The 60,775-nt window shown below is 53.8% G+C and overlaps 2 protein-coding genes across 4 annotated transcripts; both read right to left on the reverse strand.

Moving 5' to 3' along the window:
- Window positions 1–12,211: 12,211 nt before the first annotated feature.
- On the reverse strand, window positions 12,212–41,660 carry SHC2 (SHC adaptor protein 2). 3 transcript variants are annotated; one of them, XM_048830815.2, is made up of 13 exons: window positions 41,424–41,660; window positions 30,227–30,397; window positions 24,171–24,241; window positions 22,598–22,658; window positions 22,107–22,226; window positions 20,831–20,884; window positions 19,135–19,186; window positions 18,451–18,577; window positions 17,578–17,758; window positions 16,563–16,629; window positions 15,334–15,474; window positions 14,804–15,105; window positions 12,212–14,658 (listed from the first exon to the last, which is right to left on the reverse strand). In XM_048830815.2, exons 2-13 carry the CDS (start codon window positions 30,392–30,394, stop codon window positions 14,530–14,532), a joined length of 1,473 nt encoding a protein of 490 aa, XP_048686772.1. In that variant the 5' UTR covers window positions 30,395–30,397; window positions 41,424–41,660; the 3' UTR covers window positions 12,212–14,529. The 3 variants fall into 3 exon arrangements, with proteins under 3 accessions (XP_048686772.1, XP_048686771.1, XP_048686769.1); XM_048830814.2 differs by lacking the exon at window positions 41,424–41,660 and having other exon boundaries at window positions 12,212–13,775; window positions 14,523–14,658; window positions 30,227–31,099; XM_048830812.2 differs by lacking the exon at window positions 41,424–41,660 and having other exon boundaries at window positions 30,227–31,098.
- Window positions 41,661–45,449: 3,789 nt separating this feature from the next.
- CIMAP1D (CIMAP1 family member D) lies at window positions 45,450–51,360 on the reverse strand. The gene is made up of 4 exons (XM_048830826.2): window positions 51,309–51,360; window positions 48,401–48,511; window positions 46,258–46,371; window positions 45,450–45,931 (listed from the first exon to the last, which is right to left on the reverse strand). Exons 1-4 carry the CDS (start codon window positions 51,358–51,360, stop codon window positions 45,450–45,452), a joined length of 759 nt encoding a protein of 252 aa, XP_048686783.2.
- Between the last annotated feature and the right edge of the window lie 9,415 nt (window positions 51,361–60,775).

Below are 60,775 nucleotides of genomic sequence, written 5' to 3' on the forward strand. Positions count from 1 at the left end.
GTTCAAGTCAACATATTCATAAATGATCTGGAAAAGCAGGTGAACAGTGAGGTGGCAAAATTTGCAGATGATACTAAATCACTCAAAAATAGTTATGTCCAAAGCTGATTGCAAAGAGTACTAAAGGGACCTCACGAAACTGGGTGACTGGGCAACAAAATGGCAGATGAAATTCATTATGGATAAATGCAAAGTAATGCACATTGGAAAAACATAATCCCAACTATACATATACAATGATGGGGTTTAAATTGGTTGTTTCCACTCAAGAAAGAGATCTTGGAGTCATCGTGGATAGCTCTCTGAAAACATCTTTTCAGTGTGCAGTGGCAGTCAAAAACACTAACAGAAGGAATCGATAATAAGACAGGAAATATCACAATGCCACTATATAAATCCATGGTGTGCCCACAGCTTGAATACTGTGTGCAGATCTGATCACCCCATTTTAAAAAGGGAAAGGTACAGAGAAGGGCAACAAAAATGAGTAGAGGAATGGAACAACTTCCGTTCGAGGAGAGATTAAAAAGATTTGGACTGTTCATCTTAGAAAAAAGTTGACTAGAGGGGGATATGCTAAAGATGTGTAAAATCATGAATGGCTGGAGAAAGTCAGGAGAGAAGTGTTATTTACCCCTTCACCTAACACAAGAACCAGGGCTCATGCAATGAAATTAATAGGCAGCAGGTTTAAAACAAACATCAGGAAGTATTTCTTCACACAACGCACAGTCAACCTGTGGAACTCCTTGCCAAGGGATGTGGTGAAGGCCAAAAATATGACTGGATTCAAAAAAGAACTAGGTAAGTTATTGGAGGATAGGTCCATCAATGGTTATTAGCCAAGATGGTCAGGGACACAGCCCCATGCTTTGGGTGTCGCTAAACCTCTGACTGCCAGAAGCTGGGAGTGGATGACAGGGGATTGCCCTGTTCTGTTCATTCTCTGTGAAGCACTGACAGGACACTGGGCTAGATAGACCATTGGCCTGACCCAGTATGGGCGTTCTTATGTCTAATACAGAAGGGAAAGTTCTGTGTTCTTGTGCTGAATCAGCCAGGAGTTGTTCTCTGCTTCCTCCAGGCTCTTCAATATATTGCATTAGGTCAGGGATACCGTAATTACTCCTCTCCTTGCAGCAGCATGGCTGAACGGTGCATTTTATCATCCACGCCTCGGGTATAGGTAGATTAAGGCTAAACATGGGCTGGATGAGTCAACAGAATCCTCCACATAAATCTCTCGGAGCTACCAGACCAGCCTTCCATTCTCCCTTCTAGCCTGCCAGCAGCAAGATGGACGGAACCAGGGACCCAAGCCTGTGAGGCGCTGGGCACCTCCTGCAATGTTCAGAGCACCCTGCCCTCCCCTTGAAGCCTCCGAAAATTGAAGGCACCCAGCACCTTGCAGATCTGGGCTCCAAATCAGCCCATATGTGTCTGTGGGTCAGGGTGAACCAAGGCTGTTCACATCCCTGAGGGACCCATGGGCCTTAGACCACACCCACCCCTCAGGAAAGCAGTTTCCCCTCCTCTTTTCTTCCCTGCACAAGTTATTTTGATCGGTGAACAGCTCCCACACCCCCCTGCCCCCAACATCTCCTGAAAGCGAGCTGCTCGCTCTATAGAAGAGCAAACTTGGGTGATGATTTATGAGGTGTCTTAGCACATTGTGCCGCATGACGGCGGAACAAGACTTAACGAGCCGCAGACCTTTAACACAAACAACAGGACGGGATTTGTGCTCTTTCCCCGGTGTATGTGAAGATCCTTTGCCACCTAATTGGCAGCCAGCAGCCAGGAGACGTCTCTGGGAGAAGGATTCAGCTGAGAGCCAGGTGCCATTATTTTGGCAAATAGTAAATTTGCTGAAAAATACCTGTTGGGGGCATTTAAACCGATCTGCGAGGCTTCCGCTGGAAATAAACAGAAATGGTTTCCTGGAAAAGTAGAAACGGTTCATTTCAGCCATTTCAAAATGTCCGTTTGTTTAGGATTGTAGCTAATTTTCGATAGCAAGAAAGGGTGAAAACACCTCAAAAGACCCAAAACTAATTGAACCGTTTCATTTTAGGCCTTGTGCCCCAGTCATGCAGACAGTCAGTGCATCATTCCTGACACCCCCGCCCCGATCTGTGGCTCAGTGCTTGTGCCACAAATCCTCCTTTTCTTTTTGTGGATACAGACTAACACGGCTGCTACTCTGAAACCACACAGTCTGGTTTCCCAGCTCCCACAGACCTCAGAGTTACGAACACCAGAGTGAAGAATTGACCGGCCAACCACACACCTCATTTGGAACTGGAAGTACACAAGCAAGCAGCAGCCGAGGCACTCCCCCGCCCCCCCGAAAAAGCAAATACCATGTTAAACATAACCTAGTAAAGGGAAAGAGCATTTTTCTTCTGCATAGTAAAGTTTCAAAGCTGTGTTCAGTCACTGTTCAGCTGTAAACTTTTTAAAGAACAACCATAAAGTTTTGTTCAGAGTTACAAACAACCTCCGGTCCGGAGGGTTTCGTAATGCTGAGGTTCTGCCACTGTGTGTTCAGGACTGCTTTGCAGGTGTGTGTGACTGGTGGGGTGACCACACAGTGCGGAGTCCAACCTGGTGCGGGAGGGTATGAGGGGAGGGGTTGCTGTGGCCAGATGGGAGGGGTCTCAGGCGGGCAAGCTGGGGATATCATGGAGATGCTGTGTCAGGGCCGGGGGAAAGAGAGAGAATCCCCTAAAACCTACTGCAGAGCCAGCCTTGGACTCTGCTGCAGGCAGTACGGTAGCGCGTGGCTGGAGGGGAGAGAGAGAGGGGCGGATCAGGAGGGGAGGGGAGGCCAAAGGAAAGGAGGGAAATTAACAAAAGGCTGCTGTTTGCCTTTTCTCAGCCTGTGCAGGGAAGAAGGCAAATAAAGCACAGAAATGGTTGAGTTCCCCTGAGATAAACAAAGAGCATTGGACATGGTCCAACCCTACCCATCTCCACAGCCGGTGCAGAGCCAGCAGTCAATGGGGCACACAGAGAGGGGGCAGAGCTCCCACAGAAACTGACCTCCAGCTCTCTGGGTGATGAGCGTGCCAGGTCTCAGCTCCTCGCTCAGGAAAGGGGGATCAAGTAAAAGGGGGTGGCCATGAGGCAGGAGGCTGGCTACAGATTCTGAGTTAAAGTGAAAACCAGACTAGTGGGTGGGGACTGGGGAACCCCGGGAACTGAGTGTGCCAGTTCTCAGCAAGGGAAGCTGCAGGCAGGTATCCACACAGTCAACTCTGGGAGCGTTGGGGAGATGTGTTTATAGACAGAGATTCACAACCAGAGATGGGAGCAGGAAGGTTCTTGGAAGCCCCACTGACTCCATGCACCGAGTGTGTCAATTCTCAGCCAGGGGGAGGGACTCAGAACCAGCTGCACACCAGATTCCATTTCTTTCTCTCCTAGCCTACCTGTGCCTGGTGCATTGCTAGGAAACACAGGTTTGAAGAGGGATCCTTTCTCTCCTGCCTCTTAACATCTCTCAGACCTCTAGAGAACCTCTCCTGAGTGGAATTAAAAAGAACAATTGCCCGAGGGTCTCTTTCTTTCACTCGCAGTTCTGGTGCCTTTTCTTTGCACTGATCCGTGCGCCGCCTTCTTAGGCTCCGGTATTACTAGCGGGGAAGCTATTTCTGTGCCTAGGAAATGGCAAATTCTATTTAACTTGCCATTGTTCCCAGCACAATAACAAAGGCAAGGTGTGCGAGAACAAAGTAGCAGGGTAAATAGAAACAGGGAAACGCAGCTCAGCAGCAGAACCTTGCCATCACTGCTCGGCACAGGCGTGGGAGCTGGGGAGCTCTGGCGTGCGGGGGGGGGGGGGGGGGGTGTTACCACGTCCGAGCTCTGCTCAGCTTTTCCACCAGCTTGCTAAGCTCTCTGGACGGTCGCACAGAACGTTTACTGAGGATGGCTGACCCCTGGGAGGCCTGTCAGTGGTTTGGAGACATGGGCCTGGCACTCCCGTTTACGTGCCCATGGGATGCAGATATCTAAGGGGCAAATCATGCACTGCAGCCACAGATGCATGGGCAAGGATCGGGGCCACCAAAATCTGAGCACCCCACTCGGCTGGCAGCGGGTGAGGAGCAGGGCCACTGAGATCTGAGCACCCCACTAGGCTGGCAGCGGGCAAGGGCAGTGGCTATTGGCCCAAGATGCATCCTGTGGATGCAGGGGGAGGAGAAACTGCATTGATAACTGGGTTGGGCTGCATACCCCTCACAGGTAATGAAAGAGTTAACTAGAGACAGAGCAATCAGGGCCCCTGGCTGCACTGGCAGGTGGGGCAGGCCCCTCTGAAGGTGAAGCCCAGCTGGGTGGTGAGCCTAAGGAGAGGGAGCCCAGATCAGGAGGCTGGAGGGAGAGAGAAGAATGCTGGGTCCTTCTCTGCTTGCTAAGGACAGGAGGAAAGGCCTGGAGAGAGGCAGATGTGCAGCATGTCTGGGAAAGGCCCTGAAGGAAGGCCAAGGTAAGATGAAATCCAGGGAGCAGTGAGGAGTCAAGGGAGCAGACCTTAGCTGCTCACAGCAGGGTCCCTGGACTGGAACCCAGGTGAGAGGAAGGATCTGGGTTTCCCTGCTGAGTTTGGAGCTGGGCCTTCAGAGAGAAAGCCCTAGGAATGAGACCTCGCACAAGAGCAGGGGGACGTCCTGCAGAGCCTGAGAAGGGGGGAAGAGTCGGGGGGAGGGAGCCTGGGTAGCGGGTGCAGAATTATGTTTTATCTGAGTTTAGTTTACTGGACTCTTTGTTTGCCCAGGAAGGGGCAGGAGAGAATGTGAATTGGCTGGAGAGCAAGGTCATCATGAGAAGAGGCTGGGCTGGAGGGGCTGTTGGTGGGACCACCAGGGAGGAGATCCTGCTACCCCACAGCCAGCCATGAGGGGGGGCGCATCAGCAAGTAACTCCACTCCAGTAACACTCCAGAACGGATCTGAATTTGGTGTCGTGCAGTCTGGCTGATGCAATGCTCCGAGCCACTAAGGGAGTTGTGTCTGGTACACCTAGATGACACAACTGTGACTGGCTATTCTTTGCATTCACGGATAAGGAGCCGTCTTTGGACCAGTGCAGAGTGCTGGTGTTGTAACCCACACACCGCCCAAGTGTGGTGTTCTGTTCCATCTAGTGGCACCAAGACCACTTAGAGATTAATGAGCCTGCTACAGCCTTAGTTAAGAGCCCTGTGACCTTCAGCTCATCCACTAAGCTCCAGAGATCCCAGGTTCAATCCTACCCAGTGGGTTCTGTCAGACCGATAGCTGAAGCATGTGAAACAGCTTGCCCCCCAAACGACTCCTTGTCCGGGGAAGCTGGGGGGAAATGCAGGCGTCACAAGGTCTCGCAGACTCAAGGCGGGCACGCCAGCACCGGCGGGTGGTTGTGGAGTGATTCTCAAAGAGGGAGAAGCCGTTGGATGCCTGGGGCCTGGCAGGCGTTAGGACCAGCGAGGCTGAGAGTCTGTTTTACAACCGCTAAATCCATGGATTAGGAAAGGGAAACCAGCAATGCCCTCAGTTAGTATCAGAGCCCTGAATTTAGCCCTGTGATAATGGTTGGGGGTACTTGTTCATTAACCAGCCAAGTAGCAGAAGACAGAATAGGAGACTCAGTTGCTGGTGATTTGAGTTTTACCAGTTCTTTCATGTAACTGAAAAATTCCCAGGTTTTACAAAAGCAATTATTTGTTTTTTACTGATTTTTTTTCCCCCCCACCTGAATTCTGGACCACACAAGTACATGACACTACTCAGTATGTTAAATTAATCCAATCCGTTCCACTGGGTAAACCAGCAGGTCGCAAACTGTGGGCCGGGACCCCAAAGTGGGCCGGGACCCTGTTTTAGTAGGGTTGCCTGGCCTGGCTTAGACTTGCTGAGGCCCAGGGCCGAAGCTGAAGACCTGAGCCCCACCACCTAGGGCTGAAGCCTGAGGGCTTCTGCTCTGGGTGGCAGGGCTTAGGTTACAGGCCCCCTGCCTGGGTCTGAAGGTGGGCTTCAGTTTTGCCCCTCCCATATTTGTTGCACAGGGTGGTGGGGTTTGGGCTTTGGCCCCTCATCCTAGACTGCGGGGCTTGGGCGGACTCAGGCTTCCACCGCCGCCCCCCATTCGGACTGCTGGGGTCATGTAGTAATTTTTGTTGTCAGAAGGGGATCGCAGTGCGATGAAGTTTGAAAATCCCTGGGCTAGCCTAATTGATTATTAATTTAATACCGCTAAGTGCGAATGTTACTCTGTTAAAGTAAGGCCGTGTAGTACGAGATATGCATGTACAAGCACATGCATATGGGTATGTACCATTATGAGCAATGCATGAAATAAACCACAGCCATAAGCCACTTTGACTGTCAGTGCTCTGACTTTTCTCCATTTGCTGCTTTTCTCTGTCCTTCCGTCCCGCCGTATTAACCCCAGTATTTACCCAGAAAACGTTGACGTTATTTTTTTTGCACCGATTCTCACCCGTCTTTTAATATTTATACTAAGCCCAATAATTTCCTGGGAAACATTCAACAAAATAACAACGGACAATGAAGGGCCTGGCTTACTGGTAACTCCGTTTGCCGGTTCCTTGCCTTCCCCAACAGTGCGGGAGTCGTGAGCAGGCAGCGTTCTGATACCATCTGCTGGTAGCAAGGCAGCAATGTGATCTACCACCGATCCCACAAGTCGCGGCCTGATCACCCTCCCTCAGTTAGAACAACTTCAGAGCTCCAGACGAAGGCTAGCAAGAGAAATACTAAAGCTTATGCTCAAATAAATTTGTTAGTCTCTAAGGTGCCACAAGTCCTCCTGTTCTTTTTACTAAACAAGCAGCCGCTCATGACACGGAGGGGAGGAGGGCAGGATGGAGAATGGGACACTAGGACCAACAGATTTATCAGTAAGTAATATTCCCTTGTGCCTCTCTTCTCCCATCCCACAACATCAGCTTCTTGGATAGACTGCTGATGTAGCTAGCAGTATCTGTCCAGGGGCAGTGCTATGTTACTGGCCACTAGCAGGGTCCTACAGCCAAAGGGGCAACCTGAGAAGCAGAACGGCCCTAGCTGACAATGTCATATGACTCGCAGTGTTGCCAGTTCATGGTTTAATTCTTGTGATATTTGGTGCTTTTCTTCAAGCCTCAGCTCCTGGAATCCTGGGATGAGGTGAGACTCTCAGGCATTTTCTTTTTTAACGAAGAAGATAATAGGCCTTGTTTTCAAGCTTTTCTTGGATGCCACATCAACCGGAAAGGCTACGACACTGGCAGACAAATTCAAAGAACCCCAAAGTTGCCATTTTGAAATTTCATGATTTTTCAGCCAATCCCATGATTTGGGGGGGGGGGGGGGGACTCATGATTTCGAAAGGTTTGGGGTTGACGATACTAGGAGGGGGTGACGACCATGTCACCACCATCTTACATACCTTGGGCATGAAGAGGTGATTTCTGTCACAAGTGACAAGATGAGAAGAAGGCAACTGGCCTGCTCATGAGCTGTGCTAATGCAGTGGAAGACCCAGCTAGCCAGGGTGACTTTAGCTGTAGCTTTGGCCTTGTATCCCTCAAAAAAGAGAGTTGCTTTGACTTTCTAAATTCTTGAGAAAGACAGAACTTGAGAACGTGCCTTGCCTCCATCCCCCCAACGCAGCCTGTTGTCCTAGGAGGGATACCAGGTAACAGTTCAGAGAGAGAGGAAGAACAATGGGTTAATTCAGATGGAATTTGGAATTCAAAGATTGTCAGGTGCTCAGATACTACGGTGATGGGCACCAAGATATGTACCAAAGATAGATGGTTGTGTTGGGGGATAAATAGATGGGTAACAAAACTGAAGAGGAAGCTGGGGAGGGTGGCATGGGAAACGGGACTCTGGCCCAACTCGGTGCTAGTCAGCCTCTACCAACTCTCTGCTAAGTGTCATGAATGCAATGTTGTCAGCCCAAGTCTGCAGCCAGCTTGAGATAATAGCTCTGAGAGGTGTGAACTGTCCCAGTCATCTCAGTGGGGTGTTAACTCTGAGATGACTCTATTTTACAATTAGTGTTATTAACCATTTAACTGCTGATAATTCGAGCAAAATTATACAGCTAATGTGCTTAGTCCATCATCCCAGATGGACTCTCATGCCTCCCCAGCTGTCAAAGACCCCAACATCCCTTGTATCCAGCATCAAAAACCTCTAGCTTCACCCCTTCCCCCTCCCTCCACAAGTACGTCTACCATGCATCTATGGCCTGTCAGTAAAAAAACCTCTGGCAGATCAAAAATGAAGATGTGCAGAGAGCATAAAATAAATTGAATTGAATAGCAAAGTACTCCCGAGGCTGCTGCCTCGATTGCATTATTCAGGTCCATGTTTAACTCCATAAAAGCCCCCATTTTTTTAATTGAATTAGGGCTGCCACAGGATTTCCTGTCTGTCTCATCAGGGGTGCTGCCGTATCCAGGGATGCTGCTGAAGAATTTAAGTACATCTTTCCCTGGAACCTGGCTAAGTGATTCATAGATGGTGACGATCATTATGATTCTCTAGTCTGACCTGCCGCACAACACAAGACTAAATATGCCATGGCCTCAGTCGGGAGTCAAACCTGGGTTAACGTCTCGGAGGTAGTTAGAAGCCTCCCTGAGGATCAGACCCTTAGGGCTTAAGGTCCAGTGCTGGATCCTCACTGATGACCTAGGTGTCTGTATATAACCTGCACACTCTCACATGGGAACTACAGGGGCAGAAAAACATAGAGCCAGTTAGTCCGTTTCTGTAAATAAAAAGCACCGTCATAAATCCCCAAATCCCTTCTTGGGACAAATAAAGAAATCAGCTTTATTTTGAGCAGATCCTTAGTTCTCAGCTTCTCTGTCAGTTTCACAATAGAGCAGCAAAACCCTGGAGAGCATGTGTCAGGGTATCATGGCCCCAGGCTTCAAACACACAGGCCACGCAACTTCAGTATTGGCCCCCGCAAAAAAACTCCAAAAGGATGAGACAGACCAAACCAGGACTGGACACTGGATTATTGAAACGCTACAAGTAAGAGGCTCTCTCTCCTGAGGTTTGAAGCCTGGCTTGGCAGAGCTGAGAGATGCATCTAAGCTACCACACTTTTAGGTGCTTATTCATCTCCAACATATCCCACTAACTCTCTTCGTTACTCCTTCCCAAACTGATTTGGGTTACACAGATGGAGGCAGAATAACCCTGGCAGAGGCAGGCCTATTGTGAAGCAATTAATCCCTTTAAAAAAAAAAAAAAAAAAACCTCTCTCAAGCATCAGATCACAGCATCCCTAGAAGTCGAAAGGTCCGTGCTGCTCAGACCCAGCAGTAATGGGTGTAAGACAGAGGCTTTCTTTCCAGCGGTGACAGAAGAAAGTGCGTCTCTAGCAGCCTTTTCATGCCTCTGCTATAGAGGGACGATGCAATTATCTCTGCAGATGCATTACGATACTGCAAAAAATAGAACCCGAGATGGAAACGGCTCATCCCCGCTTGTATTCAGCGATCGATGGAAAATGACCTGTTCGTTAGTTTATTCATCGACTCTTATAACGTCTAGCTCTGCTGAGCACCGGATGCTTCCCCAAAGGGTGTTTTATTGACTCAGCGCCCCTGGCCTGGGGGAGTCCGTCCTCTCCCCACCCATGGTAAAACAAAGAGAGGGATTTCTTCAGCAGCAGCTTGCGATTCTGCATTCAGGTAGCTATTGTTATTATTTTATTTTTTTATTAAAGGGAGTATTATTAACCCCCTTTGATCACTGAGGCACACAGAGAGAAAGTGGCATGGCCAAGGCCTTAAAGGGGGTCAGTAGCAGAGCCAAGCATAGAACTCAGCTCTCCTGAGCCTTCACTACATCCATCCTTCCTCTCATCAGCTGATTGGCCTGGTGCTCCAAATGCTGCCTGCAGTTTGCAATGAACTAGACTCATGAGACTGGGAGCCGGATCAAAACCTTTGAAAATCAGGGCCTAAAAGTTCATCTGGAAGGTGCAACAGATGAGGTGGAGTGGAGGGAGGGGGATTCAGACATACTCACGTGGCTTTGGAAGCACACACACGCACTCCTCCCAATTTCCCTGGACAACAGCCACCTGGCACTACCCGCTTTTAGGAGCGTCGGGCTGTGCAAGATCCACTGGGCTTTTTCTGCCTCTGTTCCTTTGAGCGACGCTCCTTTTGTGGGGTCATTCTGCTTAGCAAAGAGCCTCAAGTCGGGCACACCTGCTGGTTTTTCGTTCCCATTTGAATGTGAGTGTTCGTTAACTAGTGATGAATGGTAGCTCGGAGCCTGCAAAAACAGCACATGGCTGCTCAGACGCCAGGCGCAACACAATGAGAGGGAGAGAGACCCGGTCTAGGAAGCACCATTCACTTGTGTCCAAGCCCCACCTTTGGGCTACACCCGGGTGGCAGATCTTGAACCCAGATCCTGGTAGTTCTCCCCTCTCCCGTCCCCCCCGCAAGAAGGCAGCAGGAATAAAAATAAAGGAGCCGTAACATGCTGGAGGAGGAAGAAAGTAATCAGCCGACACGGCTTAGTGAGGGAACATCCAGACTTTCCCCACCCCCACCCAGCCAGGGGCTGTGCCAGCAACTGGCAAAGAACAGCTGCAGACAACAGGTGAAACCCAGCTAATTGGAGTCACCTCCCATTGGCTTTGGATCAGGCCCTTAATTTCCAACTATTCAGCCAATGTCAGGGAAGTGCAACCCTGGAGGAGGTGAGGGCAGCCCCTTGAGAGGCTCCACCTCGATCCCTCTGAGATCAACAGGATGGGCACAGTACATGCAGTGGTAATGCAATCTTCCCCTTCCTGCCCGTGGATCCCCCCCCCAGTCCTGGGGCAAGAGGGTGGATTGCTCTCTATGGCTTAGCCAATCTCTGGGTGCCTCGCCGAGGCTGCCCTGGCACCCCAGGAGTGCCAGTAGCAATGTGGGGCGTGGGCAGGTGGGCGCAGCTGTAAAAATGGTGCTGTGTGTTCGGCAGCAGAGGCATCTCCCAAGGGGAGGAGTAGAAGCCCCAGGAACTGAGTCATTTAAATCTAGACCAGCTCTAGAGACTGGATAATATACAGCAGGGACCAATCCTGCCTGCAAGCTCTGTGGGGCAGGAACTGTCTTGTTGTTTGTACAGCGCCTAGCGCAATGGGATCCCGCTCCAGGCCCGGGGCTACCACAATACAAAGATTAGCAAATGCATGTGACGTGACCAAGCTCCCATGTCCCTGAGCTAACTCCCTCCACCTTGGATCCAAACACTCCTACGTTGTCAATGGGGGTGTGTGTCTGAGAATCTGAGCCCGGGTTGGGGTCTGAAATCCACAGCGCCCCCCCATTCTCTGTCCTGGGCTGAGCTCAAACCCTGGCTCCAGCTGCAGATGTCACAGCTGAGCTCTCTCTAATGGGTCCGAACCCCCTCCGTAGGTCTAGGCAACCCCAGCTCCAGTGAGAATCCAGAATCCAAACCTGGATTCCAATTTGAGGGGAGGGTTGGGGGGCTCCCTCTTAATGTCAGCGATGCCCAGTGTGGATCGCAGGATGCAGTTGGGACACATCAAGCAAGCGAGGACAGGTGCTGGGCTCAATCTGCCGGAAGCCCGTTTTTGGAAATCAGGTGTTTGGGAGCATGTAGGGGGATGCGGTGGGGGAGCAGAATTCTGGGGGGAGTTAGAAATGGAGTGTCTGCTTGGCTAGGTTGTCTGGAGGACATAGCACACGAAACCCGTGTGTTGTGTGTACCCCTCGGTGCCTGATCTGCAGTGGATATGAGTCTCTTACAGCCCCCGCTGGGGCAGCTTGGCTCGTTAGTTCAAGCTGTAGCTACTCATGCCTTTAGTTCTGGAGGACCCCAGTTCAATCCCTGGTACGGCAGCCTTCAGGGATGTGCCTCGCAACCCCCTGTTGGCAAGGAGGCCAAGGACAGACTGGGCCAAAGGGACCAACCACTCAGGAGCTTACGCTGCCAATAGGTAACTTCAGTGTCTGGACCAGATGGAGGCTCATGGGACAGTATGTGAAAGCTGCCCCACGGGAGCCAGGGGTGGACCTGTCATGGCCTGCTTTCACCTGAGTAGCTCTTTGCAAGGAGCAGCAGCTGTCCTACACCGGAGCAGAGGCAGATAGCTCTGTTCATCTCTTTCCCCAGGGCACAGGCTGCACTGGGGTCTGCCAAGCGGAGTCAAGAACACGTTCAGGCCGTTTGATCATTTCCACATTTAATTAGAAACGTATTCAAACCAGCGAACCCCTCGCTGCGCGTCAGACGCTTCCCCGAACGCCGGCGCGTTGGCAAGGCAATCGCTGGATGGCGTTTAAAAGGCTGCCAGCGTTCAGTGGAATTCTCACCGTGGGTCCCAGCTGATGGATGCTCAGCGCCGGGTAGCCTGTAAAATCCTGCTACAACGTGACACGGACCCGGGTACCTGAGAGGAGCAAGCCCCACCTTGCTGGACAAGGTACCTTTCCATTGTCCTCTCTTGTAATGCCGGCTGGGGTGGGACTGGAGGAAGTGGGAGCTTCCAAAGAGCAGGGACCCCTGCTGGAAGATGACACCTCTTGGGAGCAGCTGGGCTTGGAGGAGCTGTGGGCGTTGCATAGCGGGTGCTTGGTGAGTCTCCAAAGCTTAGGCTCTGGGGAAGGTCCCATCTTCCACCATCCAAAGGAAGCAGGTACCTTGGCTTCCCCACCCAGAGTGGAAGGGCAATGCCGCGACCCAGGCTAGGTACTAGAAGCCTGGCTGAGGCTCTGAAGCGGGGCAGAAGCCGAGTGGACACCGAGTCACCTCCTGGCAGCTGTGCAGGAGGAGAGATGCGTCCCAGCGGTGGGTCGGCCACACCCTCGCTTGTGTTGCTCTTTGTCCTCTCTCCCAAGGTCCAAAAGCCTGTCCTCAGGTCCTGATTCAATAAGCAGAGTGCTGATAAGATCTGAAGTCGTTTTCCTAATGATGGGCCATCTCGGCCAGATAACGTAATTACAAGATTGTCCCCTCACGGCTGCAAAGTGGAGTCTAAGCAGCTGTTACGGTAATGGGTTGGCTTGGGAGGTTTCGGGAGATGGGGAAGAGGCTCCTATTCCCTTTGCAGATGGGAATGGGGCCTTGTGCTTCTGACACCTCTCGCCGCATCCAATTATACCTCCAAAGGGAGTTCCCTACCCCTCTGATGGTCTCTAGCAGCGACTAAACCTAACAGCTGCGCTGGATGCTATTTAGCCCTCAGAAGGCCATACCAGCTTTAGCTAACTCCTCTCCACAGCACCCCCTGCGAGGTAGGTAGGTCAATATCATCCTCCCCATTTTACAGATGGGGAAAACTGAGGCACAGAGCGGCAAAGCAACTTGCCCAAGGTCACCCAGCAAGTCAGCAGCAGAGGTGGAGGCAAAGAACGCCGGTGTCCTGGCCCCCAGCGCTGCGCTTAGGCCACTAGACCACAGTCCGCGCCCAGCCATGGCTACAAGCGGCTCTCCGAACAAGGCTCCCTGCTCGCAATTCGTTTGTTTTAATTAACTACTCGTCTAAGAAGCCGGGGCAGGTTAGATCTGTTGTGTGTGTGCTCCTGATGGGACGTATGCGGCACAGAGCTGAGCTCCGTTTGTGTCCTCTGGGCTCCGCGGCGGGTGTGGGGGGAGAGCCATGCTAACGCTCCAGGTGGAGTTTCGTCGGCACAGGTAGAATAAATACTTCCCAGGATAGGAGGAAGAATGGAAAAAGTCGGCGTGGATTGTGGCAGCAGCTGGGAGGGAAAGAAGGGATGGAGCAACAGTCTGTAGGAGAGAGAGAGAAGGAAGATGGCACAAGGCTGGAGGAGTGGGGGGGAACGTGACAACAGTCCGCTGGCAGAGGTGGGAGAGAGAACATGAATGGGCAGGGGTCCACCGAAGAGACACCAATGGCCGCCTGTAGGCATGGGGACAGCAGCAGCAACCTGTAGGCGAGTGACAGCCATCCATAGGCAAGAGGGAAGGTGGCGCGAGCCCAGAGGAGGGGGAAGGAAGGGGGGAGCGTGGCCGCAAGTGGAGGGGAGAGGGAAAGAGGCAGCTGTTTGGGGAGGGGAGGGAAAACAGTCCCCTGGGGAAAGAGAAAGGGTGACTGTGGGCACTGGGTGGAGGAGGAGCAGAAGGGGATGTGGGTGCTGCTTAGGGAAGCGGGGAGGGGGGTTTCTGTCTGTGGCATCCCCTTCTCTTTTTCACCTGGCTCCCCTCTCCTCCGTGGGCAGGTTCTCCGAGCACAGAGCCAGCTCCCCGGAGGGCTCTGGGCCAGAGAGAAAGGAGATTGCTGTCAGGGGTCAGAGAGGCAGGGACCCAGCATGCTCAGGGGGTGTCTCACTCCCAGCGACCCCCATTAGCCCAGCCCAAGAGGCAGTGGGTACGGGCTTGACCCCGCCGGGGCGCCTGCACAGAGGAGAGAGGGTGCGGGCCAATTCCCCACTGCCCCGCTGCTCTGACTGGGGCGAATGCAGGAGAGAATCAGGCCCCCTGGTCTCCTGCCTGCCCCCTGCCGAGGGGACGCACCCAGCCATCACTGCTTCCTCTTCACCACCTGCCTCAGGTGCAGCTCGCTCTCCGCCGCCACAATGGGCTGCTCGTTCTGCAGGTGGTAGTTGATCAGGTGGCTGATGCTCTCGAACCGGATGTCCTTGGTCCTCACCTGGAGCAACAGAACGGGGAGGGGCGTGAGGCGGGGAGCGGGCAGGTCACGCTCCACCCAGAGAGGAGGCTGATGGGGCTAAGCGGGGCGGGGTGCCCGTCAAGGACATGCGGGCTGAGTTCGGGGAGCCCGGCCCGCTCCTTACCACACCCTCAGGATCCACCAGCAGCAGATGCTTGGGCTGCCCGCCGTTCATGCCCGTCAGGACGTACTGCCCGGGGTTGGTGATGCTGTCCCTCACCAGGAAGTCCCCGTCCATCTGCAGCAGCTTCTCCGCCTCTCGCCGGCTCATCTTCCCGTGGTACCAGGGCTCCCGCTTCAGCTGCTCTTCCGTGGGGGCGATGGGAGCCTTCCGGGTGGGCGGGCTGGGCCACTGGTCCTCTAGGGGCAGGCTGGCCCCGCCAGCCACCGTGGATTCATGCAGCTTTAGGGCGTCTTCGAAAGGCCCTGCAAGAAGCCAAGACTATAGAGCAAGGAGGAGACAGGCCCTGGCAGCTACCCTAGCCAGGATCACACCACAGAGCTCCCAGGCCTCCTGCCAGCCGGGTTTGGGAAGAATTCTCCCGTTGCTGGACCTTGGGCTGGCTCTTTTAAAGGCCTTGAGCCAAAGACCAAAAGCAACTCCCACTATTCTGTTCTAGTGAGGTTCCTTCACTCCAAGAGCTGCTGTCTTACTCATGTCAAAGAGATCCTTGGGGGGGCTCTCCTCGTGCTCCCAGCCGTCCAGGCACTGCGTGTTGACGTACATGTGCTCTTCGTAGTCGCGGCATCCCAGGGGCTGGCTGTCTGCCTGGAGGTAGCCGTCGCAGGACTGGCCTGGAAGACACAGTGAGGGCCAGTGAGCGCCGGCAGGCTGTGCGCAAAGGAACCACAGGAGCCGGGCCTGCCACACCGGGATCCATGGGTGGCGCGAGAACTGCCGGCTGAAGGAGGCTAGCCCCCCACCCCTTCTGCCTGAGGCCCTGCCTCTTCTGTGACCCCCTGCTGGAGCCCAAAGCCACCGTCACTGCGGCCACTGGCCTCCACCCCAGGCTAGCCCCCCGGAGCACCGGGAAGGTGGGCGGCACGGCCCCAGCCTCACCCGGGGCCAGCACTGGGGGACTGGAGCCACACGCAGAATGGAAAGTAGGAGGGGAGAGCTGGGGGCGAAGCATGAGTGGGGCCATGCCTGGATGTTTTGGGGAGGCATAGCCTCCCCCAGCCTATGATACCTGCCGCCCATGCTAGGATCGCTCCCTATGATCTACCCTCTGGGGTTTTGTCCAGTTCAGTTGTACCAATGGGGGCCCCCATCGCTTCCCTGGGGAGGTGATTTCCACCTACCCTCCTCCCTGCAAGAAGTTCTCCTGCTCCATGCAGTCTGAACTTCCCTCTGCTGAGTTTCACCCCATTGCTCCTCCCTTTAGGATTGTCCTCTCCTTGGCCACACACTCCTACACTGATCTCATCTTCCCCTGGGTCCTTTCCCCTCCCCCTATTTGGCCCTTTCACCCTGACTCGCTAGGGGAGGAGCAGGAGACCAAGCTTCTTAAATTCGTCTCTGATGGGAGCAGCTGCTGTGACATCCAGGGGAGACTCGGGGACAAGCTCATTGGTGGCCAGAAACACCCCCACCCCTGACAGTTCCCCCTGGAGTCCATGTGGTGACGGTGCGGAAGGATCAGTTGACGTGCCAGGCTGTGTGACTCATGCCAAAGAATTGGGTTTGCAAAAGGGGCATCACTCCAAGCAGCTGCCCTATGCATTGTTCTCAGCTAGTTTTCTCGTAACCGGGCAGCTAGGGACAGTAAAGCCCATCTCCGAGGGTCCTACCACAGGCATTTGCGAGTCCTGGGCCATGCATTCCCGTGCCCAAAGGGACGTGAGTCCCTGGGTTAAATGACGCCTTCGCCTGCAGCACGTACCAGGAGCGTCGCCGTCCCCGTGGGAGCCCGGGTGGCTGTTCTGGTCTCTTCTGGCAGGAAATCCAACCTGTGAAGCAGAAGAATCAGACCTCGGTCCATGCAGCCAGCACACATGATGCAGGAGGTTTGTTTCCCCTCCACACGTGGCGAAGGGGTGGGCATGTGATATGGAGACCCAGGCAGTGGACAGGGAGATGCGTTAGGTGGAGGCGTGAGGACAGCTGAATACCCTGGGTTTGCTCGCTGCCTCCTCAGGGCCTCCACCCCTTTCTGGCAAATGGAAACCGGTGCTAGGCCCAGAAACACAGCCTGGAGGTCACAGCTCATGGTCACATGGAAGTGTGCAGCAGGTCCCCCCCATGACCCCCAGGAGCTCCTTCACCCCTGCACGCTCCCTCCTCTGTATAATCGGGTGATGCGGCCCGTGTGGGGTGACACAGCCTGTGAGAGATCGAGGGGGTTAGTGACTGCCAGTGCAGGGACCGTGGGATTGGCGCGCCTCCGTCCCTCCTGTTCTTTGCCTGTTGTACACCATTGCTTCGTCTCCTGACGGCTGTAACACGTTCATCTGGGGTTTAGTGGCCTGCGATGTGCAGAGGATCGAACGCTCCCTTCTGGCCTTAAACGCGATGAACCGATGACTCAAGGGCTAGAGCTTTTGGTAGAATCCCACGCAGCCTTCAGAGGCTGTGACAGTCTTTACTGCTGGACAACAGACCCCTCAAGCCACAGAGGAGGCCATAGAGCTGTATGGGGCTCTCCCTGATGGACCCACCTCCATCCCTGACCCCAGAAGCTATTCCAGAGACACTCCAGGCCTGACCCCGCACCAGGCACTCACTGGGGGCATCCTCGATGGGGACAAGAGCCAGGTTTGGTTTCCAGCTTTCAGCATCGGGGGAAAAGGCTCAGTTCAACACAGGAGGTTCTGGGTGCAACAATGGGGTGGGGAGGTTGTGAGGTGGGGGAGAATTGGGGAAGCTGCACAGCCAAGCGTGCTGACTGCAGGATTCACCTGGCTGAAGTGACCGGCACAGGAGGGCTGGGAGTGCGCGTGGCCCAGCAATGTTCCATGCCTGAGCCGAGAGTCGACGAGTCCCCCCAGGGGAGGCTCCTTCCCCGGGATGCTGTTGTAGTAATCGTGTTCGGCCATCTCCTCTTCGTCGCCCCACGCGGATTCCTCGGTCTCCATTACCCTGCGCAACAGAGAACACGGGAGTTAGGGAATGTGGTTAGACTCCAGAGCTGGAGCATCAGAGCACCCAGAGATTGGCAACCCAGCACCCAGGCCCAGAGCATCCCCAGATCTAACACGCAGGGCATCTCATGATCTAGCACCCAGGGCATGATAGCACCTAGACTGAGAGCACCCTGGACCTAGCACCCCTAGCTGTGACAAAACCCACAGACAGGGTCACCGTCGTATGGAGCATGCTGCAGGGCCCTGTATCTTGTGATGCAGAGAATGGTAACACCCCAATGCACCGGGCAGAGGACGGTCCCGTTCTTCTACCAACAGCCCTGCTGGGGGCTTGAAGTAGCTCAGGTCCTGCTCAGGTGGTGACTGCAAAGCAGTTCCATGAAGGCTTGACAGTGTGAACGCCACCTTGTCCCCGAGTCTGGAGAGCACCTGGTGGGGCCAGTAGGAAGTGGCTGGGATGCCAGGTCACTTGCCAGCGTAAGGGATGGATGAACGTGGGGGTAGAAGGCTGCAAGGCCTCATTCACCTGGACCAGCTTGGGGAATATGCCTCGGAATTGCTGCCCAGGGTAAGGTGAGAAGGTGCAGACCTGCATAAAAGCAGGCCCAGTCTGGCCAGGGCGACCCCAGAGCAGGGATCTGGGTTCCCAGCAGCACCAACAGGCCCCATGTCTCTCATCCCCCCTACCTGTCCGGCGGCACCACCACCTTGGGGGGGCTGTGTAGATACTGCTTGAAGCGCAGCTCGAAGGCCTGCCCCACCGTGTTGATGATGCTCTGAGCCAGCCCGTCACAGCACTCCAGGATGTGGCATGCTGCCCAGCAGGGAGGGAGACACAGACACATCAGGCGGAGCATCTGGGACCTTTATCCCACGGCAGGACTGGGCACGAGGCCCCCCGGGTGACATATGGCATGGGACACCCATCGCTTTAAGGTGAAATGGGGCTAGTCTTGCCTGGGTCATAATTAACTGCCCCCTTGCCTGAGGAGGTGGGACTAATGGGGTCAGGTGTCTGCATGGCGAACACCTGGGCCTCATCAAAAGGCTTGAGAGAGAAGGGGTGGGGAAGGAAGCTGTAGACCAGGCTGCTGTTGGAAGCAGGGAGGTCCCTGAGAGAAGCGGTGGCAGATCTAGGGGAAAGGAGCCTCCAGAGTGGAAGAATGCCCTCAAGGCCACGTGCTGGCAGGAGGGGCGCTCCGGTGGTGAGTTCCCCAGTTACACTCCGCACAATAAATGCACAAGAGGTCGTGGGGGGAGCCCTTCTCCATACTTTTGGCCAACATGGGTCTCCTGGTTAGCCTTGATCCTTCCTTGCTTATCACCCCTCTTTGTTACCTCCCTGTGTCCTCTCACCCCTGCCCTGCTCACCTCTTTGGTTAATGGGATCCTTTGCCACATAGGCCACATAGTCTGTCATGTCCTGGAGAGAAAGGGAAAGTCAGGGAAGGAAGGGTTTTGTGGCTATCGTTCCTGCGGCCTGGGATCTGGCCTGCAAGCTAAGGGTCGGAGGGGCTTGAGGCAGGGCTATGAATCTGGGTGTGAAGGGGAATGAGCCACAATCCTCCGGCTGGCAGATCCCCCTTCCCCAGGCAACGTGGGTGTAGGTCCCTGCTCTGATACACTCCCTCCTTGGCTGGTGAGGGCCAGGGAGTGCTGCAGAGACAGCAAGGGTTACCCGGTGCTGGGCCTCACCCCATTGCCCCAGGGCAATCTGCCCTCCGTAGTGCCCACCGGGCGGCCTGTGCTGTAATGAACCAGCTCCCTGGGGCTGACTGAGGGAGGACTGCCCTCTCATGGCTGCAGCCCAAAGAGGAGATAAAGGACATATTACCCCTGGTAGCGGCAGGAGCTTATGTAGGGGGTGGCTAGGCTTTGGGGGTGAAAGAAGCAGGGGTCCAGGCCCCAATCCTTGAAGGAGGGAGAGAGGGACGGGGGAGCAAATTGCCTGTTGCCTGCAGGGATGGAATCTCATTGCACTCTCAGGCTCTGCAAAGGCGGTTTGCTCTGGCGGACAAGTGCGCTCGGGGCATGGGGGCCAGGAAGCGGCATGTGTCCCTCTGCAGCGCCCCCCTCTGGTCAGTGCAGGTATGGCATGGCAGGTCACTGCTTTGTGGATAGGGGTAGACACTCCTCCTGAGGGAGAGCCCTGGACCAACCAACTGGCCAGAGAGGCGTTTCTCTGGCTATTCTGGCCTTTCCCTGCTTCTTTGTTGTCTCCTCAGGGTTTAGGAGCTGTTACAAGGCCCAGCTGGAGAGGGAGAGAGGCCAAGCAGGACCCCTGAGTTCTCAGAGTAGGAAACAAATTGAGGGGGAGGGGACTTGCTTTCCCCCCACCCCGGGTTACCACCATTGAAATGCAAAATACTGGCAACCCCCCATCCACAAAGCAGGCCTGTCACAACCCCAGCCACAAGGCAACTCCACAGCGCCTCCACCCCCCACCCCCAACAGCCACTTATAGTATCTAGAGAGAGGACACCTGTAGACAAGACCGATAATCATCGCGGGTCTCCTCACTGTCCCATCACTCAAAGCCTGTCTCACACATCCATGCGTGGAGTGGACGGCTGCTGTATTTGCAATGGTTTTGCTCTCTTGTCACTTACACCATGGAAGTGGGAACACGGCAGCATCTTTCGCTGGACGCGGACACTTTGAACATGAGCTGTCCCAGCGTCGTGCGAGAATACTGCAAAGCTTTAGACCCATGTTTAAAAAAAAAAAAAAACACAAAAAAATCTGGCCGTTTAAATTATTTTTCTGGCAAAACCATAAAAAAACCCAGAGAGGCCGGTCAAATGCCAGCCAGTTGGGAGCCCTCCCGTACCCAGCCGTCGGTGCCCAGGACTGAGGCTGCAACAGGCAGAAGCTGGTTCACTGGCAGTGTGATTGTTGCTGCTCATTGATCACCGCCAGAGGCAAAAGAAACTGAGGCAGGGGGGAGAGAAGAGAGGGATGCAAAGGGGGCGAGGAAGAAGGAGGGTGAGGAAGAGATGCAGAAGAGAGCGGGGCCGTGAGGAGCTGGCGACTCCTCTAATCTCCATGCACCGAGGGCGGCCCTTACCGTGTCTCCTCCCGAGGCAAAGGAGATGGACTGCATGTGGTGGTTGGCAATGATCTGCAGGGGACAGAGGCAGGCGTTAAAAATCTTTGCGAAAGGTCGCTGGGAGGCTCTGGAATCGCTCAGAGCAGCGGCACGGTAGAGTGGGGGGAGGGGAGGGATGGACCCGCCGCCAGCCCATGCCGAAAGTCGATGCTCTGGGAACCGTCCTGGCTTTCCTCTGCCGCTGAGGGGAGGCGGAAGCTAGGCCGGCTGTATCCACCCCACCCGGCCTAGGGCATGTAGGCTGTGGCTCGTCGAATGGACATGCCTGCCTCCTGCTGGCGAGCGTGGTTGGTTCTGAAACGCCAGCTTCCCCTCCCTGCTCGGATCGCAGCCGGGAATCTCCCTCTCCCATCATATCGCCACCCTGTGGAGCCTCACCGGCTTGCTTGACTGTTTAAAGGGGATAAAACAACATGGGGGCTTGCAAGAGCAAAGGATGGCCTAGTGGTTGGAGCACAGGACTGGCAGCTGGGCCCACCTGAGTTCTAATCCCTGCCCTGACACTAGCTCCCGATCCTGTGTAACCCTGAGTTGTTCTATCCTTGTGCTCTGAGGATAAGCAAGGTGTTGCTCACCTGCCCTCTAGAGCTAGATACGCTGATCCCCAAATTGGGTGGGGCCCAGCTCCGGGGGTTGGGCTCACCCCATATGGGGACAGGTGTTCGGGTGCCTCTCTGTCAGCCCAGAGTGGATCCTTTGCATTGGGCGAATGATGCTGGATTTACAGCGGTGAAGCTGAGAGCAGAATTTAGCCCCAGATCTGAATGTTGGAGCCGGCCTCTCACTTTCCCAGTGTCTGGGGGTTGACCATGGAGTGGGCGGAGTTGCAGAGGACGCTTGGAGGGGGAATACCCAGGAATGACGAGATGAAATTGAGCAAAAGGAGATGTAAATGGAGGCTGAATGGCCAAAGGATGTGCCTAGCAGTCGGCGAGGAATCATCTTTGCAAGGGGGCACCCCATCGCTTGGGATACGGAAAGCTCGACTGGCCAGAGCACTAGAGAAGGACCCTATATGGAGTGGGGTGGACTTGGCAATTCTGTGCCTGTGCAAAGCCCCAGAAGCAGTGGCACAACTTAGAGCAGCCTCAAGGCTGCTCTAACCTGCGCTAGGGGCTGCACAAGTCCCACTGGATAGGGGAGGTGCAAGCAGCCTCCCCTCTGTCCCTGCCCCAACTGGTCCTAGATCTCCATGCCCCAGGGGAGCGATCGGAGCACTTGGGTGGGCACTAACCTGCCGGGTGGTGGGGATCATGAGGTTGAGCCCGTCGATGGAGATGTTGACAGTGATGCTCATCCCAGCGAAGTGCAGATTGTTCTTGCCCAGGATGGAGAAGAGGGCTTTGTTAGGCGCCTGGGGAGGGAGAAAAGGGCTGGAGGGTCATCGCCTCATCTGGGGTAACACTGGGTGCTGCGCTCAGCTAACGAGACAGGGGGATGGCGGGGGGACAGTGCAGGAAGCTTCTGCAACTCTGCTGAGCTGAACCAGCCCCGGCACAGTCAGCGAAGTGTCCAGCTTCCTGCCTGCAGACAACCGCTCTGCGCAGGTCAACAGTGCTGGGAAGGGGATCCCAGGGGAGAGTGCTCCGAGGATGCTGGGGGAGAGATCCCAGAACCTGAACCTGCCTTAATAACCTTTAGCCACATCCGCCCAGGGTCTGCAAAGCCAAGTCGGCATCATCAGCCCTGTTTTACAGACGGGGAAACTGAGGCACGGTTACCCACCTTCTTCTTCCAGGCCCCTTTGACCCCGGGCACCGCCTCGTACAGTCTGTTGATGGCTTCCCTGCAAGCAAAGAATCAAGCAGTCTGGGGTTAATCCTCCAGCCCCCGTGGCGAGACTAGGTCAGTGGGACCTGACCTACCCCACCCCACCCCTGCTGCTAAAATGCTACCACCTGCATTGCCTGGAGGGGTGCACCGGGGACCCTTGCAATGACTGTTGGGGCGGGGACAGCTGGTCCACGTCACCTGTGGCTGGGGGCACTTCCCCAGACGTCCTTTGTTAGCGAGCTGGGTGAGAGCCCTCCCCCCCCAGCCTCAGGCTGGGATCCTTCCCTCCAGGATCCCAGCCCCCGGACCACGGGGATGCTGCCCTCGGGCAGCTTTCAAGGGGCCCAGTTCAGCCTCGGTCAGCACCTGCAGCGTTTGTCCTGCTTGCCGGTCACCCGGCCCCGATGTGGGGTAAATATGGAGGTCTCCCCACACGCAGAAGCTACGTGGAGCGGGCGGGTCCCTGAGTCCCAGCTAGCAGCTCGGCCTGCTCCCCAAGCCCACGGAGTCCACGCGCCTGAGAGAGACGTCTCCCAGGGACCTCATCCCCATCCCCAGGACTTGGATGGAGGCTGCGGAACTCAGCCTCCATGCGTGTCCCCCGGCGCCTTCACCCTCCGCCTGCTCCGTGCTCCTGCTGCTCCCACGGCGCTGTGGGGACAGGACCATCAATATGCCGTGGCTGGCAATCTGCTCTGGAGGCTCCTTCCTTCTCCCCCGCCTCCTGTCGATCCGCCTGGGGCCGCCCAACGCTGCATCGGCAGGCAGGAGACTCTGCCGTTCTGTGCCCCCCTCTCCATCCCCAGCTTCTCTTGCTACCTGTCTGGTTTGCAGACGGAGCTGCTGCAGCAGAACCCGCCCCCCACGTCCCTTCCCTGCGCCCTCTGGGCCAGTGGCTTTATTTGAAATGCACGTGGGGATTTCTCAGCTGGGCTGTTTGGGGTGGAGCTGAGGGGTGGAGAAGGGGAGCCAGCCCTGAAGACTGGAGGCCTGCGATCTCCCCCAGACCAGGACAACAGAGTCAGCTTCCACGCCCGCCCCACCTTCCATGGTGTCTGGCACCCATAACCCACCCCTGCCCGCGCTGTGTGCCATGGCATGGTGTGGGTGCCAGGAGTCAGACAGGGGGTCCCTTAGGGCCCGCGCTGTGTGCCATGGCATGGTGTGGGTGCCAGGGGTCAGCCAGGGGGTCCCTTAGGGCCCGTGCTGTGTGCCATGGCATGGTGTGGGTGCCACGGGTAAGCCAGGGGGTCCCTTAGGGCCCGCGCTGTGTGCCATGGCATGGTGTGGGTGCCAGGGGTCAGCCAGGGGGTCCCTTAGGGCCCGCGCTGTGTGCCATGGCATGGTGTGGGTGCCAGGGGTCAGCCAGGCAGGTTGGCCGGACTGCAAGCCCTGTGGAGCACCTGCAGTGCCAGGTGGAGACGAACCCGTCCCACAGGCTTTCTCAGCCCTGAATCTCTGGAAAGCTGGTGCATTCATTTGGAAGTAGGGGAAAGCCCAGGGCAGGGGGCCCGGAGGGGTTTACCTGGTAACCTGCGTCCGGGTGTTAAAGTCAAGAGATCTCATGGAGCGCAGCACTTCAATGCAGCCCATGTACTGGAAGAGAAAGGGGTTGAAATCAGCCAGGCTGCAGTGACCTGCTCAGATCCCCAGCTCACGGGAGGGCAACAGGAGACCCAGCCAGGCGGGAGCAACAGGTTAGGTGGGAGCTAGTGCACCCCAAAGAGCTTACGGAATTCACACACCCAGTTCAATGGACTCGGGCTGACAGGCTAAAAATAGCAGGGCAGACAGTCGGGCTTGGGCTGGAGCCCGGGCTCTGGAATCCAGCGATGGGTGCAAAGAGAGGGCCTCCCCGAGGCTTTGTCTGTGAGCACATTTCATGTACTGACTCCCACCCTTTTGCCCTGGTGGGGGGCACATCAGAACTCTCTGTGGGAGGCCAGAAAAGCAGCCCCTGGCTGGCATCAAGCGGAGCAAGGGTAAGCCACCCCCGCTCAGTGCCCCGTGCTGTCCCCCACTAGCGGTGGCTGGGCACCATTCTAGAGGTCCAAGAGCTTCCTGCAGCCTTGGCTAACAGAGCTGGGGTGTAACCGGGCAGGTGACCTGCCCCTTTGAAGGCCAGGAGGCCGGGGCCGCTCACCCCTATCCTGCTACCCATGTGCAGGTGTCGTCCTTCAGAGCAGGAAAGCCCAGCAGTTGACAGCTGGCTGGGGAGTAGAAGCTGCTCCTACGAGGGACCAAAGAGCCTGACTGGGGACCGGGGGTTGGCAAAGGACTGTGGCTGGCTGGGCCAGAGGGTTGGGTTGGCCATAGCCCGGTACCCGCTGGCGGGCATCAGGAGAGGCTGTTGCAACTGGGGCCAGCCTGGGAGGAAGGAGGTGGGATGCTGAGCCTGGCTGGTGCAAAGGTCTCTTTGTTTTGTGCTTTCCTGGACTTTGTCTACAGGACTCCGTTCCCCTGGGCAGGGATGACCTGTCTAGTGACGTGGCTGGGAGGGGCAGGTCATACCGGCGACTGGACTAGGCCGAAGAGTGCGGCGGGGGGAAGCTGAGCCAGAACATGTGAGAGGCCACGCTACCCTGAGTCTGGCCTGGTACGCTGCTAATCCTGCCCTGCCTCGGGAGGCCGCGCTCATAACTCACGCTCCTGATCGAGTGGGCCTGATCGAATGGTTTGAGGATGTCAGTGCCAGGGAGAAGGGGGCCAGGCTGACAGCTCTGCAGCCTGGAGCCTTCTGTCTGCACCGAGCAGGGACAAAGCAGACAGCGTGTGGGCAAACTGCCCACGCACCACCCACTTGGCAGGCCTCAGCCCCGAGCTGGAAGGGAGCCTGTCTCCAAGAGCAAGCTCCGTCTCCGTTGCTGTCAGGCCTTGGCTTCTCCGCTGAAGCGGCTAGCAAGGGGGCCAATTAGTGCCAGTTGCCATGGGGCTTTGTGCAGCATCAACACCTTCCCTCTGGGCACCGGACTGATATCCACGAAATTCGTCTCTCGCCAGCTGCTAAACAGCCACCGTGTAGCCATGATTTCCAGCTCCATCTGTCTGCATGCGGGGCCAACCTCCTAGCTGGGAACGTCGCTGTGCCCCCCTCCCAGCCCCTACCCCTCTTCAGTGGTGCATTAGCTGCCTTTCCAGCAGGCACTGCCAACGAGGTCAGTTTAATGGGTTTGGCAGGGCTCCAGGAGAAAAGGCTGGAGGCGAAACGTATGGCGGCTGATTAGGGCCACAGCAAGCTTAGGGCTGGAAAGAAATTCACTTGGATCATCCCGCCAGGTGCTCGCCTCCTGCAGCGCTCGCCTGCTTATCCCTTGCTAGCGGTGATTAAAATGTACAACCTCTCTTGAGGGGGAAAAGGAGGAGGGTGAGCCTAAGAGGTTCTGAACAACCCCAGCGCTCCTTGGTCTCAGGATCAGGACCTTTATCCTGGTCTCTCTCTGAGAGGTGGATACCTGGGGCCAGATCCTCAGCTGGCGTAAACTGGGAGAGCTGCCTTGACCTGTGCTGATGGCCCCTTAGACCGGGGGCGGTCTTTGCCGACTCTAGTTACTTTCATTTCAAGGCCCAAGCAGCAGCTTGCTCCCCATCAAAGTCCTGCCTTATGGGGAGGCTGGGGAAGGGGGGAGACAGGATAGTGCCCTACTGATGGTCCTGCCTTCCGCTGTGCAGCTACTCTAAGCTCTGGGGGGCGGGACCGATGCAGGAGGATACACCAGTGTTTTTGTGCTGGGGATAATGGGACTTTGCCCTTGGATGGCTCCCTCCAGCACAGGACCCCCCCCCCAAGCCTTTTCAAATAAGTCTGAGTCTCCCAAGGCCCCTGTAAATAAGTGTCTTTATCCCCATTTTGCAGAAGAGGGAAGCTGAGGGAAAGAGACAGTGTCATAAGTGACTTGCCCTAGGTTGCCCGGCAAGGCAGTGGCAGAGCTATCACTTCCAGCTGAATTATGGTCCAGGGGGAGGTGTTCCGGCCTGTGTTAGACAGGAGTCAGGCACGATTATCCTGATTCCAAGGCCAGTGCTTTACCCACTGGACCATGCCCCCTTCTTTCCTCCCCTGAGCTTTGACTCCTGCCCTGTGCTCTCCCCGACCGGCATTCCAGCTGCTGCGGAGATGGAAATCTGCTGCCAGCCTACAGCCTCCCGTGCAGCCTCAAGCCTTCACTTTACTGGGAGTTCGGGGTATCCCCTTTCGACTTCTTTGCTCCCTGTTCTACACTGCACTGTCGTGGCTAAATTCCACCCCAGCAATGGCTGCATTTCAGTGCTGGGCAAAGAGAGTTGTACAGCAAGTTGCTTTGGGATCCTTTGGTAAGGAAAGACACTTATCAATGCATCTCTTCTCTCTCTGTCCCCAACACCATGCCCCTCTCTCTGCCTTCTGCCAGCCTCCTCCTATGGCTATTGTAGAAACTGCCCGCACTGAAGGAGTTAACCTCTGCGCATTTCCTTTTAAATCAGGTCAGCTCTCAACCACTGTCCCACAGTCAAACATCTGATGATCTATGATGGGGCAGGGGGAGGAGAGAGACAGAGGCTAACCGGAGACATGCTGCCCTGCTCCTCCATCTCGCCTGCAGTTGTAAATTACCACAAGTTAATTGAGAGTAAGACAAGGAGCCAAATGCCATCAGCAAATTCAATTACAAGTGTCTCACCCTTTCAGTCCCAAAAGCAGCAACCCTGGAGCTCATAGCACTGTGGTTGAGACTGACCTCCATAGCACCTTGCACCCCCAGAATCTCAGAGGGCTTTCACCAGTAAACCCTCACAACTCCTTTGGGAAGCAGGTGCTTGTTATTACTATCCCCATTTTGCAGATGGGGAAACTGAGGCACGCGGATGTGATTTTTTTCCCCCCAACATCAGGCAGCAAATCAGTGGTAGAGATCTGAATTGAACCCCAGAGTCCTGGCTCCACGTCCTGTGCTGTAACCACTAGACCCCACTCCCCTCCCAGAACTGGGGCTAGAGCCCAGGAGTCCTACCTCCCATCTTCATGCGCTAACCCCTGGACCATCTGGAGAGGTGGGCCACACTAAACCCACTCCACAAAATGACCCACTAGGCTAGGGTGTGTGTGTAACCCTGGAGATAGGCCTAAACCAAAGCCCTAGATCCAAACTTCACAGCTGGCCCTATTTCTACGATGGGCCCAGATTCATCCCCTGTGAAGCCTGGGGGATTTGAACTCAGATCCTAATCTCAGTGCTGGAGCAGAGGCCCCATTGTGAAGGAGTTTGTTAAACTTCCCCCTCCTTTATTGTCTCTTGCTATTCAGCTACCTCTGGGGTAAGGGGCGAGACTGCACTGGTGGGTCCAGGCCAGCTGCAGGGCCAGTCAGTATCCCCAGAGGCACTGGGAAACAGGAGGATCTTCTGAACCTTCCCCATCCTGTTTAGGACCCTCATCTGCCACAAGGCCTTTTCAGGAAGACCCCTCCAGTGCCGTGGCAGCAGACTCTCCCCTCCTGGAAACCAGCCTTTCCAGGCCCCGGCTTTCTGGTGTATCGATGCGTCTACACGGTCTAGCTATTCCAGCCCCGATCCTGCATGCTTAGCTGTGTGGACAGACCAGAGATCAGGACCTCGGGCCCAGGTTCTCAGAAGTATTTAGGCACCTAACTCCCATGGGGTTTGTGGGCACTTCAGCTGGGCACGAGCGGACAGAAGCACACGAGTTTTGCTTGACCTAGCGCGCCCAGCATAGCAGTGTGGAAGCTGTGGCTCAGGCAGAGACTTGGGCTGGCCACGGGAGCTCAGGTGAGGGGGGCTCAAGAGCCCGAGCTGCCTAAATACCTTTGAGAGTCTGGGCCGGGGTTTGTAAACCCCTGGGTCGAGGAGCACGAGCCTGCTTCGAAGCTGCGTCTTTCTGGGAGTGCTGCGGGCCCGGGGCTGTGGGAGGCCTTTGGGGAATAGACACTCCGAGGGAGGGAGGCAAGCAAGGCTAGGCGGAGAGTGAATGGGGCCCAGCCAGAATGTGCCACGGCCATCTCACACCCTGCTGGGGAGGCTGGCTCATGCTTTTCTGGGAGCGGGGAGGTAAATCTCTCTCCTTTCTCAACTAACCCCTAGGGGCTGATTCTCCCTGACCTTGTGTCAGCAGTTACACCCGTGCAAAGCAGCGGGGAGAGCTGGCTATCCCCCCAGCCAGCACAGGTGGGCCTCCTATGGCCTGCAGGCTGGGTAGGTTTCCTCTGGTGGCTCTCAGAGCCCAGGGGCAACCAAATCAGTGGAGTTGTGTTGGGTCCAGACCACAGAAGCAGGCCCAGCGGCATTTGCATGGGAGACAAAGACTGAGACACACGCACCCCCAGCAAAGCCATTTCCATGGTCAAGCATAAGCCCCAGCTTTAAGAATTGGAGTCAAGGGGTGGGGTGGGGTGGGGATCTTGCTGTTGTGTCCACCCCACGGTGGCTTCCTCTGGGGGGAGCGGGGAGGGGGTTGTATGTTAGGGTGCAGGGTGCACCAGGCCCAGCCGAGCCCTTTGGAAACCAAAGTTCAAACCAGCCCATCACCAGAGTAACTGAGCCCCTCCCAACCTTTGCTGCATTTATCCTCACCCCCTGCGAGGTGGGGCAGGACTATTATCCCCAATGTATAGACAGGGAAACTGAGGCAAAGCTAGACGAAGTAACTCACCCAAGTTAAGAGTCTATAGCAGAGCAGGGAATTTAACCCAATTTTCCCAAGTCCTAGCCTAGCACCCTAACCACTGGGCCCTCCTTCCTCAGCCCAGCTGTACACAGAAACTTAGGGGATGTTTAAGGGGTGGCTTAAGCAGGGCTGAGTCTGCCCTCACTGACATTGGCACAAGTCAGGAGTAACTCCACCAAAGTCAATGACAGTGGTGTCAAACGGGGGTAAAGGAGAGCAGTAGGCCATGGGTCCTTGGTGGTGCTCTTAGGGTTGACACACTGGGCTGGGAGTCAGGAGAGCTGGATTCTGCTCTTCGCTTCACCACAGAGTCACCGTGTGACTGTCCCCACTTTGTGCCTCAGTTTCCCCATTTCTGGTGTGGGGGAGGAGTAACACTACCTCCCGCCACCCCAGGGCTCAGTCATCAACAAGTGGCTTGCCCAGTGAAGGACGAGGTCTCAGTGCAGCTGGCAGCTGAGTACGGGTTTCACGCTGGCTAAGCAGCAGTGGGCTCATTTTAAACCATGTGCAATTGCCCGGGCAAGGCCAGGTTGCCCCAAAGGGCCCAAGTCATAATTAAGTCCCAGCTACTGTGGTGTGATGGTGACAGCCTTTGGCAATGCAACACCAACCCCTCCCAGGGCAGGGTGACACCTGGGCTTTGAGGCCTTGAACAGAGGGAACTTGAATGAGGAAGCCTTGAAAACTGGGGAATTGGGTGGTGTGGGGGGAGAGTCATCCCAAACTTCCCTCTACCCATGGCTGGGGGCTCCCCTTCCCGGCTGCCAGCCCCGAATGACAGAGGAGCCCAGGGATCCGAGTGCCAAGGCAGCGGACTCCCAATTCAATCCCAGCTGCGGAGATGCAGTCAGCATGGGAGTTCGTTCAGCCCTGGACAGGGGTGGGCAGCGAGGGGAGGGGAGGCCAGAGAAACGGGCTTACCCTGACAATGTAGGAGACCCCTGGTCCCAGGACCCGTTCGTCCGGATGGAGCCAGCCCTGCGCCGGTTTATTGATGAAGCTACCTTTCCGGTTCCATTCCTCGCCGGCCAGTTTGACTCCCTCGACCCGAGCCGCCTTCCTCCCTCCCACTCCTCGGAACCGGTTCATCACCTGCAGGGAACAAGGAGAGTGGCAGACAGGCTCGCAGGCGCTCAGGACAGCAGCCAGGCCAGAGGAGGAACCTCCTGCCTCTCCGGGGCCCCCGGGCTTGGCCGGGGATGACAGGTCCTTGCTGGCGCTGGAAGGGCTGCGGCTCAGGAAGCCAGAGGGGCTGGAGAACTTCCACTGGGGAATCTTGGGGATCAGCATGCAGAAGGTGGTCACGGCCTCCTGCTCCTCCGGCAAGCGGGCTTCGCCCAGCACGGGGCACGGGTGGGCCAGGGAGGCGGGCGGCGAGGGGGCCGGGGTGGCTGCCGCGACCTTGCTGCTCATGGCTGGGTCCTCCGAGGGCGTCACTGAGCCATTGCGAAAGCGACCATACTTGGGTTCTGTTAGCATGCCCTGCCGCTGCGTGTCTGGCTAAGTGCTTTTAGAGTGCTCGCCGGGCACGCTCTGCGCTCCTCTCTCCCGCTTGCCGGCCCCCCACCCCCCGCTCCTCTCTGGGGAGGCTCAGCTCACACAATGATGTCATGGTGTTATTGCTCATCCGCCAGGAGCCTGGCTGCCGCAGACCTGGCCTGCACAGCTCCACTGCCACAAAAACAGCCGTCTGCCAGCACTGGACAGAGGCAGAGAGATGAGCCCGGCCGTGGGCCCGCTCACCCCAGTGCAAGGGGAAAGGGAGGCCCTGGTCCACACAGCACCTCTTGGGGTGGGTTTGCCTAGCACAGCAAGCCCCAGGGTGAAAGGCCAGCGGGGGGAGTTGGCTGATTTTCTACCTTCCTGCTTTCCGCCCGCATAAAGCCAGCTGGGGCTGGGCCTGAAGGGCCATGGGCACTAGGAAAGTAGCCTGATCGCTTTCACATGCACTCGCTACTGCTCTCCTGCTCCTTGTCTCTGCCAAGCAATGGTGCCAGACTCCCTGAGATGGGAGGGGGGGGGGGAAGAATATGGGACCCTTACATGGGGATTATAGATCCATGGATTATAAAATCCATTTTGGGACCATTATGATCGTTGACTCTGATCTGACCCCCTGCAGATCACTGGGCAGAGGAGTTCACCTGGTGATTCGTGCGTCAAGCCCAACAGCTTGTGGGTGAGCTAGACAGCACATCACCAACCAGTGGGGACTTGGACCAGGGCTGGCTCACCAACCATCCCGGGCTTGGTTATGGAATGGATCACCAACCAGCCAGGGACTTGGATAGAAACCGGATCACCAGCCAACCTAAGACTTGATTAGGGTCTGGTTCACCAACAATCCGGAGCTTGGATAGGGACTGGAACATCTAGCAATCCGGGGCTTGTTTAGGGATTGGAAAACCAATTAGACAGAGACTTGGATAGGGACCACCAACCAGTCCAGACCTGAATGGGGACTGGTTCACCAACCAAGGAGAGAACTGAATAGAGATTGCATCATCCTGAAGCACCCTGTCATGTTCCTGATGCTTCCTTTCCACTGATGTCATTTTGTAGCAATTGACTATATAATGGGTGGGCCAGATTCTGCCCTCGGTTACATCCTATGCAACCGAAACACAGTGGCTGCATGAGTCACATCACCTTATAGAAGCTAGTCCACATAGAGGATAAGAGTCCACGCTCCTGCCAGCTAATGGATTAATCCTTTGGCTCAAGTGGCAGAGGCCTGGATTCTGGCCTTACGTACGACCTGTAGCTGGAGATCATGATACAGGTCCCTCCTGCCAGGGCCTTTGTGCACCACGCAGCATTGTCAGTGGAGCATCCCTGGAGAATTCAGCCCTGCACATCTCCCTTTAAAACGACTCTTCCCCACGGGAGCCTTAAACCCTCTGGGTTGATTCGCACTAGAACGAAGACGGCCACCTCATCTGTGTGGCATCATGTAGACGTGCCCTTTGCACGCTGCTCCAGTCCAGCCATTGCAGGGTTAATGGGCTGTAAGTGGCAGGCACACAGGCGAAGGTGGAGCCAGGGTAGGCTACCGCCTTCCTACTGGGAGCCACTAAAAGTGAGGCAGGAGTCTTCACTTGCACTAGTCTGCAGCTTAGGCTGCATAATTGGCTTGAGTGGAGACAGGGCCACTTCTGGAGCCCGGCTGCTTGGCTCAGTACGCTCCTTGGAATTTGTTCTCTCTCTGCATTTACATCGAAGTCAGGGTTTGTTTTGGGGTTTGGAGTGAGAGCTCCGGGATGCCCTGCTGCACAACATGGGCTGCCTTCTTTCTTTGCTTCGGAAACCAGGGCTCTTGTTTGCTCTGCTTTATCCTGCACCTGGAGAAAAGCCCAGCGCCTGATTGTTCATTTGTTTCGAGGGTTTGGGCAGTAAGGAGCGGAGTAACTCCCCCACCTCTTTGCCAGAATCTACAGCGAAGGGGAAACCCTTAAAGGGAATCTCGCCGCTCAAAATAATACATGCCCCCAACCCCCAATCAAACTTGCGCCCGATGCTCAGAGGTCAGAGAACCCAAAACTCCAGTCAAAGTCCAGTTCTCAGCACTTCTGAAAACCAACCCAAACTGTCCTACCTGTGTTTTTAGCATCATCTGAGACTTAAAACCCTAAGGGCCTTACCCTCAGCTTGTGTCTTTGAACATAGCTCCACTGATCCCACCCTACGGGGTTCTGTCTATGATTTTAACGGCTTCCCACCGCCGGAGTCTTTGCGCATCTTAAATATACTGATGAATTTAGCTTAACCCCACCCCTGCGACGTGGGAAAGTGATATCCCCATGGTACAGATGGGGAGCCAAGATACAGAGAGATTCAGTGACTTGCCCAAGGTCATGCAGGACTTCTGTGGCAGAGCTGGGACTTGAACCTAGAGTTCCCAAGCATCTTCATCACAAGTCCATCCTGCTAAATGTTATTTTCCGTCTTTGCACTTTGCAGGGGTTGGGAAGGAAAAACAGACTAGTCAGTTTCATTCCTAGTGGCTTTCACCCTGCAGCCATGGTGCACTGATGCCCCGTGCTGCCCTGTTTGCCTTGCAGGGGGGTGTTTACCTCTTTATCAAAGCTGTTTCCAGCTGGATCTCTTCTCTTTAAAGTCACGCACACATTCCCATGGCTCTGGGGCTTTGTGAAGTGGTAGGTGTCACAGAACAGATGTTTTGGTTCCAATTTGACCATATGGTGCCACCCCTTGAACGAATTGAAATGTAATTACCTTCCTGATCCACATAGGATCTTCCTCTGCAGATGATGATGAAAGGAAGGTAGGTAACCTGATATCTTAGCTAACTCCCCATCAAGAAAGAACCCGCATAAGGCGTGGGGGGTTCGTACAGATGATAGCTACTAATGACATATGAATTAAAAATCAAAGCCTTCCCCACGGGGCTCTTGTTTTCAAACTCCAGAATGCATGTGTGACCGACTCTTTGTTTTCTCCTTACTGTCTCTTCCTCTCTCTCTTTTACTGGCAGGTGACTGGGCGAAAGCCAGTAATTGCTCTGAGTGCGATCAATAAAGCAAGGTAATAGAATTACATGCGCTGTTGCCATATTAAGATGTGCTTCTCTCTCTTTTGGTCTAGTTGTTTTCTTTTCTTAAACAGCCTTAAGAACCTGGAAGGGAGAAGGGGCTCTGATGTTCTTTAAAGCTGCTCCAGAAGTTGTTCAGACCCTGGGTTCCAATGTGCTTTGAAGGATAGACCTTGGTTGCAGGGGAGGTTGTCATGTGCTCCCTGCTAGATGCAATTTCAGATCTGTTCAGGCATTTGCTATCAAGTTGTCTGTATGCATCTGACTAGGCTTTCCTCATCATCTATTAGCTAAGCAAGATTTAGGTCTGGCCAGGACTTGGATGGAAGACCTCCACTTAAAGCCCAGGGTTATTGGGGAGGCATTGCCTCATTTGGAGCTGGTTCTTCTATTTAACTTCCTCTCTCAAACTGTTGGGCAGTGCTGCCATGCTCCCATTCAACAGCTGCCGATTCCACCCCAGAGGCCGCTGCATTGCAGGGCTGCGTGAAGCAATTCTCAGACAGTTTGTTATAGGCATTGGGCAGAGGCAGCGGTGCCGAGAGGCGGGTGTCTGGCGAGGCCTAGAGATCTGTGATTAGCGAGGACAGGACACGCAGGGGCCTTTGCCAAATAGGGGCCTGATTCTCCACTTTCCTACAGCCCTCGATCCCAGTTCGTGGTGGGAACGAAATGCTCCCGATCAGAATGGTAGCATGGGAAGTCGGCTTTGCACATGATTGTCCGGGAGTCTCCAGGAATTACAGATGAATCTCGAATGAAAGATGATGTCATGTAATGAAACCTTCAGGAATACGTCCAACCAAAATTGGCAACTCTATGCACAGGGGTAAATGACAACGCGAGGGGCAAGGCAATGGGGCACCTGCCCAAGGTGTCCAGAGGTGCCTGTATGCAGCGGGCCAGGCATCATGGGGCCCAGTTCCGTGTGCTTTCTTTATCACCCGTAGGTTGGATGAATGATCTGACCACTCCTCCAGCAGAGATCCATCAGCCCTGCAGGATAATTCATGGCTCTCCCTGAGCCAGTGCTCTCTGCCTTCGCCACGCTGGCAGCTCCTGGGCCAGGAAGAGACTAGAATAGAAGCTCCTTTTCCTGGAGTAATCCCTGGAGATGCGGGCTGCTCTCCTCAGCAGAACTCCCTGGCGGCTGGGAGATTATTTCCATCTCATCTGCCATCAGCCTTGGGCCCTGGAGAGGTATCAATCAAGCAGCTGGGGCTTTCCCAGCCTCCTCTGCAGCCCCAGCTTCTTTAGCAGAGCTTTGAAGAATAAGGTCTGATCTCAGCCTCCCGCTGTCTCCTAGAGCAAAGCAGCCCAGCAGAGTCCATGCAGTACCCCTCTCCTCCTGGAACCCCAAACCTATGGCTCTGATCCCCCGGATCCATCCCTGCACCAGCTCTGGGACAGGTGGAAGCTGCTTGTTCCTCCCCTATTCTGCCACTGCTGGGGGCCGAGGTGCCGGCTACAGCAGCTCTGGAGATGCTCTAACTTGTGCCTTCTGCTGCCAGCGTCTCTCTGGAGCTTGCGGTGGTTGCAGGCTGACACTGCCTTTGTCTCTTGCTGGCTGACCCACCCAAGAGCGCGGCCTGGGCCAGAATGTCCTTGAGCAAGGGGTTGTTCTGCACTGCTGGGAATTGACTGCAGGGGGAGATGCAGTCCCTTTGCACCAGCAGCAAAGGGATTAATTCTTCCTTTCCCCTCTCTCCTCCCCGCTTAGCCTCTATCATTCCACCCTTGCTCTGTCCTCCATTGGGATCTGATGCCTTGCCCTCCAGCCTGGGCCCCAGGTCACTGTGCCAGTCCCCTTCCCCTGGGGTGGAGCTGGGATCTCAGTCCAGCCCTGCTTTGGAAGGGAGCTCCAATCCTTGATGTAGAACTCCAGCCTTTGGCTTGAAGGCCCGTTCCCAGGACCGCAGTGCAGAACTCCGCTCTCCATCCCTGGCTGTTGCGGAGACAATCCAAAGACCAAGGGGAAAGGTGAGATGGGATGGGGAGGGGAGGGGACCTTCAGAGGAGGCTATTGTTAGAAGCCGAACATGAAAACAAAAGTCTGGCTGTCTCACCGCTGGCGGCGAACAATTCATCCATCAAAGAGCCATCCAAAGAGGAACACCAGGTCCCTCTGATCTGGCTGCACGTCATGGCAGCTGGGTTCTGTCTGCAGGGGGCTCCCGGAATGAAAGCTAAATCACCCCGCCCGCTGGGCAGAAGGGAGCGATTTGCTGGCGGTGGCGTTTCAAAGTGGAGCCAGGAGGCAGCGCCAGCCAATCCAAGGGAAATGCCATTTACATTTTCTTACACGCTCAGATGCAAGGAGGAGAGAAGAAAAATCGCAGCCGAATGGCTTCATGCACAGCCCTGGCTTTGCCGGAAATTGTTGGGCAGAGAAGCCCTGGGGACCGGAACGGCCACCTCCATGGGACAGATGATGGAGAGCAGCCATTGTAGCAACGTGGCTCTGCCCCGGTCTGCAATCCCAAGGGCAGTGTGCCCACTCAGCCGCCCCAGGGATCCGGCAGGTGCCGATTCTCACCAAGCCTGACTGAGGAGGAAGGATGGTCTAGTGGGCAGGGGCACGGCAGTGGTACTCTGGAGAGCTGGGTTTAATTCCTGGCTTATGAACGACTCGAGTCTCACCTTGGGTGACTCACTTAACCCTGATCTGGGTGCAGGTTTTGTATCAGTATTAATGTGTCAGTTCAGGGTGTGACATTTCACCGATAGTCTTAGATAGCTACAGCCCCTAGCATGGGCACAGGGATAAGGTATAAAGGTGCCTTACACCACTAGAGCTTATTCCCCTTCCCACAGAGGAATAACTATACTGGTGTGAAACACTTTTATCCCGGGATCAGTGCGTCCACACTAGCTGGGTTGGCATCCCTTTAATTACCCCTGCAGCATTAAAGCTGTAAAACTTTTGTGTGCAGACGAGGCCTTAATCTGCTCTCTGCCTCGGTCCGTCTCTATCCGTCAGGGCACTTCTGGGGCCCTGGTCACCGGAGTGCTGGAGCTGCCTGCGAGCTTTGTCCTTGCAGTGCCCCGGAAGGCAGGGAATTGTTATCGCCATGGTACAGCCGGGGAAACGCTAGGCTGACTGCCTCTAAGCTGAGCTGTGCTTCAGGGATGCTGTCAGAACGTGTATCGCCCGGGGCTGACAGGAGCGCCGACAAATCGGCAGGGGTTGTGCCATTCTCTTCTCTTAGCTTCTTATCCCTGGCTCCTTCCTGGCCTGGGAGCACCAGGGTCAGGTATTCACCCGGATTGTACCAAGTTAAGGATGCTGTGTAATGGACGTGTCTGCTGCAAGGGACAGCCCTGGGCCAGAGCAGGGGAACTGGACAATCTCGTTTCCTTGTGTCCAGCTTTGCTGAGTTGCACCCCAGAAGCCCCCAAGGGAGTTTGTAGCATTGTCTGAGTGTGGCTGAGAGCAGGACTTAGCCTAGGAGTCTGATCTTGACAATAGCCCCTTTGTCCTGCCCACTGTTGCTTGGCTTCATCTGTGCACCAAGCCCTGAATCAGCTGCTCCCATCTGGGGGCTTTGTCTTTGATTCTTCCTCCATTGGCAGTGGCTTTGTCCTTGCACAGCTGGTTGCTGTGCCTGTCGTGGGGCAGTGTGAACACACGGAGCCATGTCCACGCATACGCTCACCCGTACGTGCATTGCACACGACCGTTCTGGGGGCCGATGGGGTCTGACGTGAGGCGAATAGACGCAGGGCCTGGCAGCACCGACAGCCACCTACACTCCCCCATGCACTATACCCAGATGCGCACAAGTCAATGTGTTACACACGCACAAGCCCATGCACGACGTGCACAAACATGTTTGCCACCCATGTTTTGGCACGCAATGGTGCACTGTCCTTGACACCCCCCAAAAAGGTATTTTACACACATACCTTACACACATGCGCAACACACACACTAGGTTAGGATGAGGTTTACAAACCCCACACCAGAAGTGCCCCTCCCTGACCCCCCTATGTACCCCCAGAAGTGCCCCTCCCTGACCCCCCCTGGGTACCCCCAGAAGTGCCCCTCTCTGACCCTTCTGAATGCCCCTCCCTGAGTGCCTCTTAATGCTTCTCCCTGACCTTCTCTGCCTTCCTAGACATGCCCTCGGCCTAAGAACATGGGATTTGGAGGTACCAGGCTGCATGCTCCAAGGAGGGAATGTGACAGAAAGGGGAGAAGATGAGATGGTATCAGGCAGCAACTGAGGGAGCTGGGAACTGCCAGGGGCTCAGGGATGGAGAGTGAGAAATCTCTGCCCAAACCGGAACTCCTCAGACAAACGTAGGGTCTGGAGCGGCTCTGCAGGCCCGGTCTGAAGTTGGCCCAGTTGGCTGAGGTGCATGGCCCCTGTAGGAACCGCAGGAGACGGAAGAGCATGATCTGACCATCCCCTATGATGGCTTCATGGCTGTCGGTGCTGCCAGGCCCCGCTTCAATTCGCCTCACGTCAGACCCTGTTGGTAGGGTTGCCAGGCGTCTGGATTTTTACTGGAACGCTTGGTCGAAAAGGGACCCCGGTGGCTCCGGTCGGCACGGCCATTAAAAGTTTGGTGGGCGGCGCAGTGGGGACCCGGTGTCACGGAGTCCCTGGGCGATGCTCTGGAACTGCTCCCCATGAAGCCAGTCAGGACTCTGGGGTAGTCGCCTTTCTGTGAGCAGCCTGTCTTCAGGACACACAGCTCACACAGCTTCCACCTTCCTGGGTCTGACCTCGGAGCATTCAGCATCCTCTGCCCCTCCGTGCGCTTCCCCCCAGCGAGTCCGCTCAGGCGGGGCTCCTAGGGAAGCCAGAGGGTCCTGCACCCCAACTTCGCAGTCAGACGTGACTCTCAGCCAGCCAGTAAAACAGAAGGTTTATTAGACGACAGGAACATGGTCTAAAACAGAGCTTGCAGGTGCAGAGAACGGGACCCCTCAGCTGGGTCCATTTTGGGGGGCAGTGAGCCAGACAACCACGTCTGCACTTCACTCCATGTCCCAGCCAGCCCCCAACTGAAAACCCCCTCCAGCCCCTCCTCCTCTGGGCTTTGTTCCTTTCCCGGGCCAGGTGGTCACCGGATTCCTTTGTTCTCCAACCCTTCAGCTCTCACCTTGCAGGGGGGGAAGGGCCCAGGCCATCAGTTGCCAGGAAACAGGGTGTCGGCCATTCTCTGTGTCCAGACTCCTGCACACACATGCCCTCTAGGGCTCTGCAATGATCATACACCCTTACTCCACCCCCTAGATACTTAAGAACTGCCTAGGGGAAACTGAGGCACCCCCACACTATTCAGAGGAAACATTAAGAACAGTCCCACTTCATCACACCCGGGGCTAAGGCAGGCTCCCTCCGTGCCCTGGCTCTGCACCGCTCCTGGAAGCGGCTGCCAGATCCCTGCGGCCCCTAGGCGCTGGGATGGCCAGGGACTGGGAGGCTCCGCGCGCTGCCTCCGCCCCGAGCACAGGCTCCACAGCTCCCATTGGTCGAGAACAGCGACCAATGGGAGCAGCAGGGGGCGGTGCCTGCGGGCACGGAGGCAGCGCGCTCCGCACAGAGCCGCCGGGCCGCCTATGCGCCTAGAGGCCACAGGGACCTGGTGGCTGCTTCCTTGCGGCTGCGGTAAGAGCCACCGGGATCCCGCAACCCCCCCCCCGCCCAACTCCCTGGCCCAGCCCAGAGCCCCCGCCCTCACCCCCTCCCCCAGCACCTCAACCCCCTGGCCCAGCCTGGAGTCCCCACCTGCACCCCAAACCCCTCATCCCTGGCCCCACCCCCAGCCGGAACCCTTACCCCCCCATGCCCCAATCCCCTGGGCCAGCTCAGAGTCCCCTCCCACACCCCAAACCCCTCATCCCCGGCCCCACCCCCAGCCAGAGCCTTCACCCCCCCCACATACCCCATACCCCTGCCCCAGCCTGGAGTCCCATCTTTCACCCCAAACCCCTTACACCCAGCCCCACCCCAGAGTCCACAGCCCCAGTCCACAGCCCTCACCCCTCTGCACCCCAACCCCATGGCCCAGCTCAGAGTCCCCTCCCGCACTCCAAACCCCTCATCCCTGGCCCCACCCCAGAGCCCGCACCCCCAGCTGGAGCCCTCACCCCCTGCCCCCTAACCCCTTGCCCCAGCCCGGTAAAAGTGAGTGACAGTGGGGAAGAGTGAGCAACGGGGGGGGGGAATGGAGCAAGCGAGGGGCGGGGCCTCAGAGAAGGGGCGGGGCATGGGCAGGGCCTCAAGAAGGAACGGGGCAGGGGTGTTCGGTTTGGTGTGATTAGAAAGTTGGCAACCTTACTTCGCCCCTGGGAACCACTGTCTCCCCTTTGCTGCTTTGTGGCTCAGCTCTGCACATGAAAGGGCCTCTCTGTCCTGCCATCTCCCGTCCTTAATGCAATCACTGCTCCCACCGGCCTGGGACCCTGGGCCCTGCTCTCTTTCCAGGAAAGAAAGTGAGGTGGGGCGAGAGGCCTAGCAGAGGATGTGGCCAGGGGGGTTTGTTTTACACCTACGGAGACCCAGCATTGTCGTTTTCACTTGGACAAGGCTGGTCGAGGTCAACCCCAGATGTGGACCGGATTGACCTGGACTAGCTACAGTGAGGTGAAAACTACCTGCATGGAAAGAGCTGCCTCAGTGTAAACGCCCACCTCTTTCTGCAGTGCAGATAAAGCCGCAGAAAGGAAGGGGGGAGCCTGGTGTGCTGTCAGGGGGGCCAGACAGCTCATGGGGAAAGGTCACAGGCATCGCCTGTGTTCTCAAAGGGGCTCAACCGTTTCCCTCATTTTGGTCTCTGTGCGGGTCGGGGAGGAGTATGGGGCCTGTGTAGCGATGAGGGCGTGTGTGCATGGCTGTGTCATTGGGAGTGTATGGTGGGCATGTCCAGTATTGTGTCAGAGAGGCTGTGTGTGTGTGTGTGTGTGTGTGTGTGTATGGATGTTGTGTCATGTCAGTTCGGGTAGCTGTGTGAATGGATAAGGGGCCAGAGAGACGCACATTCTGGTGTATTAATACGTTCTTGCATCTCTGTAGGCTCTTTGAGCCACTTCACGCGCTACCAAAATGCACCCAGCTCTGGGGTGGAACACAGCCAGCGCTCAACAGCGCGCATTGCTCCAGAACAGTCTAGCTAATCTTTGGTCTTTCTAGAGAACCAACCACCGTAGGATCTGGTTGTTAAAATACAATAGAAGAATAGAAGAAGTGGCTAGTCCTAGTGGCTGAGCATTTATATACAGGTTTGTTGTTTGTTCTGCCTCCCTTCCTTTTAGCATTTAGACCTGGGGGTGGAGAGTCCCAAACGCCTCAGTGGGTGGGCGGGGTGTCAGATGGGCACAGTGCAATTCTCCCCGAACTGGAACTGGGACAAGCTGGGGGTCACTGCCTAGCTACATGGCAGAACCCCGCTCTCCGTTATGAAATCAACACAACCCACTTCGTAGCAGAGTCCTCCCGTGTGAGGAGTGACTGGACCTGACTCTGCTTCACTTGTGAACAGGACCGCAGCTTGAAGTGGAGAGCCTCCAACCCCGATAACTACACACACACACACAATTCATAGAGGACTTACCTGTTGCCAGCAACTGGTCTCCCTCTTACCCACTGCGCTCTGGAAGGAAGGGCGGCTGAAAGCCCGTGCTGGCACGTTCTCCGTCAGCCCACTGCCTTGAGTTCAGCTGCAGTTTGTCCGCTGCTCTCACCACTTCCTCTGGGCTCTCCGCTCAGAGAGTGGCTCCCCTGCCTGCTGCCTGCTTGTTGTTTCCCTCTGTGGGCCAGCAGATGCAGGCGGGAGGTTAATGTTTATTGATCAAGGGGAAAATAAACAAGCGAGAGGGCCGAGTGAGGCGGTATTTATTTATTTATTTATTTCAAGTCACCCAGGGTGAAACCGGGGGCCCCCCTCGCCAGACAGAGGCCCAGCAGAAACTCAGCAGATGTAACTTATTAGAAAGAAATCAGCAAATGATTAATTAGCCAGGGCTGGTAGTAAAATCCAGGCCACGGAAAGCGTGACTGTGTCAGGCTCCCATCATCTTCAGCCACCCTAGGGAAAAAGTAGGGGATACAGTGGGGGAAGGCCGAAGGTCTCGCTACAGCCACTCTCTCTGGAGAGGTTTTGGAGCTGAAGGAAAAAGAAGGAGCCACCCACTCCATCCCCATCCTCAGGATGCTGGCTTCTCAGGAGCCCAGTTTCAGCTGTCATTAGTGTGCGGAAGTGCCATTCCCAGCTTGTTCTTGGAGTACAACCTCTCCCCTTCCTCGGTTTGGGCTTTATTGATACAGCTACCATAAAGTTCAGCTCAGATCTTCTCCCCAGACCAGGCTGCTCCTCCCTCTGCACAGCTCAGCCCACACCCTAGATCCTTTCTCCCCAGAGCGCCACTCCCACCTCCCCTCTTTCCAGGTGGGGTAACAAACCGTCTGCCTCGGCCAATCAGCATAGCCCACTTAACTCTTTCCCAGCAGCATCAACACTGGCTATGGGATAGGGCATTTTCAGGCAAAGCCTGCCTGCCTCTTACGTTCATAGATCTGAAACCTGGGCTAGGTTCACTGAGGTTGGTAGACCTGGGGCTAGTCCACACCTGGTTGTACACAGGTGACACATGGTCCAAAGCAGGGGAGAATCAGACCCAGGCTTTGGGTTTGACTCTTCACGCAGAGAATGGCATCTCTAGAATGTGGCATCATTATTGTTATTAATCTGACAGTAACACCTCCCGGCCCTGATGTGCTAAGCCTTGCACGTACAAATAAGTAACCCTGAATACCCCCTTAGTGTACGGCACTTGGGCACCGAGCACTTTTACAGCATTTAATAGGGGTGAGACCAACCAGATTCTAGAGCGGTCACTTGGAATATCAAGAGAATGAAACAAAGGGTGAGGTCCCGGCTGTTGCATCCCACAGGTCATTTTATAGGAAGATTATCCCTCCCAGATCAGTTCTCTAGGACTTTCCCATAAAGAAGACTCCACGCGTAGGGCTAGCTCCTGAGCTGATACCAGTTGGCACAGCTCCGTTGATGTGTTAGTAGGTCCACCAGACCTTGGCAGTCTCCTCGGAACTATGTCGATTGATCCCAGCTGGGGATCTGGGCCCCCGCCTCCTATTATTTAATAATGACGTGGGGCACCATAGGTGCACATGGGCCATTCTAGAGAGAAGAAGGGTTCGAGCTCTGTCCCCAGCAGCTCACAATAATGGAAGCTTTCCCGCCTTCGGTTTCCCCATTTGTGAGCAGTGGGACATGAAGAGGCTCTGGGTACTCGTGCCCAGGAGACACTCACCCTTGGTCTCGCGGCGCAAAGGCAGACATAGGTGGGAGGATAGAGGGTGTATCCCCTGCAGCAACCAACAGGGTGTAAGAAGATGTCTCTGCTGTGTTGCATGGGGGTTAAAATGGTGAGGTGCATCAGTCGTGTCATGGCATAACCCAGTGCAAGGCAGCCTGATCACTCAGACCTTGAGGAGAAAGGCGACTCTTTTCCCCTTGGGGTGCTGCTTCACACCACAGATACGCAGCCTGTCTCTGAAGGTAGGTGGAAGATCTTTCGCACACATGGAGGGAGTCCATCCATTCCCTCCTCATTGCTGCGCAGAAAGAACTGGAACAGTTTGCCACATGGGATCTGTCGGTAAGTTATAACCCACATTAGACCTGCCTTCCGAATTCATACAGGCCCGCCTCCTAGCACAGGACAGAACCGGTGTCTGGGGCCAGTGACCAAGTTCTCTAGGACGCTATCAAGATGGCTAGTCATGTTGTCGTCCCCTCCTCCCCTTCCCATCCAGCGAGGTGGATCCTCTACTGATTTAAATCCATATAACTCAGGCTATAAAACAAATAAAAGGAAGTATTCCTTCACGCAATGCACAGTCAACCTGTGGAACTACTTGCCAGAGGATGTTGTGAAGGCCAAGACCATAACAGGGTTCAAAAAAGAACTAGATAGATTCTCTGAGACAGGGACTGCTTTTTTCTGTATCTGTGCAGCGCCTAGCACCGTGGGGGTCCTGGTCCATGATGGGCGCTCCTACGCGCTACAATAATTGATGGAGGACAGGTCCATCAATGGCTATTAGCCAGGATGGGCAGAGATGATGTCCCTAGCCTCTGTTTGCCAGAAGCTGGGAATGAGCAACAGGGGATGGGTCACTTGATGATTCCCTGTTCTGTTCATTCCCTCTGGGGCACCTGGCACTGGCCACTGTTGGAAGACAGGACACTGGGCTCGATGGACCCTTGGTCTGACCCCTTAGGGCCGTTCTTATGTTCTGTACCCCTTGACACCAGTGAGGGGTCTGTGCTGCATGCAGGCGTCAGTCGCTGAGCAGGAAGGAACAGGGAAGGAGGTTACAAGGAGGTGCCTTCGCCAGGGGTGTCGACACTTGACAGCTCTGTGTGAGGGCTAGCAGGGTGGTGTGGTTTAGTGCAGAAAGGTCAAGAAACGTGGGGGTGGAGAGCTGTGATGCAGCGGGGAGGCAGCATTTCAACACAGTGTCTTTCGTTGGTTAGTAAATTTATTCTGAACCAGAAGAACATCTGTCACCCTTGGAAACTTTTTTGTATGTTACAAATGATGCTAGTGAATAGCTCAGGCCCAAACATTGTTCAAAATACACAGGGGAAAGGTGGGGTTTAAAACCTATTACAACAGAAATAATTTCATTCCTCAGGGCCAAGGGGGTGGATTGCTATGGTCTCCCTTGCAGGGCTGTACACCCAAACGCAAAGGCCTGGTACTGCTTAGAACCTGAAAGGGAACTGACTAGATACAGCAAGTGAAACTCACCAGCCTAGTTTCACTGCCTGAGGCAGGAAAAGAGCAAAAAGAAGCAGCAGTAATAAATGGTGGGAAAGTAAATGTGACAATCGAACCCGGAGGAATGCCAGGGAGGGGGCTAGAAAGCAGCACCTCTTCCCTTTCCCCCTCTCCCTATCCCCTGCCTGCCCTGAAAATATCTTTAGAGAGACAAGGTGGGGGAGGTAATATCGTTTATTGGACCAACTTCTGTGGTTGAGAGAGACAAGCTTGCGAGCCACACAGAGCTCTGCGTCAAGTCCACACTGCATACAAACACTGTCTTTGAAATTCTTCTTTGTTGACCTATTTATTAAAGAAACTTTGGGTCTCCAAGTGGGAAGATCAGCACCCAGTTTGTGGAGGCTGTTAGAGAATCAAAGCGTCACAGAGGCCAGAGGTGGAAAACTTAGGGTTGCCAAATTTGGTTGTGTTCCTGGAGATTTCATCACATGAGGACATAATATTTAATTAAAGATTAATCTTTAATTCCTGGAGACTCCAGGCCAATCCTGGAGGGTTGGCAACCCTAGGAAAACTCCTCCCACTGCAGAGAAGTGCAGGATCGTTCCCTACAGTGCCGCAGGGTTTGGACTGGCCCGGTTTTAAATGTCTCAGGTGTTGGTGCATCCGCTGCTTGGAAGCTCTCCCAGGACTGCTTGGCATGAATGGGCTGGGGGCAAAGCGAAGAGCTTCCAGTCTGAGTCCCTGGAGATCCAGTAGATCAAGGCAGGGAAGGTAAATCAAGGCCAGTTGGCCTGATGCCAAGGATTTGCTGCCCCACTGCTCTGTCACTGGGAAACATCCACAATGAGAGGAGTGACAAATTCGGAGTGCCGGACACCCAGGGAGTAGGCCGGGGCTCTTGTCCTGTGGGCGGTCACATTTTCTGGGCTGTGTGTTCCAGGTCCTGGTGTCCGGAAGGCAGCCCTGGGCACACTGCATCGTCCCCGAATGGAGGAGGCAGGTGGTCGGGGCAAGTAGGTGTTGGGATCCATCCTGTTGTAACGGCCTGGGCCAGGCGTTTGGGACAAGGCCTCAGAAAACCCACCGTGTTTGTTCCACCCTGAGCTGGTGACACTAGGGCTGGACGGTTTGCTGGGGACCCGGGAGCCCAGCAGCAAGGGGAGAGTGTAGCTGTTCGGGGCAGGGACGGGATCCGCCCGCCGGTACTTGGTACGAGATCCCACGGAGAAAGACGGCGGCCTGCGCTGGGTGACAGGTGGGGCTTTCTCTGGACTGTACCTGCCTGGCCCGGGGGTCTGTGGCTGCACTGAAGGAGACACAGCGTTAAACGCTAAAGCAGGACGCACCAAAGCTGACCCCTGTGTTGGCTCTGACTCACCCCTAGAAGTAGTCTCAGCCCAGGGCTGAATGGGCCACTCTCACCCTAGGGGGGCCCACCACGCTTGAGCGAGGAACAATGGAGGAGGAGTAGCTTGCCCTGAGGATAAAGAGAGGCCCAAGGGCTGCTAAACCAGCCCCTTTCCACACGCACTGCATTCAATTTAAAAGCAACCCAAAACGAGCTGCTGACGCGACCAAACCAGGCACACCAACTCCTAGCCCAATGGAGGCTTTTGATGCTCTTCCACTCACCCACGGTCTTTGATCTCGCCAGCATGGAATAGGACGGGCCTCCGCTCCTGCCAAAGCGAGTGAGCTGCGGGTCCACGTAATAGCAGGGACCTGGGCTTGAATCTTTAAAGTACACTGACAACAAAAGGGAAAAGCATAGAGCAATGGGGCGGCTGGGAAGATAGGGCCGCGCTTTCTCCTATGGAGTGGGCCAAATTCATGCCTGATATAACTTCAGTGGGATTTTACCAGGGATGAATTTGGACACGGGCCTGTCGGTCACATCTCAGTTTGATTGTGCATCCACACCGGGCCATACTCTGATCTGTTACGCTGTTATAATCCTGCTGATTTCCATGGAGTCACTCTGGATTTACACTGCCCTGAGATCAGACTCCGGCCCATCCTGGGGAATGAATCTGGAGTAAATAAAGGACTTTGATTTCCACTCACGTACACTGGTGTAAATCAAGCCCTCCACTCCAGTCAATGGAATCACATCTAATGGAATGATCACATCAATGGAATCATATGTAAAAGCCACAGCTATGAGATCAGATCTAGGCCTTTGATCATTTGTAAGCAACATCAAGAGCTTGACAGGGCTGCAGGGGAGGGCAGGTCTCTAGCCCTAGTTCTTCTGCTGCTGATCTTAGGAAAATCCGTTTCCTCAGCTGTGCAATGGGGATAACAGGTTTCAGAGTAGCAGCCGTGTTAGTCTGTATTCGCAAAAAGAAAAGGAGGACTTATGGCACCTTAGATGAAGTGAGCTGTAGCTCACGAAAGCTTATGCTCAAATAAATTGGTTAGTCTCTAAGGTGCCACAAGTCCTCCTTTTCTTAATGGGGATAACGTTACTCCCCTGTTCGTTGAGATCGACAGCTGAAGAGTGCCTGTTACAACTCGCGGCCACAACACTCCTGGGCACGTACAGGCGTAACCTCCACTAATCAGGCACGCTTCTGTCATGTTTAGTCGCGACAGGTTTTCAAAATGACAGGCCATTGGAAGGGGCCAGTGGGGCTCGCTGCTTTGAGGCTAAGGTCTGGACAGCGTGACGGCTGCATTCAGAGACGAGTGGCAGCAGCCCCTGATGGTCGTGGGCCTGCATTTCAATGACCCCTCTGAAGCGGAAGTGGGGAGGGGATGCAGTTTGGCCAGGAGGGGTATGGCGCAGGGAGAAAAGGTGTAATGGTTTTCATTACAAATCCTATTGAGCTTGAGAATAATGCACTTTTGGCCTCTCACCTCTGGCTCCCTGCTTCACCCTGTGCATTCTTGTTTTGGAAATAAACAGTGGTCAGGTGTCCTACGGTGTCTGTGCTCTCAGCCTGCTCAGATGAGATAATGCAGTTTCAAAGTTACCCTGTCCCAGCAAGCTCGTGGTAACAGCAACACTGTACACAATGGCAAAGCACAAAAGATCCGTGTGCAAGAAGTTCTCCTAGACACACACACACAGAGAACACCAACCCACACATGGGCGATACACACACAGACAGGACACAAACCTACATATGGGCAACACACACACAAAAAGCACACACACCCACACACGGGTGATACACACACACAGAACACACACACATAGGTGATACACACACACACATGGGCAATACACACATACACAGGACACAAACCCATATATGGGCCACACACACACAGAGAACATACACCCACGCACGGGTGATACATACACACGTGAGTGATACACCCACCCACACATGGGTGATGCACACACACACAGAACACACACACACACGGGTGATACACACACAGAAAGAAAACACACATACACAGATGGGTGATAAACACACATAGACAGGACACAAACCCACACATGGGTGATACAAACACACACAGATAGTGACAGGACACAAACCCACACTTGGAAGGTGCACACCCACACTGGGGTACACACACAGAGACAGGACCCAAACACATGTGGGCCATATGGAGGGGAGGTATACACACACGGGTGCGGTATACACACATTTGGACTCAGTGCCTGAGAAGATGCTCAGAGGAAGGGCCGGGAGGTGGGTGAAGTGACACTGGATACGGAGTGGAGGGAATTTTGTGTGAGGGGGGCACTGGGAAGAATACGAGACTAACGTTGTTCGGCCCCAGGCTGTTTCAGAGAGAGTGGTTCACAAAGACTTACTGACATTGTTGAGCCTCCTGTGAAAGGAATAAGCTGGGCTGGTTAACTTGGTGCAGTCGTGGTTGACAAATCCGACAGTCGGAGGGAGACGGTACTGTCCCGGCCCGGGGCCTGGCACAAACCAACAAAATGCACATGAGTTAATAATATGTCAGAAAACCAGGCTGCCAGCAGCAATGTAGCTTAGTGGTTAGAGCAGAAGAAGCCAGGACTGCTGTGTTCTGTCCCTCGCTCTGGAAAGGAGTGTTAGCTACTGATCTGAACCCAGGACTGAGTGCTAGGATGCCTGGGTTCTGTGCACAACTCTTGGAAAAAGTCCGAGCTGGTGATTAGAAAAAAAAAGCTAGGGATTCCTGTGTACTACCCCAGACTCGGCCACTGACGCCAAGGACGACCTTGGGCAAGTTGCTCAATCGCTCCATGCCTCAGTTTCCCCACCTCTAATGCAGACACAGTGAGCGTTCTCTATCCTCCAAGGGGGACTTGACAATGAAACTATTTCGTATTTGCAAAGCTCTCTGAGATGCTCAGATTCAAAGGCACCAGAGAAACATTATTATGTTGCTTCAGCCCAGTGGAGTTTCCATATAGGAAGCTGCTGATTGATGCCCGCACAGAATCCCTGGCGCTGTCACATCAGAAGAGAGACTGACGACACAGTTCTCTGAGACAGGGACTGTCTTTTCCTGTATCTGTACAGCGCCCTGCACCATGGGGGTCCTGGTCCATGATGGGCACTCCTACGTGCTACAGTAATACAAATAATTCATACGAATCTATTAATTTGCATATGTTGTTAGAGCAATCACCTTCGATTTGAAGCTGTTGCAGCATCAGGGTTTGGGGGTCTGTATTTTAAGTGCAGGGCTCACAGCTGAAGTTCCTATTTGGTGCACTTTGAGCAGGGGATGTACTGCCACAAAGGGCATGTCTAGCCTCCAATCACAGGGTGTAACTGCAGCTCACACAGACGTACCTGAGCTCGCTTTGATCTAGCTGGCTCAAGCACTGGAACAGTGGTGCCGTATTAGCATGGACGCGTACAAGCCCACCTGGAATCCCGGGTAATTACTTGCAGGGCTAGCTCAGGGCGACTTGCGCCTCTAAGAGGTAGTGGGCCCGTGTGACTCATTATCTGCTGCCCAAATTGGTCTTACGGAAGGCACCTGGACCTTATAAAGGGGGAAACAGGAAGAGGAAATGGGGTAGTATTAGAAAGGTGTACCATTGCCTGCTGGAAGACCCAGGGCAGAAAGAGAATATAAACCACTAAGTAGTTAGCAATTATAGTTAGTGGTGGATATAGATTATTCAGCCAAGTCTTCTTTGCCATTGAAAGAAAGAAAGAAAGAAGCCGGGGAAGCAAAGCTATAGAGACTTAGACGATGCCTGCAGGGTTCAGAGAGTGGAAGGCTGCTGGAGAGCCCCTGGTTGCAGGGAACAAAAAGCAGGCAAGAGCCAGGGTGGAGCTGAAAGGCTTGGAGCCTCTCCTGGGAAAAGAGGGAGGGTGGGGTGGAGTGGAGACAGCAGGGGGGGTGGAAAGACTCCAGCTGGGGAATGGCCCAGGGAAGAGGAGGGTTCTCTTCTGGGTGAAGAGGGGGAAGCCCTACAGGACTGTGTGTTGTTGTGAATTGTAAATTAGACCCAGAAGGGGAATGTTTTAACAACTCTGGACAGGTGGAGGTGATTTAAGGAGCCCCTGAAGAGGGTAAACTGAGGGCAGGGCCTGCGGCACCATGCTTTGCCAGAAGGGGGTGCTACAGGGCAGGCATGCCCAATGATATATGTGCTGAAACTCACTGCTGCCAGCTAAATTAAAGCCAGCTCAGGTACATTGACAGGAGAGGCAGCCATGCCCTAAGAAAATGAGTTTCTCTGCTGTCCAAGGATGCAGTGTTGGGGTACCATTGTGAGAAGGTAGCAGATAGAATTCCAGCAGCGGATACACACGGGCTTACAGAAGTAACGATGGAACGAAAGCATCTTTCACAAGCCATTCATCGAAACGCCTGCAGCTCCGACTTCGAGAGGAGGGAAGTGACAGCATTAAGGAAAGTGCTGCCTGAATCCAGAGCACTGTAATGAACAGAAATGTCACAGAGCCAAGACCAGCTACCTCCCAACAGCTCCTGTTTCCAGCCGTGATTTCTAACGATTTGGCACTTATGGGACACTTGACATCTTGACAGCAGCTCTGAACAGACATTTCAGCTTCACCACATCCCCTCTGTCCCTGCTGTGAGGTAGGTCAATTTTACAATCCCTCCTCACAAATGGGGAAACCGAAGCACCAAGCAGTTCGGGGATTTGCCCCAGGCCAGTTGCACTGTGGTGGGGTTGGGATGGGCAGAGTTTTATTTTGGGCCCATCTCAGAAATAAACATATCCAGACATTTCCAGATCCTTAAAACAGAAACAAAAAAACCCTCTCAAAATCTGATTCTCTAAAGGAGCAATTTTCAGGTAGGTTTCATAAAGTTCCTTTGCTGGGCTGCCCGCCCAGAGTCAAGAGAGTGATTGCTATCGGTCACTATTTTTATTATGTATATTGCAGTCATAACACTAATAATCCCTCACTTTTATACAGCCCTGTTCATCAGCAGATCTCAAAATGCTTAGCAAGGGAAGTCAAAATCATTATCCCTGTTTTACAGATGGGGAAACTGAGGCAGAGTAGCACCTCTGGGTCAGTTAGATCAGCTTCCCATTTTGCTAAGGGCCGTACAAATGTACAGGAAATGACAGTCTCTCGGAGGTTATTTATTAATTTATTTACAGTAGCACCTAAAGATTGAGGCCCCATGGTGCTAGGCACTGTACAGACACCTCATAAAAAGACAGACCTGCCTCCAGTTGCTTACACTCTTGCCTCATGCCAAAGTGAGCTGGGGCTTCACAGCAAGCATACCGGTCTTATGAGCAGCAATGGCAGGTGTCTTTCTCCGCCCCACCTCTGCCATCCCGGACACGTCTTGGATGCACAAACGGAACCAATCGTTTATTGGGCCATGCTCTCTTCCCTGCTTCTTGCTCCAGAATTACGGCTGATCCTCAGTGCGAATGCTGACAGGCGGGGATTTCTGTCTGCTCTGATAAAACCGCCCTGCCGGGATGCAAGAGAGAAAAGGCCCTGGCCCTGGTATTCCCAGAGGAGCCCAGCACGAGATGCTTGCTGGATCCCTGCTGCGGTGAAGCATTAGTCGAGCAGCACTGGTGACAGCCACTGGGCGCTTGACACAGAGCACTCGCTGAAAGCAGACACCCATGGAGGAGGGACTGGGGGTGACATTGTAAACTTATCCCCCACACACACTCGACCGTGGCCCCAGCAAAGTGATGCAAGATTGATGCCCACTTAGCAACCCTGCAGGCCAATGGCGAGACAGCTGCTTTGCCCTGGTCCCTGGAGCATGACGCCTTCTGTTCTCCAGCTGCCCTCCGAGGGGGTCAGGAGGGCGAATTAGATTCTGATGAGCGCAGCCAGCATGGGGCAGGATTGCCTGGTGTGCTGAGAAATCCAGCAACATGCAGCTGTTGCTGCCCATCCGCTTGATGCTTCTGGGACTTGCCAGGTGTCCGAGAGGCTGGTGCTTGGGGCAGAGGCTAGTCCTTTTCCTTTGTAAGGTGTGGGGTGGTTGCTGGACCCCTTGCCTGCACAGGATTGCTGAGAATCAGCAGCCAGGGATTCCCTTGGAAATGGCAAGTGGGGAGCCCCAGCTCCTGGCCTGTGTCGTGAAGGCTCAGAGGAGTACAGTGCAAAACCAGTGAAGCAGATGGGAGTTCATGCAGGTGCAATAATACTCCATTCTGCCCTCCTGGGCGCTTGTGGATTTTTGGTGTCGCTGTCAGCTGAAACTATGGCAATGAAACACCCTGCCAAGGAAAAGACCTGGGGCCAAGTTCCCCACTGCCCTCTCCTGGGCGTGGTCATTCACACCGGGGAAAAGTGGCTGTAAAATGCTGATTTGGTTTGCACCAATGATGCAGTGATATAAACGACAGCAGAGAGAATCGGCATCTAGGCCTGGAGAAGGAGAGGGGGGCTGGCAGGAAGCAAAGCACAACGAAGGGTACATCTATCTACACTGCAATGAAAGACCTGCAGCGAGGCCATGGCTGGCCTGGATCAGCTGCCTCAGGCTCATGGAGCTCGGACTGTGAGGCTATAAAATTACCATGTAGACGTTCCAGCTTGGGCTGGAGCCTGAGCTCTGAGACCCCAAGAGGCGGGAGGGTCCCAGAACCTGGGGTCCAGCTTGAGCCCTGCTAGCCTGAGCCAGATGACCTGGGCTCTGAGACTCAGTGCTGGGGATGTTTTATTGCCACATGGACATATTCAAAAGGTCTGATCCCACCCTGGGTCTGGGCTCAGTGCTTGACGCCAGCTGTTCGAACCGCCAGGGTGGTTCATTATTTTAGAAGCTCTGAAACATCCCCAAGTTGAGTGTCACGTAGATTGTGAGGTGCTCAGATACTACAGGTAATAAGTAGTTGGGACAGATACAGTAGTATCCTGGCCGAACCTTATGGAATCATGTGAAACCTTATGGAATGAAGGTTAAGACTTTGGGGAGTCCGTTCCCATGAAAACGCAAATGTTCATGGACTAGCATGGGATTGCATGGAACCGCTTTAGGAGAGAGGACATGATTAATGAAATCTCTGGAAGATATTAGGGACTTCAGAGGACTTCGTGGCAGGGGGCAATATGAGCAAAGTGTATTTCCTAGGAAATACTTGCGGGGAAGGAAATGCAAATGACCCCCTCCCCCCTCGAATCCAGCCTTTGGAAGCAGAGACTTATTGTTGCCTCTTCATGGTCAGTTCAAAGACCACCAAAGGGTATAAAGGGTGGATGAAACGTTTCCGGGCTGTGCTGGCTCTCATCTGAGGGTGTGATGAACTTGCAACCAGAGGAAAATCCCTGGGTGGGATTTGCAAGCACCGCTCCTGCCAGCGCCCATGTTGGAGAGGCAGGATCTCGGACCAGCTTAGTAGCACGAGGGTAGGTTCTTCTCTTGTTTTTAATATGTTTTCTCTGTAGTGCTTTTACCTTGAGAATAAAATATGGCTGTTTATTAAGAACTGTGTGATAGCTGTTAGATACTGTTGGCAATTGGTGGGCTGTTAGTCTCTGAAGAGAAAGCAAGAGAAGCCTGCTTCAGTAGCCTGTCTTTTGCTGAGAACACAGGGAAGGCAGGGAACTGTTCAGGCTGGAGATACCCTGCTCAGAAGGGAGAGAGACACACGTGTCTCGGCAGCCATGACAGCCCAAAGCCTGCGAGGGGGAGTCCTTGCTGGACCAAGGAGGAACACAGGAGCAGCTGCCCTGAACTGTGCCAGTGGTACTATAAGTAAGTACCATAGATAGATGGAGAGATGCCATTGCTGGGATGTTCTGACAGGCCTCCTCAGGCAGCGCAGTGACAATGGTGAAGCCCTACACAGCTGTGGAATAGTTGCAAATGCTTCCATCTTGGAGCGGGTCTGCGTTCACCGTGGAGAGCTTTGAGACCTGCGGTGGAGGAACAGGACTGTTACAGCAGCTCTCCCTTTACCCTGACCGCAAAAATACCGAATAACCATAGCAACAACAACCCACTTTTAGCAGGCTCATCAAGGGGGCAAGTACCATGGGTTCCCCCAATGAATGGGTTTTCCCATCTGCCGGGGTGGGGGGCAAAGGCGCTGCAGCTGGAGCACTTGCCTGCCTGCACCATTAGCACCCCGCGTTGCCAGGGCTTGGACTCTGGGGTGGGGAGACAAGACGCAGAGCAGCAGGTAAGGTACATCCATCATTATGTATGACTCACCACTTGGAGCAGGTTCCCAGCGGCAGGCTTAATTGTCAGCTGCTAATTTTAATGCAGCACATTTAGTCACTCCAGGCAGACAGCCGGTGGGAATGTAGCTCACATGCTGCTGTGACCCTGTGACCCATCCCCACAAATATAGCCTTCCCGAACAACAGCCAGCAAAACAACCCCACTCGCCTGGAGTTTCTGGGCAGAAAGGCAGCTGCAGCTCGGAAGAGCATCGCTGTCCTGCAGGGAATCTGCCCTTTCTCCCCTATTGAAGTAAAGGCTGGGCCCAATCCTCAGCTGATCCTGGGGTGGCCAGCAGCCAAACCTAAGAGCTGATCTAATTTGGGTCATTTTGTACTGTCCCCTACAGTTTTATACCAGGGAAGGATCCCCCCACCCTGCTCCAAGGCCTACAGCTTAACGGCTAATTTTCATTGCTCCAATAGTGCAAAATGACCTACGAATAGGGCAAGATCTGTTGCACCTCCTCTAGAACATGCTTTGTAAGGATCTGGCTGTCTCCACTGCCCTGTGCTAGAACAAAATCACAGCTTCTCCGCTGTGTGCCACTAAGAGCGAATGAAGAGCCTCCGTTAGCCCTCTGATCCTCCTGCTGCTAGTGCTATCTTCATGGCTGGGTTCTGGGTGGTCATGAGCACCCAGACCCAGAGAGGTGAAGTGACTTGCCCAAACAATCACAGCAAGGTGTTATAACCTCTTTCGCTGCCCAGTGTTGAAACAGTCGTGCAAAGGTGCTGGGGGAGGATGGGTTCTCCAGAGACCTTGGTTTACTCAGGTTTTTGGCAAACACCCAAAAGCCTTCATCCTGCAGTTGGAAGTTTATTGACCAAACACAAGAAATCAAAGCAAGGATTTACGCGGAAACTGCACAATTATGCAAAACAAACTTAATTAAAACCTATTAAAGTCTTTCTCCTTTTGGGTGCAAAATATCAGTCTCTTATTTTCACCAACAGTTTTCCTCTCAGGAAAAGGGAAGGGTTAATTTTGCTCTCAGTCCTGATGTTTGAAGGAGGTTCGATTCTCCTGTTCCAAGGGACGGAGGGACACAAAGTGGAGGAGAGAGAAGCTAGAAAAGTGGGTGTGGGGGGGAATTCGGCTTTTGTTGATGATCTTGGAGCCATGGGAGGCTGGTCAGTTATGAATGGATGCTTCAGGCTGGCTACGAAACCTGTTGCTTGGACCCTGGCTCACATTCTGGACAGGGATGTCATCTAGTCAGGTCCTTTCTCCTCAGACAAGGCAGGGCAGGATCATCTCACTGTTCTGAGGCCTATGTACAGCTGATTTTAGGATCTGATGAAAAGCTGAGAGAATGAGAGAGGGAATAGGAGGACAAATAGCTGGGCAGAAAGTAACACACAAAGGGAAGGGAAATGGAGCAGGAGCTAACCTGCCTCTGACTGGTACCCCTGTGGTGCTGATAGTTGGGTGCCCTCCCTGATGGGCTGAGGAGTGGTTGGCATGATGTTATAATGACTTTCAGGATTCACAGATGAAAAACAAAGGCCCCTAAACAAGAGCCAGGCCTGGTGGCCTTCCTCTTGGGAAGAAACTCCTTCGGACGGGTCCCCTCCTTCGGACGGGTCCCCTCCTTCTGTCATGGGGTCAGAGAAGATGATCTGAGCTGGCACGAGGTGAACTGAGGTGAGATGATTTTAAAAGTCTCCTTTTAAGGCCCCCCAAAAGGTGTGGGGGGGGAGTGGGTGGCCTAGTTCATCTCCTCGTTATTTTGCACAGCAATTAAACCATTTCTATAAGGCCATATTTAACTTCCTATTTGACTTCATTTCCACATTTTCTTAAGTCCAACGTCAGTGCAGTCCTTGAACCATAGCAGTAGGCAGTTTTGTTTGGACTAATTTAGTCTCTCTCTGGTTTCCTTGCACCGTTTATAACATTCATTATTGAATATAACTTGACCTACTTCATGGTTAATTCCTAAGCAGGCAAAAATTATAGACTTAATTGTTACAACACCACGGGGCACCCGCCCTCCTTTCATTTGATGGCACCTTTTAGGTAAGGATTTGGAGGCTTAATGCTGGTGTCCAGGCCAAATTCCAGCATTGGGTCATTTCATCCTGCCTCCTTACGCATCCCCTGTGGTTTCGACATACAAGTTATTCTTTATTTCCCCTGTCTAAAACTGCATCTGTGGGTCTGAACTGCTAGCACAGGAATAGCTCCCCTGGTAGCTTATGCTAACGGGTGGCATCCTTCCGCATGATAAATGGAAAGGGCTGTTAATGTTTTCTGTATTGGAGTGGGGGGCTACCTTATATGGAGAAATGGGTCTAGAACTCGGACACAGAGGGCCACCTTCTGCCCCCTCATTACTTCTATGTAACCCCACTAAAGTCAAGGTGGAAGACAGACCCACGTAACAGAAAGAGCTGAGCAGACCCTGTTTCAGCGCAAGAAACCAAGTCGCGTGTACGCAGTTAAAACAACCAAGGGCCAGATGGTCAAAATGATGATGATGTCTATGACAGTAGCACCAAAAGACCCTCACTGAGATCGGGGCCCCATTGTGCCAGGTGCTGCATAGACACAGAACGAGAGAGAGTTCCTGCTTGGAATAGTCTGCAATTTTAACAGACAAAGGGAAAACAGTTGCAGAGAGGTGGAGTGACTTGTTTGCAGAGCTGGGGAAAGAACCAAGGGTTCCTGATTCCGAGGGCAATGCCCTACCCAGTAGACCGTGCTACCTCGCTACCAAAAGCACAAATGCTCCAGGCCAGATTTTCAAGTGCTCAGTGCCCACAGCCAGAACCGCAAAAGAGCTCAGCTCCCGGTTAGGCACCTAAATAAGAGCTGGGTTTTTGAAACAGCTCAGCCTCCAGCCGGCTTGGGAACATGTGGCCCACCCGTTAGCGTACCGAGATGGGAGCTGAGCCCTGCTGAACATGTGGCCTTCGGTGTTGGGGCTGGCTGAGCGCTTCTGTTTTCTCTACAAATCCAGACCAAAGGGCTCCCCCTAGAGGTAGAAGGCAGGCTCTGTCACCAGCTTTCACATCTGAAAAACAGCAAGCTGCTGGGGGTGAGTGTGAGAAGGAGCTAAGGAATAAATGAGAGTTCCTTAAACACAAGGTTTTCTCCTCAGAATGCCAAGTAGCTTCCATTTTTAAGTCATCAGCTACTTTCTCTTCCTAGCCTTTGTCGGTCTTGTCTATTTAGATGGTAATCTCTCCTGGGCAGGCCCTGTCTCTCACTCTGTGTCTGTGCAGCGCCTCCCACAATGGGGCCCTGATCCCAGTTAGGTCTCTAGGTGTCAGTTCCCACCAATTTGCATGCAGACGCCAAGCATACAACTTGGTATGTACATAGTGGTATTTGTACTTGGTAATACATACTGGTATTTGAGAGACCCGCAGCAGGACTCCGAAAGGCAGATTTCCTGCTCAAAGCACAGTGCTACCATGAAAAGTGACCAGGGTGCATTCTTATGCAACAGACCTGCCCGTTGCGTGTGTTTTCCCCCAGTCCTCTCTGTTGGCCGGTGACAAAAATGCCTTTTTACTGAATGCAGAAGTAGCATCACGCTAGACCAAGAATGACAAATGGACAAATTTCAGAGTAACAGCCGTGTTGGTCTGTATTCGCAAAAAGAAAAGGAGTACTTGTGGCACCTTAGAGAATAACCAATTTATTTGAGCATAAGCTTTGGACAAAGGTGAAACCCCACCCACTGTATAGCTCAATCTCTGGGTGGAGCTTACTTACCTCTAACAGAGACCTGAAGGGCCTGTCGCATTTACACTTTGGCAACACTTGAAGAGCTCGTCATGCCATAAATCCTCATTGAATTGAACCAAATACTGATTTTTTTGTTCCTTCCTGCCCTGCAGAATCAACACGGCAAAGAGAGAGTGAAAGGGGTTGTACATCTTCAACAGAAGTGTTTACTTAGGCCGTTCTATCTGAGCAAAGGTACTGATGACTGCGGGGTTGCATAGGGTCACTGATTTGGCCTGCAGAACCTTTATTACAGGTGATGATGCAAGAGGAGGAAAAACCCCAGCTGGACCCACAGATCCCAGGTTGAGTTTGCAGTGCTGACGGTAAGAAACACCATCTTGTTCCTTGCAAAACCGAACACATTTGAGACAAGAATCATTGCAAGACACTTGTCAAGGAATCCCAGGATGCACAAAGTTCAGCCTAAGATTGGCTGTTTCCTACTGGAACTTTCTATTCATGCCACTAGTTCCCTTTGTCTTTGATTATTAATTAATTATTATTATTATTAATTATTTGTATTGGTAGCAACTATGGCCCACAACTGAGATCACGTCCCCATTGTGCTAAGCACTCTACATACACATAGTAAGAGACAATCCATACCCTGAAGAGCTGACACTGTAAATAAGAAGAAAGATAAAGGGCAGGAGGGGAAACAGACCTGAGAGGTGAAGTGACTTGCCACATATTACCCAGCAGTTTAGAAGCCTAGCCAGGAATTGAACCCAGGTCTCCGCAGTCCACTTTAATGCCCTATCCACTAGCCTTCACTGCCTCAGAGGCATGCCAGCCCCTTTATATTCCTGGGTTGGAACTAATAGGACCCCACCTGTTCTGCCTGCCAAGATGAGTCAGCAGAATTTCTCTGCCTCTTTATCTAGGGTCCTAGATCCTGATGCTCTGTTTACAAAACCCTGCATTTTGAGTATAAAATTGATCTTTAACCTCTGCAAACCCTTCTCAATGGGTAAGACCTTTCACAGGAAGACAGAACCTTTCAGACCCAGTGCTTCAATGCTTATTTCAGTGCACCAGAGAACAAAGTGCCAAAGCTGAAAAGCTGCCCTGCTTGTTGGGTTTCCTTTTCAGCCTTCACTGTTTACAGTATGAGTAGCCTTGGCAGGATTCCCTTTTTATTTCTTATAATATTGATGAACAATATCGATGTTTATTTTTAAACATCTTATTTTTATCAATTTAAATGTTCATAGTTGCAGGAAACTAATGGAGGAGGGGTCAGACAATTATTCAATGACAGCAGATGCTGAGAATCAAAGTTAAAGCCTCAGAACCATTAAAACCCAAATTGTCAACATCACAGGTCAAAATATACAAAGCAAATGTCCTTAAATCAAACTCTAAGTTCTCAAGCTGTAGTTTTCTTACCCTGCCACTCTGTACATTTTTATTATCATCAATGGAAATATTTTTTGTCGTTTGCATGTGTATGGTGAAATTGACATTTACCAACACTAACTGATAAGAATCTAATCCCTCCAAGCCTAAACCTGAGAGAGCGACCTAGGGCCAAATCAGATTTACATCAGCTGAGCATCTGGCCCTTAAGATTTGGTTTCTAGTACTGTATCTATCTCACCTTGGCACAGCTGCTTCCACCATAGCCAGATTGGATACTCATTCATTATTGGAGCAAATCACCATCGGTTTCAGTTGGAAGTTGGTGATTTTCACAGAAAGGACAACTACGCTCTGGACTATACAGAGCTGAAGGCCCTGGCTTTTCAGGTAAGTGGTGACCCAGTGTCCACATTCAAACAGCAAGGATAATGTGCTAACAACTGATGTCTGCACCCTGTGCCTGCGTCGCCTTACACTCCTATGAACGTGGTGGTCTCTCTGATGTTTATCACCCTAAAAGGTGAAAGGATGAACGTATCTGAGGACAGTTTCTTTCCAACTAACAATTCAAACATTGTTAATAATAATATTAAATTATTAATGATTATTTCTCTTCTTTTGCTTGGAATGTTAGCCACCCCATTTTAAATGCTGCCAGGTACCGTGGTGATGGGGGGCCTTAGCAATGTGAGTATAATAATCATTAATGGTAAAGGGCTAGATTGTGATGCCTTTAACTGATCACAGTCACAAGCCACCTACACAGGGAACAACTATTTGATAATGGGCTCCTTGGTGTAGCAGACAAAGATCCAATGGCTAGAAGTTGAGGCTAGACAAATTCTTGCTAGAGACAAGGTGTAAATTTTTAACAGTGAGGGAAATTAACCATTGGAATAATTTACCAAGGTTATGGTGGGTTCTCCATCACTGGCAATTTTTAACAAAGAATAGATTTTTGTTTGTTTGGTTTTTTAGTATATGCTCTAGGAGTTATTTTGGGAAAGTTCTATGCCTGTGTTATTTATACAGGAGGTCAGACTAAATGATTACAATGGTTCCTTCTGGCCTTGGAATCTCTGACTCTGATGACCACTTTCTCATGAGTCCCACTGAAGTTACACGGAGGTTGAGAAGGTTTCCTTGTGGTGCTTTATTCTAAGTAAACCAGGACTTGGCATGCAGATTTAACTGATCTCCCTACTTGAAGATCTTAATCCTCCACCATTGCCAGCTTTTCTGCACTACATTCCCTTCTTGTGTGACATGCATATCTCCCTTTTGTCCCGCTGGCTCATTGCCCATTCTCTTAGTATCACGAGGCCTGTTGATGATTTGTTTGTTTGGGCTGAAGGGCAGAGGACCTGCTGTTGATTATTACTTGTGATCATTTCTAGCACAGTGTTTGTGCTTTACAAAAGGCAGAGTGCTGCACATGTCCCTGTCC

Source organism: Caretta caretta, chromosome 25, assembly GCF_965140235.1.
Source record: "Caretta caretta isolate rCarCar2 chromosome 25, rCarCar1.hap1, whole genome shotgun sequence".
Lineage (NCBI taxonomy): Eukaryota > Metazoa > Chordata > Testudines > Cheloniidae > Caretta > Caretta caretta.

Bases quoted from the DNA above. Each gene is read 5' to 3' on its own strand.
- CIMAP1D (XM_048830826.2), bottom strand. From the start codon at position 51,360: ATGGCAGAGGTGGGGCGGAGAAAGACACCTGCCATTGCTGCTCATAAG. The intron at 48,512-51,308 runs GTATGCTTGCTG...GGTTTGTGCCAG, and splicing joins CATTGCTGCTCATAAGACCG to GCCCCGGGCCGGGACAGTAC. The intron at 46,372-48,400 runs GTAAGTCTTTGT...TTTTGTTGTCAG, and splicing joins CAGGAGGCTCAACAATGTCA to TGTACTTTAAAGATTCAAGC.
- SHC2 (XM_048830814.2), bottom strand. From the start codon at position 30,784: ATGCTAACAGAACCCAAGTATGGTCGCTTTCGCAATGGCTCAGTGACG. The intron at 17,759-18,450 runs GTAGGGGGGATG...TCTGTTGCGCAG, and splicing joins GTGGTGGTGCCGCCGGACAG to GGTAATGGAGACCGAGGAAT. The intron at 15,106-15,333 runs GTAAGACAGCAG...GGCTTCTTGCAG, and splicing joins CAAGGATCTCTTTGACATGA to GGCCTTTCGAAGACGCCCTA.